At 40.4% G+C, this 72,089-nt stretch overlaps 1 protein-coding gene across 1 annotated transcript; it reads right to left on the bottom strand.

The window, feature by feature from the left end:
• Positions 1-38,579: 38,579 nt before the first annotated feature.
• Positions 38,580-54,126, bottom strand: LSM4 (LSM4 homolog, U6 small nuclear RNA and mRNA degradation associated). Its single transcript, XM_075204681.1, has 5 exons — positions 54,024-54,126; positions 52,408-52,449; positions 49,956-50,054; positions 41,988-42,171; positions 38,580-40,020 (listed from the first exon to the last, which is right to left on the bottom strand). The coding sequence occupies exons 1-5, from the start codon at positions 54,024-54,026 to the stop codon at positions 39,929-39,931; spliced, it is 420 nt and encodes a 139-aa protein (XP_075060782.1). The 5' UTR covers positions 54,027-54,126; the 3' UTR covers positions 38,580-39,928.
• Positions 54,127-72,089: the final 17,963 nt, after the last annotated feature.

The raw sequence follows: 72,089 nt of genomic DNA, 5'->3' as shown, positions 1-72,089 counted from the left end.
TACCCACGGCAGCCAGGGCATGTTGGCACTTGGAGAACCACAAGTGCCAACATGCCCTGACATCCCTGGCTTGCTGGGCCCTGTAGTTCCACAAAGAAAAAAGTTTACAAAGCCACAACACCCTCTTATAAACCACATACATTTAATAAAAATAATAAAACCCACAATAAAGACACTAACCACCCTCTTTTAAACCACAAGTATTTATTAAAATAATAAAACCCAAATACTTACCGATGATGCCTTCTTTCTTGCTCCAATGTCACTTATTATTTGTAAATCCATCTTGCCGGCTTGCCCCAGTCCCAGCCATTGATAACTCCATAAGGGAATCTGTGCCATCAGGAACTCTTCGCCCAGAAGGGGCACATATTTGTACATCCCGAATCTTGAGTCTTGATTGAAGATAAAAATAAAAAAAAGCCAGGAGCCGCCGCAAACACCTCCTACCTAGTAGGAGGTCCGTTCCCCAATGCTCTTACGCTGTTTGCGTAAGAGCTAACTACTGTATTATGGTATTTTCCCACGCTAGTGGGGAAATCACATAATACTGTATCTAGCGCTTACGCAATTAACGTAGCGCATTGCACATGCGCTACGCTACTTGCGTAACCTGTAATACAGTAAATTTTGCCGCGATTTCAACACGCTGGCAAACTCGCACTTTGATACATTTACCCCCCACTGTTTGATGGTGGCATGATTCGGACATGTTTGCCATCAATAGCACCACCGCAATTTGGGAAATTCCATAGTCTCTTAAAGTCTTCCGCTATCACTTTCCAGTCTGCTTCGCTCGATGGTAACTGAAACATAAAGATGTGTACATAGTTTACATTTGAACATGCATGCAATTGCATCCCCTCATTCGTTTGCTCTTTTTCAGCCTGCACTACTGTCTGATGGTGCTGGAAGTTGAAGACCAGGATGCTACAACAATTATTTCCACTTCATGTGAAAGCCAGCTAACTGCAGACAGGCAAGATGCGACCCAAGGTGATACACCAGCAAAAATAAATCAGAAGCGAAAGAGACGCAGAATACATGAAATACCAGAAAGTGATGCATTAGCAGAAAGGATGCTTGATTGCGCTAACAGTCTGCTAACACCAAGAAAAGAACAGGACACATTTGAGTTACTCGCATCAACATTAGCTAGCAAAATGAGAAGTAGTAGCAAGCGCATACAGACTGAAATGGAGCGGCTGCTGTGCGACGTCATGTGTAGGGCTTCCACTGAAGATCTGTGGCCGGACACATGTCTTTCCTCAACTAACCACAGACACAAACAAGCATACACATTTCAGACCATGGGTGGACAAAGCGGCATGTCTCAACCTTGTATGACATCCACGCCATTACCATCAGTAAGGATGCCACATTACGTTGGGGACACACCTCGTATGGACACAAGCGAAATTTTGTACTACCAACATTTATAAACTGTTGCGCTGGTCCTAACAATTTATGATTTGCACATTCCAAGTTAAATGTATTTTTACAACGTTAAATATGTTAATATGTAAAACGCTATTTTTACAATAAGTACTGTTGCTTTTCACAAACCTTCATATACTGGTCACTGAGAACTTCAATGATAGCATCACAGGTGTCAGGTATTATCATGCCAAGAGCTTGAGGTGAAATAGCCGTGCTGTATTTCAGATCTGCCAGTGTTCTCCCTGTTGCCAAAAAACGTAGGGTTGCCACCAGTCTTTGCTCTGGCGGTATGGGTCACCTTAAATGGGTGTTCTCCCTCTGGATGAGAGGGGTTACAAGTTGGAGCAGTTCCTGAAAAGTTGAATCATTTATACGAAGAAAATTCTTGAAATCATCGGGGTTGTTGTCCCGTATCTCCTGTAGTAGGGGCATATGGCAGAACGTGTCTCTCCTCTTGAACCACTCTTTGCTCCAACAAGATTTATTCTTTCTTCTTCTTTCTCTTCGGTTCCGTACTAGCAGTTTTCTTGCCACAGTAAGCATTAGAAGTGCAGCTGCTTGTTATTGTTTTGTGGCCATTGTACGTTTACAAATGGGAATGAATGAAGGGACAGTGTAGCCTTTTATTTTTAAGCTGTTTTGGGAGTTAACTATAGTGCAGGGTCCGCCCCTTTATGCTAATGTCTTCGGTATCTTGTACATTTCCCCGCAAATGTCGCTGCAGTGTGTACGAAATTAAAATCATTGCTCACGACAACATGGCTGAAAAAAAGTCGCTAAAGGGACGTCCGCTCTTCCCTTTAACGTTCTAAACAAGGCTAGTGTGTATGCAGTCCATGGACCGAGTGATTGGACCATCGATCGCAAGTAAAATCGCTCGGCATAAAAAGTTGGTCGAAATTTCTGTAGTGTGTACCCAGCTTTACAGTTTCACATTCTACCCATTTTGTAAACCATAGACAAACAATACAAACTCTAAATATTCCATTCAAACACCATAATCCTATTTCACACTGTCCCATAAATCAAATGTATAATACCACAGTACCACATTTACCATATCATCATCATCATCATCACCATTTATTTATATAGCGCCACTAATTCCGCAGCGCTGTACAGAAAACTCATTCACATGAGTCCCTGCCCCATTGGAGCTTACAGTCTAAATTCCCTAACACACACACACACACACACACACACTAGGGTCAATTTTGTCAACAGCCAATTAATCTACTAGTATGTTTTTCTGGAGTGTGGGAGGAAACCGAAGCACCCGGAGGAAACCCACGCAAACACATGTATGACAATTTATACTGTATGTAACCTTGTAATGTAATCTCAATGTGTGCTTTGCTAGATGACATGAGTTTGAATTTATGCAAGTGTCATTAGTCTGTTGAAAATAGCCAGACCAGGGAGAGATAGAATCTTGGAGGAGTTTGAAACCCCAAAGTTGTAAACCATCTAGCCACTCAAGCAGAGCAGAGGTGAGAATTCAAGGTCCTGTGAACCTTCCCGATCTCAGGACATCAGTAGCTCCCTTCGAAAGCCCTGTGTCATTTGGGAGATCAATCTGTCCTTATTGACAGCTAAACTCCAAAGGTGGGGGTGAGAGTTATGTGGCAAAAAGGTTTAAAATCTTCTGACTTAGACAATAATATGTGCATTTTCATGAGGGGGTTTATCAAGACTGAAATGTCCCATTTTCCTCAATTGTGTTTAGTCACAAACCAGGTCTTAACTAGTAAGTGGTTCCTATTTTATTTTCTGAAACTTATTTGTGCAAATATATTGTATGTCTTGTTATTAATTTTTGTAACTAAGCCTTGGAACCATTTTTCAGATTAAATAAATTTAATCTAGTGTGTTCTCCGTGATTCTTTGTGAACTTATGAAGCCCAGGGAGGCTCATGCAACATGTGTATATGATTTATGTGTGAAACATTAATAAGTGGTTCTGGTGAACAAGTAAGGACACCATAATAAATCCTCCATGGTGGCGGAAAAGATGTATTCATTGCTAAGTGACTAAGGTGAGGCCAGTCACGGCCAGCTGTTCAGATTGTTGTATCTGGGAGAGGCTGGGCGTTCGTGACACTGTTCAATAATAATGCTATCTCAAATGTATGCAGTTCCTATTTATGCAACACAATCTTACCTATCAGAAACTACAATTATAATTCGGGAAATCACATTGTCTAACATAACCTAACTCAATTCACAACATTGCAATTCTATTACAAGACATGCAGTTACAGATCCCATTCAGTCCATTTAAACACACTATAATCCCTCTTCATGTACTAACCATCTGCAAACCAAAGAAATATGATTCTAGCTATTCTCTAATATAATTGACCTTCCAGGCCGCCTCTCACATACACAAGATACCATTCCATTCAACTTAGTTTCCATCAGCTGAGAGCCGTGTCCTCTTAGGTTGGGAGAAAATGGAATTTCTTTATCAGGTAGGCTCTGGCATTTGAGTCCTTCCTAGAAACTGGCCCCTGCAGCTACTAGGAGGGACTGAAATGCCAGAGCCTGTCATATAGGCTAGGGCTGAGTTCAATAAGCTTGGGCCAGCCAGACCAGTACTCCGGTTCAGTTCTCCCCAAAACAAAAAAACTTGCAAGTGTCCGTAACAGATGTAAATAGGTAAAATAGACAACTGCAAAAATATAAGAGTCAGCTCTTTTGCAGTGCCTTCACATTATTTTGCATTTGTAAATGATCCTTCAATGCCCTTTATAAAGAGCAGGAAACCAATTTCTGGATTCCAACGGGTAAAGAACATAGGGGGGAATTCAATTCCCTCCGAAATACCTCCGCGTTAAAGCTATTACCGTTATTACGATAAGTTTAACCCAGCGTAATAATGGTATTTACGCGCACTATTACCGTAATATCGGTGATAGTGCGCAGGTTGCGTTACTTTTTCAAATGGCCAATTGAATTCCCCCCATAGATTGTAACATATGCTTAAGTCATTGTGAACTAGGCATTAACAGCAAAAAGTACAAAACATAAATCAGTGGATAGAATATAAAGCAATTTAAATATAGGTGAAAAGAAACCACTTATCGGTCTTAACTGCAAAAGCATAAAAACAATGAAAAGAAAACATATGCAAAATAGTTATATTTAAAAATGGAATAGTTAATACCCCATTGATATCAAATTTGAGTTGGTGTGTGGTTTTGAATCTTTGCTGAGAGATTAACATTTTCTAGTGTATAAACTAAATAAAAAATATTCTGAAATAATTTAAAAATGATGGCTGATGAAACAAAAATAAAGTTAGTTAAATACAGCATAACCTGTATCACTGCAGTTTACTAAGGATGTTGAAACCAGAAAAGACAATTAAGGTCTGTTAGTGAACATTGTGTTCTGAAGGAGGCTATTTGCCATTTCATTGTTTGATCTGTGGGGGAAGGGTGAGATTCCATATTTCAAGTTGTTTGTGCAAGGAACACTACTACAGAGAGCTGAGGCATCCATTTTTCATAAAGGTCTTCTAAGGGGAAGGTTGCACAACCATTTGCAGAGCTCTCTCAGTTCACTTTGCAAACAGGAACTGAAATATTTACATTCAAGAGGAAAGAGAATACCACTCTGCTTTTCTCAACCTTAGAAAAGATCCTTACAGAAAGCACGCTGTAACACAAAACCAGATGTATGTAGAAGGCTACACAAAAGGGAATATACTGTATATACATTTTTGTAAATGGGAATACATTATTCTGTAACAAAAACTGATTTTATTGATTGTGAATATATGGGTACTTTGATATCACGACTGACACCAGGATAATGGAAAAATACGATTTTATTATGCGGTCAACAGATCAGAACTATACAGCATGAGACCCCAGATCTAACTAACTGAAATAACTCCTGAAAGGATTTGGTGTTGGATCTGGATTTAATTAAAAATTGTGAAACATAGGTACAGTTATGTGATTTTGAGCTGTTTTTGCTCTTATATTGCTATTTATAGCATTGACAATTATTTACAGTCATTTATAGTTTACTTTCTAATGATCTCTTCACAACTGTCCAAATTTTCACTCATTTTGGCCAAAGGCAGCAGCAAGCTGGCTGGCTAGAATTAGTGACAGACACAAAAATACATGGCAGTTTATTAAAAGATGCAATCACCATTTCTGCTTTCAATTTTCTTTATTTCAATTCCATATCTCACATTATAAGTCAACGTTTCGTTCCTATATTTGGACCTTTGTCAAGACAACCACATAGAACAACAGAAAAGACAGATATTAAAAAAAACATGTAGTTACCTGACTTCTTATGCAATGCCAGATTGTCTTCAACTGCAGCTCATGATTTATCAAAAGGTGATAATCTGCATATCATTGCAAAATATATGAGGTAATAGCTCCTTTGTATTTTCTACGAGGCACTCCAAACATTATGCATTCCACCCTGGAATGCATAACTGGCGATGCCAAAGCCGGAAGTACACAAACAGGTTTACACTAGAGACGCTCGGGCTCAGTTTTCGAAAAACCGAGCCTATCCGAGTACCGAGCCTAACCGGCTCGGTACTTTCGCACATCCTCGGAACTGAAAACGAGGCAAAACGTCATTGTTGCATCATCGGATCTTGCGAGTTTTGGATTCTATAAGTACTGCTGTCCACAGAGATCCTGCGCCATTTCACAGACCGACACAGAAGGGGTAGGCTCGTTATTGGCAGTCTCCAGTGCAGTTGGCCAGCAACATTGCTCAAACAGAAACAGGAGGGGTGGCAATGTACTTGGCAGTCTACAGTGTCAGTGCCAATGCTCAGCATCATTGATCAAACAGAAAGAATAGAGGTGCCAGTGTTTTTATCAATTTACAGTCTCCTCAGTGCCATTGCTCACACAGAAACAAACAATAGGGGTGGCAGTGTTCTTGGCAGTCTCAGTGACATTGCTCTGTGCCATAGCTCACACAGAAACAGGAGGGTTGGCAGTGTTCTTGGCAGTCTACAGTCTCCAGTGCCATTGCTAACACAGAAACAGAGAAAGCAGACAGTGTTCTTGTCACTCTCCAGTCACATTGCTCTATGCCATCGATATGGATTCAGATCAATGGATTCAGATCAGGAGAACCAAGCAGCTGCTGGCACCAGTCGTGATGATACTAATCCCTCTATGTTATCTACTAATGCCTATGTTCACGTGCATAGTGTATTTTTAAGTCAGGGAATCAGAAATCCAGAAAAAAAAAAGGTTTTACTTGGTAAAGAAAAAAACATCTCTAATCAAGGGAAAGTGCAGAAAAACATACAATTGCCAACATGCCATGCTACACACGCAGTGGCAAGGAAAGAATCAGGCCTTCACCTTTCTGTATGAGTTCCAGTTCTGCAACTGTCAGTGAGGCATCTTCTTTAAGGTCATTCATGACAATGCAATACCTTGTCATCCTGAGTCAAAAAGAGGTGCTCAAATACTTTTAAGTGTAAAAGCCGAGCTGGAAAAAAAACAGTAAGGCAGTAGAAGATCCTGAATGTTCAGATTCAGAAATGACACAAATCCCTGTGGAGAGTCTATCCACAAGTGCTATGTCTAAGCCTGACCTTTCTGATACTGTACTCATAAAGAAGACTCCTTCCAGCATTTCTGCAGATGTGTGGATGAGCAGCCCAAGTGTAGCTGGTAATACACAAATTGAGGATGCCACTTTGAATTTGCAACAAGATGAGGGGGATATTTGTGTAGCTGACGACAGTGCTAATGTGGATGTTGATGACGATGATGTTGTTTGTGTAAGTCCTGCACCAGTGGAAGCAGTCCTTGCCAGTGATAAGTAGAAGGGCATTGTCATGACTCTGCATAAGACCAAAAAATCCAGTTCTTATGTGTGGAATTATTTTTAGCCAAATCCTGACAACAGTTGTTTAGCCATTTGTAGCATTTGAAAGGGACCTTAACCATCTAGGAACGTCATCCATGTTATGAAATTTCAAGAAAGTTTATGGGAAGCTTTTGGGAAAATTGGAAACTTAGGCTAAAAGTTAAAAAAAATAACAACAAGCAGTCCAGTATAAGCTAGCTCCCTTCTCTCAGTTAGATCCTGGCACCTGCAATCTTCACCCACATCACCTTCCTCACCAATCTCCTCACTAATGATCGGAGTTAGTCTTGCATCCAAGTTGCTAAGGCTAGATGATTCCTCCACTATCCAAGATTCCTATGAAGAATTCTTAAGCGTTAGTCCCGCTGCTGCTAGGGGTGGATCTTAATCCCAGAAATAGACCAAGAAGAACACTACTAGTAGTTTACAACAATTGACTGTTAATCCTTTACAAGAGGAAGCAAGTATGAAAGTTGTCACCCAGTCGCATAGCAAATCACAGACGCCATGGCTACTATGCTAATATTAGATCTGCGTCCAATATCCACTATTGATGCAACTGGTTTTAGTCAGTTAGTTAAGGTCTTGTGTTCCTTTTACCAAATTCCATCACAACACCATTTTACTAAAAAAGCAATTCCTCACCTCTACCAGAAGGTTCGTAAAAATGTAGTTATTGGGCTACAAAATGCCATTCTAGCCACTGTACCACAGATATGTGGACAAGCGGAATTGGGCAAACTAAAGATTATATGAATGTAACAGCCCATTGGGTTGGTGAATTCCCTTCACCAGCAGGACCAGCAGCTGCATGTACCCAACTACGTCACATTTTTCAGAGGCAGGCTACTCTGTGTATCACTGGCTTCACTAAGAGGCATACCGCTGACAATCTGTTAGAAAAACTAAGAGATGTAATTGGAACATGGCTTATCCCACTTGGACTCTCCTCAGGATATGTCATTTCTAATAACACCACCAATATTGTGAGAGCATTACAGCTGGAAGAATTCCATCACTGTTATGCCTTCAGCAGTTATGTATTTATATATGTATGTATGTATTCTGTGTAAACTTCATCTAGTGGTCAACCTGGTATTAACTTAAATTGTACTCTCAGAGCCTCTGTAGTTTAGTTACCAATGCACTATGGGTAGCTACAGGTCTCCATTTTAGATATTACATGCTAGAAGCAAGAGGTGCAGTATATTTCTCCCCTTAGCACAGCATCAATGGTAAGATTGCTCCCTAGTTATGCACTTTTGCCATGTGTTTTCATGTTTGCATTACAATACATTTGTTTATGTTGTGAATGTTTTTCCTTATTTCTGTATTACAGTTTTACCACTTGAATTATAACTTTCTTAACTACTTGAATAAACAACATTGAAGTAGGAGTGGTTATGCTGTCTGTCTGATTATATTCAGGCTAAAGAAAAGATTATAGTGAAGACAGAACAATCACATTCCCTGTTTTGCTCACACAATCAACTTGGTGGTGCAGAGCTGTTTGAAAAATGACAGGAACGTGCAGATGTTGTCTGTGGCCTGAAAAATTTTGGGACACTCCTGGCACTCTGCAACAATATGTAGGAGATTGCAGCTGCTACAAGAACAATGTAATTTGCCCTGCCACCATCTGAAGCAAGAGGTGGTAACAAGGTGGAATTCCACCCTTTATAAGCTTGTGAGGATTGAGGAACAGCAAAAAGCCATCCACACTTACTCCACAAGCCATGACATTGGGAAAGGAGGGGGAATGTAATTTAGTACAGCACAGTGGAGAATACTTTCCGTGTTGTGCAAGGTACTGAAACCATTCGATGTAGTCACCTGTGGAGTGAGTTCAGACAATGCTTGCTTGAGTCAAGTGATTCCCTTAATTAGACTTTTGGAAAAGCAGCATGAGAAACTGAGGGAGGAGATGAAACAAAGCAATTACGCTAAGTATGTCAGACTTCAAGTACTTTATTCGCTTCAACAGGGTCCAAGAGTTATCAAAATCTTGAAATCGGATCACTACATTTTAGCGACTGTGCTTGAGTCTAGGTTAAGAGCCATGTCTTCTCTTTGTTTCCAACTGATCCGGATCTCAAGAGATTCAAGGAGCTCCTGGTAAGCAAGTTGACAGCTCAAGTGATACGTGACACAACGGTGTCTCCCCCTTCAGGTTCTCAGGCAACTGCTGCTAGGAAAAACTTAGCTTTCCCAAGAGACCCAGGGATGATGCAGATGACTCAGCACAACAGTTTGACATCTGGTCTGGTCTAAAAGAATTGAACAAAAACCATGACACCTCTGCCGTAAATCCATCTGAACCTACTATAAACATCCAACGGATGGTGGAGGATTATTTTAACAACAAATAGTCACGTCAGACAGTCCCTTTACATACTGGGAGGAAAAAATGGCTGTTTGGAGACCCATGTACAAACTTGCTTTGCAATACATAAGCTGCCCACCTTCCAGTGTATACTCAGAAAGAGTTTCCAGCACAGCAGGAAACATTGTCAGCGATCGGCGTAGGAGGCTACTTCCTAAAAATGTGGAAAAGATGATGTTCATCAAATGAACTACAAATACAACAAGGAAGGCCTTTACCGCCAATTACATCAAAGTACAGAGACTTCTGTAATGGTGTATTCCAGTGGGGATGAATAAATATTGTGTGAGGATGATGTACACACTGATGAGGGTGAGAATGATAACAACAACATCTTGCCACTGTAGAGTTCATTGACAGCACTGTTGAGCTTAAGGCAGCTAAGCTATTAGTTACTTGTTTTGTGGGGGCCTAAACAAACAAAGCACTTCAGCCACAAAAGTGGTACTCCTTGTCGCTGGAGTGCTTGGTTTGTGAAACTGTACATGTCATTTTTAATATCTTACATAAGGGTGGGTGGGAGGCCCAAGGACAATTCCATCTTGCACCACTTTTCTTTTCTACCACTGCTTTCTGACAATGTTTCCTACATGTGCTATGAACTGCCATGTGATTGTGCCGTTGCTCTGACGATTAGTAACCAGCCAGCTCATTGCAGTCTTACAGTTCATTGACAGCACTGTTAGCTTAGCTGCCTTAAGCCCATTGGTAGATTGTTTTGCGGGGGTTTAAACAAACCAAGCACTTTAGCCACAAAGGTGGCATTCCTTGTCGCTGAAGTGCTTGGTTTGTTAAACTGTACCTGCTACCCCTCCTGTTTCTGTGTGAATTTGTTAAACCTTTTTAACATATGGGTGGGCGGTAGGGCCCAAGGACATTTCCATCTTTCCACTTTTCTTTTCTGCCACTGCTGTGTGGCAATGTTGTCTTGATGTGCTGTGAACTGCCATGTGTTTGTGCCATTGCTCTGTCACTTAGTATCCAGCAAGCTCGCTGCACTCTTTGGCCGAAAGTGGATGAAAATAATATTGAGACCTGTGAGGTGTTCAAAATTGACTGGAAATGACTGGAAATTAGTGTTATTGAGGTTAATAATAATGTAGGACCAAAAAAGAGATAAATTGTGTGATTTTAGCATATTTTAGTAATTTTCCCAAAAAATTAGAGATCCAAAGCCAAAACACATGAGGGTGGTTTTGCCAAAACCAAAACACGAAGTTAATACAGATACAAAACCAAAACACGTGGGTCAGTGAACATCTCTAGCTTTCCCTATAAGAGCCAAACACAGCAATTCCTAGGTAAGTCACTGGGACACCTGCCTAGCAGGTGTGTATTCCCCCATGAGTACCTAAGACATGTACTAAGGAGGACTATCAAATGCACACTTTGGTGGTATGTGTTCTAGCTTGGAACACATTAACCAGAAGTGCAATGACACACTTCCTGTATATCATGAATTCTGGTTCCATATTTTCCTGGAAATTACTTTTTGCCTCGTTTTGAATCCGATTTGGGCATGAAGAATCGAGTCGTGTTTTGCATCTACTCAGATCCTCATCTCTCGGATCTGTCGGATTTCTCAGAATCCGAACCACTCATCTACAATTTTTTATTAACAAATGTTTTTATTGTGATTTTAGAACAATATGAAAACTAGGTGGTAACTTTACTAAAGTGTGGTTTTGCAAAACTGTGTGATTTTGGCTATTTTATTTGTGATTTGGAAACCATCAAATTTACTAAAGACCAAAACGCACATAAAATAACATGTTTTTTGCCATTTATGAAGGTATGGTTTGCCAAAGCACATGGAAAACCTCCATGAAAAATGCAGGTTTTTTTTAGACAAGTTTCAAATAGGAAAGAGAGTTCAAACCGCTGTCTTCTCATACCTCCCAACTCCCCCCAACCCTTCTCACCACCTTTCCCCCTCTTTCCCTCACTCCCCTCCTGTTCATCCCTAACTCTCCTGCACTCTTTCTCATTTGTCTCTCTCTCACACACTGGGGAAATAAATAAGTAATGACATCAGTGATCTGGAGAGTAGTGGCCATTTTCTTGTAGCACACCTCCTGGTAGATACAGTTGTGGACAAAAATATTGGCATCCTTGCACTTTTTCAAGTAACTCTCAATTTCCTCTAAACATAAGATATAATTGCATATAACTCTTTTCATTGAGTTGGCATCAGATGATGCGGGTTGAAAATACCTTGTGTCTGAAGGTCAGCATGAACCTGTTTGGCAGTTGGTCGAGGTGCTTTCTCCACCATTCGAATAATCCTGAACTGCAATCTTCGATCAAGTTTTCTCTCGCTCCAGTGCCATGGGATTGAAACTTCCTAAGAGTATTACATATGTTGGAAATAGGAACATAAACATCTCTGGAGATTGATTTGTTGCCTTGAGATTGCCCATGCTTGGCTACAATCTTCTGCCCGACATCTTCACAAAATTCTCAGGTCTTTCCTTCTTATATCCATGTCCATTGCAGTATACATAGAGGCACAAAACAGGAGAATACTTTTTTGTATTCAAGCTTGTTTAATGAGTGAATTTTATATTGCAGGTACTTGCTGCTCACCATAGGTGAGTTCACTTCCAAAGTGAAGTAGAATCATCTGCTTGAAATCAAATTATTTCTAACTACTTTCAAAAGGTGCCAATAACATTGTCTGGCTCATTTAAGGATTTATGTGTGGAATAAGCTAAAACTTAGTAAATTGTTCTGATTATTGAGTTTTATTCCAGGGCGAACCAATAAAAAACATATGTGGATACCAAAATATTTTTTAATTTCAACAATTTTCTGGAAGAGTTTGTGTATTATTAGTAAAAACTGCATAAAAACTGCAAGGGTACCAATATTTTGAGCCATAATTGTAAACTTTATCTACCAAAAGGAAGTGTGCTACAAGGAAAAGATTGCCACTTTTCTTCACACTAATGTAGTCATTACTAATTATTCTTCCCAGTGTTTCCTCCATGGTGTGCCTGCACACCTCTTCCACTGGCCCAGTTTTTGGGAGATTTCTAGACTCAAGAATCAAGGAAGTCACCCATTATTTCGGGAGTCTCTCTGACGTTCCAGGAGACTAAGTAAGCATGCCTATGGCTTGCGAGGGGCAAGTCACAGGCTAAAGAATAAAATATAATACATTGACAGTTAAAACAACTAAAGTAAAATAAATAAAACAGTTAGTAGTCTTTTTTTAGCATTAAACTTTGGTGGCCAGTAGGGTACTTACATGTCCAACTCAAGTTTTAGTTAGAAGTTAAAGGACTAGAGGATACATATTAAATCTACCCAGCAAATGTGGTAGTGCATAACATTTCTAAAAAGTTTTTTAATGGAAAATTACACTTTTTATTTTTAAAGGTCTAACTTTAGTAAAGCTTCCAAAGCAAAAAAAAATAATCTATAAATTAAATGTGTAAACTTCTAAATAGTGTGTGTCCTAAGAAGAAAGAATTAGGTGATATAACACCTAAAGACGAAAAGGGGGGACATTGGTAATGCAGAAAGGGAATAAGACAAATCAATCCTTTTCTCTATTCAAGCTATATCCTGTGACCAACAGATAAGAGCTTACACTCTAATCCGTTCCCCGGCTGTCCTGTGTTGAATCCAGTGTATCTGTGTCAACACTCTGTCCGCTACCCAGCAGTCCTAATCCATAGTAATCGGTCAGGAGGTACCAGCCAACCCAGAGCAAAGAGGTACTGTACCAGCTATACCAGCCACCCCAGAAGTAAGCAATTCTAAGAGCCATGAATGAGCCTAGTGGTGTCAGCGAGAGTCCTAACTATTGCGAAATTGTCATTCGCAGTCGTCGAGTGTCTGGTGGCAAGGTGACACAAGTAAGAGTGATCAGTAACAGTCGGTTACTGATGGTAAGATAGAAACACATATAATCTGTTGAGGAAGGTCATCCTGTCATTCTTCTTCCACCAACAGACTGGGTGGCGAAGTAAGTCCATCCGGTCAAAACAACCTTCCTAATGTTCGTCACATACTTCAAAAACTGTAGACAGGGTGTCCCAACTAAAAGTCTGTTTGAGTTGCTCACACTGTTTCGTTGTTTGACCAAACCAACACCTCCCTGACAAATACAGTCATGGCCAAAAGTTTTGAGAATGACACAGATATTTTTTGATTATGAAGATAACTTTGAGATTATATAAAAAGTCCATAAAAAATCCTCACATAATGTAATTATAAAATAGTACAGTTCAACATGCAAGATAATATATTTCCATTATTCAACGTCCATTTGCCTTACAATTATGAAAATAAAAATTCAGAAGTAGGTTTGCTGTGATTAATTGTGGCTTGTTTGGGTGCCAATGTTGAAAGACATTCTAATAGCACTGAGGGGCTAATAGCAAGGCAAATACGCTAAGCACATTAAATAATTAATCTAAAAAAACACTAACAAAAGTAGTTTCTAGCTCATCCAAGAAACAAAATTAATTATCTGCTCTAAAATAACTATTCAGGCTTACAATAACATACATGAAATGTATTAAGTTCCTTCCAGTCACTTGCACACAAATTCTGCTATGCATCTATACAGTAACAATAGACAACCATTTACGCTTAACTATGACAACACATAATAGGGACATTGAGAATTCACGCAAGATTATACGCTAATATATCTTCATTTGAGATGTTATATATATTCTTGCTAATATAATTTTCAATAACAATCTTACACATAATATAAAAATAGCATAGCATAAATGGTATGATACATCATCAAGTTTCCTTTACTCAGAATACATCATCAAGTTTCCTTTACTCTGAATTGTTTACCTATTTAATATATGTGTATGAATACTTAATCAGGGTGCCCACCATTACCTGAGAACTGATGGGAGGCCAGATGACTGTCCCTCAGATAAGCAGACACCAATCAAGGTAGAAAAGTTATCTAGGACTGACTCTGCTGAAGCCACAGCACTGTGAAAACTAAGCGGGGCATAAAAGCAACTAACAGTGTCTATTGCTTGGACAGTTTTGAGTAGGGGTAACAGCTCTTGTTGGACTGGTTGATGAATTATGCCAGTTACTGGAACTTGGAATCCTCTGTTGATCCTATATCCTTGTGGGCCTCCAAAAAGTGGGGTGATATTGAATTCGGTTCCTACCAAGCTGGTAGAGGAACTCAGCAGCTGGAACAGCTCCATCGGTAAGCGGTGACTGCAGCTCATGCTAGTAGGTTTGTGTGTTAGAATTGGTGCTGTAACTCACTGGTATTATTCTTGTAAATTGCTATAATCCTCTGTGTTGTGTTTGACAATAAAAGGTCTGTGCTTTACCCATTATGCCTAGGTAATTTCATACCCACTTTTGATGTACAGGGGTAGTCAAGCTGCTTTTGGGCAAATCAGGCAGCTGGAAAGCAAAATAGCAAACTTTTTCCCCTGTATGTGGATCTTTGGAATGACCTCAATTATGTGTGATCAGCAAGTAGTATATCATATAAATTAAACTATTGGAGGTTAAGCTATGAAGGCATAGCACCTCTAGCAGGGACAATTGTGGTGGATATCATGGGTGTAAACAGAAAAAGTATAAATGTCTAATTTGAATTTGGGAAGTTCAAACAAAGAATAAATGTTATTATCCAAAATAGTTTAGTAGAATGTTCCCTTAATCAAATACTACCTCCAGCTGCTCTATCCCACACGGAAACAAGGATCATTGCCACACTTTGAATATTTTGTAGTATCAAACTGAAGGATTATACTCCTGGCGCTAGGAGAAAACATAAAAAAAGCCATAATAGAGCAAATGCAATAAGGTTTTACATCTATAAAATCATAAAATATATGCACTTACATTTGTGCTCAATCAAGCAGACTTTGCACACTTTGGCAGTTCCTTTGCCTCTTTAGGTAACATGTTTCCTGTCCTGCATGCAGGTAACAGATGTGAAAAATCAAGCAGAATCTGGGCACTTTGCCTGTCCCTTCGCCTTATGCTAGCCCTGAGCCATGTATAAAACAGGTAACCTGTATACAAGGATGCGGCCTACGACTAGTTTTTGAATAATTCTTCCTCAAGCATAAGATGCACGTATATTAATGTAGGGAAGTAATGTAGAGAGGCCATCTCATACAGGAACTTAGTGTGTTGGGTTCAGCTAGCAAAATCTTTTAACTTCAGGTCAGGGGCAAATAATGGTTCATTACATGAGAGAGTTATATGTGGGTGGTTCGCAACCAAATTATAATTGCGAGCACAGTGATCCCAGATCAACTGTAAAAACTAACTGTAGTCAACAGGGAAGTCTACTTTAGAGTTTAAGCCAGAGCAGTGTGTTGGTAGTGTGCATATCGAAGAGACTTCTATGAACAAATTCTAATTGTGAGAGTGCCAATACACACACTGCTAGTTAAGTGCTAACAAAATATCTCCCTTATATCTTCCATGTTACCCTTTACCTTTCACTTATATCCATTATCTTTTTCTGTTCCTATGTGCCCCTTTCTTTATTGCAGCTATCTACCTCTCTCTCTCCCAACCTGCTCTCCCATGTCTCACATTCTGCTTCTCTTGCTCCTCCCTTACTACTTGATCCTTTTTATCTACCCCTGTTCCTAATATTCCCTCTCACTCGTGAATTCACACTTTTGACCCTCCATCATCACAATGCACCCTCTTTCATCACACTGTGCCCTCATTCATCACACTATGCCCTCCATATCACACTGTGCCCTCATTCTTCACACTGTGCCTCCTTCATCACCCTGTGCCCCCTCCATATCATACTATGCCCTTCATATCACAATGTGTCCCCTCCATCACAGTGCCCTCTATATCACACTGTAAGCCACTTCATCAACCTGTGCCCTTCTTCATCACCCTATGCCCCTTCCATCATTACACTATGCCCTCATTCATCACTCTGTTTCCCCTTTATCACACTGTCCCCCTCCATTCTCTACTTACCTTTCTATGAGCTTCTTACTTCTGTCTTCTTCTTTTCTGTGTCCTGGCTCCTTTCCTCTAACTGGCATTGTCGGGACGTGATGGAGTCACACCTGACTGTCAGTGAGAATGGAGCAGGGAGGAAGAGGAGAGAGCCACCACTGGCCACCAATGCAACACCGGTGTATAAGTGGGGAAAACAGGTGGAGTGGAGCAAAGTGGAGTAGTAAAGTGAACTTTTAGAATTATTTTTTTGCATGATTATTCAGACACTTAATGGCTTTAGGTTTAGATCTATTATTGGGTTGTTATTTTCATTATTAATCAATAATTGTCCCTTCAATGTTATTTATTAAATCACACAGTTAACATTTTCGGCATTTCATTGAATATTGGTTATCTATTCACAATTAAAATGCTACAGATTTGACTTCTTCACTTTTAAATTATGATTCTAAGGCTCAATCCCACGAAGATCCCTAATTTTATAAATTCACTGTATTCACCTATTCCTTATTTTGTTCCCCTTTCCCACATCACACTAGCAGTAAACGTTTATTGTGTGTACCAATTCACCATAAGAATCTATTTAACATAGCAAAGTATGGCAGCAAGAACTGCCATTTGTAATCACTTATTCTGCCCCTTGTTACACTGACACTTGATTTTAAATATCTTGCTACTGGTGGCACACAGGCCATATTGGGAACATTCTTTTACACTTATCTAATAAAGTATTACTGTTTCAACAATTATTTATTCAATCATAGAGTGCCCCTAGTTTCCATGTTTCTCTTTTTTTCTCCTTAGTCAAATTCTTAGTTTAGGGCTGTTCTCAGCCTGGTAAAGAACAAAGAGTAGATGGAAGGGGGTTCTAGTTTGCATGCTACTCCATTATCATGGAGTTATGTGGCAGGTGCCCATCTGCCATACAATTTGGAAATGAGGTCTGTCATAAAACTACGATGTTGTACCACACTGCTGTAGCCAGTTAGTGCAAGTTTATGAAGACAGGGGAACTGTGAGGGGCTCAGATCTTATGTCTGCACCTGGGTATACCACTAAATGCAAGTGGCTCTTGCTGTTACAGGCCAGATTTGTTAGTCAAATTTTTCGATCTGCTGGGTATGTTGTATGCCAGCTAAGCGTTTCTGGCTATAGCTGGTTGATTTTAGTGTGGTAATCCAAAGATTTTGTATATTTCGGCATGCATGTGTGTGCTCTGTATCAATGTAAATTACACCGAATATAGTATGTCTGCTTGATTTTTACAAGAAATAGCATTCGAACATAACAACGGGATGTTTGTGGAAACTGGTTCATCTGAAAAAGCTTGTTTTCTCCATAGCAATCAAATTCTATTATATTTCTAATATATGTCATAAATTGAAAGCTATCCGATTATTTTTATGGGTAGTGCTCCCTTTTTTTCTGTGCACCAGTTGCAATATTCATAAATCTGTTAATGTTCATATACATAAATATCTCCTCCCGCACAACAGATTGTTGTGTGGTTCATTTATCTTGGCTATGTGAGATAGCCAGAAGTAAAGTCTGGTTATGTGGGATATATCAAAAGACCATATTTAATTTAACGGCAATATTTATTGAACAATGTATCTGTAAGCTGCAAGGAGACGGGGATGGTGTTTAGAGCTTCATAGAACTTGAAAGGCTAACCAATATTGCAAGAACATAAATTCAAAAAAGAAAGGGCACCACTCCTGTACCTCCGTGCATATCATGCACTCTGCTTTCTGAATTTGAAACTTTTAAGTCCATTTGTGTAGATTTTAAACTCATCCATACTTACCTACTTTTAACACCAGCTGTCCGGGAGGAAGTCCGTTGAGGGGGGGTGGCCACGTGTGGTGCTCCGTTAGGCCCCACCCCTGTCAATCTTAGGATATTATGGCCAATCATAGCAGGGGGCAGGGCCACGATGTTGCGGTTAGCCCCGCCTGCACCATTTACAACAACGGGGAGATGCTGGTTCCAGGATTTTTGCCTACTCTCTCGGGAGTCTGGGAGAACTCCCAAAAATTCGGGAGTCTCCTGGACATTCTGGGAGAGTAGGCAACTATGGTAACATCAGGTGTCTCAAAACACACATGTGTCAGGGAGGTCCTGGCACGATTGACTACAGGCAAAAGTAGATTCTCCTAGAAATGGACTAATAAATAGAGACAATCAAAGGTTGTCCAAGTGCAAAAATACAAAAGGCTCACAGGAGTACTCCCATAGAGTAGAATGACAGGCAGAATGATCGGATGTAACTCTTAATTCCCTCCTCCCCCTGAAAAAGGCCAACTCACGCACAGCCACGAGCGAGAGGCCTCAGAAATACAGCAAGCTGACCTTAAAGCACCACAAACTTAAGTTATTACTATTCTATTGCACATTGCTTGTTATGGCCAACAGTGTGGCATAAACTCATAGAACAGGTAGAAGAGGTCTTCACCGTTAGCAGCCACCTTTCCCGTAGAGACTGGTTGTGCTCACAGGTACTCAGATGCCCCCAGGTCTTATGCTCAGAGTAGTATGAGTTTATGCTTACACGGTAGCGCACATGTATAGGAGGTTGCAAACGGAGTAGCGACAGGCCAGATGTCAGCGGACTGGGCAGGGCACCAGAGGATATGTCAGGTATAGGCAGAAAGTTCAAGGTCACAGGCACAGGTTCAGGACCCAGGGACAGGCGTAAGTTCAGGGTCACTAGCAGAGGTTCAGAATCCGGGTTCAGGCAATAGATCAGGGTCAGAAGCACAGGTTCAGAGTCCAGAAACAGGCAAGGGTCATACACGGGTAATCGATCTCAGGTTAAACACCAAATACAGGAACAAAGCAGCAGTACTGGAACAGGACGCTATAACCGGCAGTGAGGCTCAGATCTCACTGCCTTAAATAGTGCTAACAGCCAATCAGTGCAAAGCCCTGATAGTATTCCCAGGACCTAACTAATTAATAATAACAGTGGGGCCAATAGGATCTAGTGCACCAAGCTGCACTAATGAATAAGCTGCAGCATAATTAATCAGCCAAGGATGGCTGGGTTAATACAGCCCTGCGCGCGCGCCCGGCTGTTAGACAGTTGGCCGGGAGTGGCGGCAGGGACCCTGAAGCGTCCTGGTTGTTGCCCAGGCAACGTCCCGGTCGTCATGGAGACGGCCGGGACGTCACGAGCAGGACAGGAAGGGTCGCGGCGAACGCGGGCACCGCCGCGACTACTGACATTGCTTTAATTTAATATTCTATACCAAATCCTCTACTTTATTTCCATATGGAACTGATTCTACACCTACTACATGTTACCTTGGATTAGAATGACTTCCTGATATACAAAGAAACTTTGTGAAGAAACATGCCCTAATGCACTGCACTGAGTGCCAAATTCTAAGTAACACAATTCTAACGCAACTTGGGTGTAATTTATGGGCCAAAAATGTGCAAATGTCACTCCATATGCTTAGTAGGTTTCATCTCAAGATGTGTCCAGCTCTGTATCTGAGCATAAGGGCCAGGTTTACAGCAGGCGTACTTACACTCACATATACACATACAAAGAACCACCTAGTAAGCGCAATATAACTTTGTAAACATTTATTTTCATAGGGATAATGCATTTGCTATTAGGCATCATATAGTACAGCAGATTTAACTTTCCTTCTCACATACGGATGAAAGTATCAATATGATTTTTTGTAAATACACAAAAACTTATAATACATGCACAAATGATGAAATAATAACTCGGCAGCTTCAGATGTGAAATCACTATCAGCCATTCATAAGCAGTTAGCTAGTGCTGGCGATCGTCAGTGTTCATTTGCACAATCTCCTAGGCTGGTGCAAATTATATGAATGTAAAAGGCGTGTTTGCGTCTGCATTCAGGTCTGCTTCAGCTTGCAAATCTGACAACATATCCTTACTGTACTCGGCCTACCTTAGAACGTTCTTTCCCTAACCGGTTACGTCAAGCTGGCGCAAGTGTGTACTCAATTACTTGCGGCTACATTATAGGATTTAGTGGGCATATGTGTGAGTCTCCTGCTATTTGTGGCGAGACCAATACAACACTGGCATTTTATAGAGGTATGTACAATATATATATTATATATATATATATACACATATACACACACACTATATGGACAAAAGTATTCAGATGCTTGACCATTATACCAACAGGGACTGTAATGACATTGTATTCAAATATATATACTTTAATATGAGTTGGTCCCCCTTCTGCAGCGATAACAGCTTACACTCTTCTTGGAAGACATTCACAATATGTTGGAGTGTCTCAGTGGGAATTTGTTCCCATTCATTCTGTAAAACATTTATGAGGTCAGGCACTGATGTTGGACAAGAAGGCCTGGCTTGCTATCTCCTTCCAGTTCATCCCAAAGGTGTTTGTTGGGGTTGAGGTCAGGGCTCTGTGCAGGCCAGTCAAGTTTTTCCACACCAAACTCATCAACCATGTCTTTGTAGTGCTTGCTTTGTGCACTGGGACACAGTCATGTTGGAATAGAAAAGGGCCTCTCCCTGTGAGACAAATTTGGAAGCATAGCATTGTCCAAAATGACTTGGTATACTGAAGCATTGCTTGCCCTCCACTGAATATAAGGGTCCTAGCCAAAACCCTGAAAAACAGCCCCATACCATCATCCCTCCTCCATCAAACTTCACAGTTGGCATAATGCAGTCAGGCAGATAATGTTCTCCCAGCATCTGCCAAACACAGACTCGCTCATCTGACTACCAAACAGAGAAGCGTGATTTGTCACTTCACAGAACACGTTTCCACTGCTCCACAGTCCAGTGTCAGTGTGCTTTACACCACTCCATCCGAAGCTTGGCATTGTTCTTGGTGATGTAAGGCTTGCATGCAGCTGCTCGGCCATGGAAACCAATTCCATTAAGCTCCTGCTGCAGTTTTTCTGCTTACATTAATGCCAGTGGAAGTTAGTCTATGGAATCAGCAGAGCGTTGGCGACTTTTATGCACCATGCGCCTTAGCAGTCGATGACCCCTCTCGGTGATTTTATGTGGTCTTCTGCTTCGTGGCCGAGTTGCTGCTGTTCCTAAACGCTTCCACTTTCTAGTAATATCACTTACAGTTGAAAATGGAATATCCAGCAGGGATGAAATTTCACAAAAAGTCTTATTGCAAAGGTGGCATCCTATCACAGTACCACGCTTGAAGCAGGGGCAGGCTGGGTTGGGTGGCAAATGCCCCTGGAGCCGGTCTCATAGTGAACTACTTTGGGCTGGGTCACTGGGCCACCTGCAATTTTTTTCCATTAAAATAGGCTGCTGAGTTGAGTCTTGCCCCCTGGGCTAAAATCTGCCAGCCCTCCCCTGGCTTGAAGTCACTGAGCTCTTCAGAATGACCCAACATTTGTGATTTGTGTCACAAATGTTTGCAAAAGAAGACTGCATAGCTAGGTGCTTGATTTTATACACCACTGACAATGGGTCTGATTGAAATACCTCAATTCTATAATCAACAGGTGTGGCCAAATACTTTTGACCAAATATTATATATTAAACCAAATAAATAAGTAAATGTGTCACTCTAGTAAAATGAATGTCAGCAAATGTTTCTTCATAGGACACTTACATTTAAATTATGTTTGGCTGGACTTATGCAATTATGTATGTTAAGCATACTAATTGACTATTGACACTTTTAAAATTGGTGAGCACATTATTCTGTCTTGAAATAACATACATTTTTTCCCTTCAATCCTTTGTGCTTTGGAAATCAAACATGCTTGGATTCCTATCAATAATATTTTCTTTACTCCAATTATAATCGCCGTGTAATATCTCTTTTGTAAACCTATCATACAGTCGTGGCCAAGAATGCTGGCACCCTTGCAGTTTTTCTGATGGTACCCCATTTCTTCCAGAAAATATGGTAGCTGAAAATCTAACAAAATCCACATATGTATTTCTTTGGTTTGCAGTGGACTAAAACACAAAAACCCCCAGAAAGTAGTAGTGTATTCCACACAGAAATCCTTAAATGGGCTGGGCAAAAGAATTGGCACTTTTTTGAAGTAGTTAGAAATAATAAGATGTCAAATAGTGATTCTTCTTCACTTTTGAAATGAGCTCACCTGTTGTAAACAGCAAGATCCTTCAATATAAAAATCAATAAATGAGTTTTAATAGAGAAAATGACTAATCTTAGTGTTTTGTGTCACTGTGTGTATTGTAATGAGCATGGAGAAAGAAAGAAATCCAGAGAATTGTCTGCGGAGGTCTGACAGAAGATTTTAGCCAGGCATGGATAATCTCTAGGCTACACATCAATCTCCAGGGACCTCAGTATTCCTGATTCCACAGGACAAAATGTTATTAGGAAGTGTTATGTGCGTGTTGTCGCTAACCAATAACAATTGTCGAACCTCAATCTGTGTTTCCAACGCACAAAGATTTATTCGCAAATAGTAGAATATGCTCAAGCGAAGTGATAATAAATACAGCCGTTACTTATCGCAGGCGCTCTGGGTCCAGTGTGCAGTCATTCAATCCTGAAGTCTGGGGACAAGATGTCTGAACACTAGATGTGAAGCTGCTGCTTATATACACACAAAAATACAGTAACACAATGAAGATGGTATAGCTTGCATCTATTGGTCCAGGTCTCAGGAAGTTCCAAGGGGTTGTCAATCATTGGCTAGTTCATCCTAAGGAATCCAAAGGAGGGGGTCACCTCTCCAGGGGGTATGCTCGGCTCTTCCCGCCAAGATTCCTTAGTCTTAAGTAGTTCATAACTTGTGTATGCACCCTGCGATTCCCTCGCAGGGTGAACCAAACAGTAGGATATGTAAAAAGGTTTATTATGATACCACTCATGATATGATTCCTTCAACCTGTTCCGTATATTTCACTAATATGCATTTAACTCTAATATAACATATAAATACTACTATATTTCGACATAACTGACTATGTGTTGCAACTACCATTAAGGTGTACTATTTTATTAGTATGCGTGTTAGTGCGAATGTTTGGTAAAAGACCAATTACTGTTGCTGCCACTCCGTAGCATGCCCTTGTACGTCGTAGCGTACCGTACGCATCTTTTTAGACAAAGACAACCAAGTTTGCTCGACTTTAATTGAAATGACTTTATCCAATTTGCTGACTTCGACAGAAGTTTAATGGCCATTTCACTGTAACCCTGGATGTGGCTGCAAGAGAAAACTTGATCAAAAATTGCAGCGCAGGAGAAGGAGGCCCCCACTGCTGAGCGACATAAGAAAGCCCGACTTGAGTTTGCCAAAACACACCTCAACAAGCCAAATTTCTTCTGGGAGAATGTCATAAGGATAGATGAAACCAAATTAGAGTTTTTTGGTAAAGCACAACTGTTTACAGAAAGCAAAATAATGCTTTCAAAGAAAAGAATATCTTTTTAAGTCAAACAGGTACTGGGTGTCTTGAATATGTGCATGGCATCTAGAAATCTGGTGATTACCAGGCCATTTTGGAGCACAATGTTGAACCCAGTGTCAGAAACCTGGGTCTCAGTCGAAGGTCATGGATCTTCCAACAATGACAATGACCCCAAATACGCTTCAAAAAGCACTTAGGAATGGTTAAATACAAGGCGATGGACTGTTCTGAAGTGTTCAGCAATGAATCCAGATCTAAATCTAGAACACCTGTAGAGAGATCTGAAATCAGGAGTTAGGATTAGGCATCCTTCGAATCAAGAAGAACTGCAGTAATTTACACAAGAATAGACCAATCTGCTTGTAGAGAGGTGCAGGAAGCTCATCCATTGCTACAAGAAGCAGTGGATTGCAGTTATTTTGAACAAAGTCTGAGCTACCAAATATTAAGTTTAAAGTGTCAATAATTTTGTCAGTCATTTCTTTTCATTTTTGTGATTTAAAACGATACAATATTAAATTCAGAATAAAAAAAAACAAAGGTTCTGTAAATAATTTGAACTCATGCTTAGAGGAAACAGTGAGTTGCCATCATCATTATTTATTTATATAGCACTAAAAAATTCTATAGGATTTTCCAAATTGGGGACAAACATAGTAATATAAAATTCTGGGTAATACAGACAAAAAGGTAAGAAGGCCATGCTCCAAATCTATGGGTTATGTGAGAAAAAGTACAAGGGAGCCAATATTTTTGGCCATTACAGTATGTTTTTGTGGTGACATACCTATTTTTTTGTTTTAGCTAACTTCAAGCAATTTAAAAAAAAATAAAAATAAAAAAATTCTGCCTTACTAGTATTTTCATTCATTTTTGGTTATTTTCCTGACATATAGCACATTTCTTGTTACTTGGCATACCATCATGAAAACTGCAGATTGTGCGCACTTACCTAGAGCATATGATTTGCATCCACACTACAATACAGCTGCTGACTAATTTGTTGGCTATTACATTTTTGCGCTTTTGGCTTATTCCATACCACAGTAGCTGTGGCTGCAGGAATGTCCTGGACTGCTTATACTCGGCTACTACGAACATTCCTATAATGCATCAAGCAGTTCATTAATTTGCCATTGGATGATGAATCCCTTTCTCAGACAAAGCAGCAATTTTGCAACATTGCTAAATCTTCATATGTCTTGAATGGCACTCATGTAGCTCTGGTAAGAAATCAAGCAATTATTTGGTATAGGAAATATTTAATTTTTTTTTAGAAATGAGAGAACATAACTGTTAGGTCTCACGACCACCAAGATGAGCTTTTGGAACCGTTAGAGTAGAGGTCTTTACCTTAAGCAGCCGCCTTTCCTGTAGAGCTTTATATGCTCTCAGGTATTCAGATGCCCCCAGGTCTTAAGCTCAGAGTAGTAAAAGCTCATCAATGAAGGCCATAGCGCAGATGGAACCGGAGGTGCCAGCCAAGACTGGAGCGGATGCTCAGTGGCAGGACGAGGTCAGAGGTCCGTAGGGAAACAGCAAAGTCCAGAATACAAGCCAAAAGGTCAGAGTCACAGGCAAACAGGCAAGGTCCAAGGTAGAGGCAAAAGTCACAACGGAAGATCAGGTAGACAGGAATCCAGCAGCAGGTCAGCAACAGTACAGGACTGGGAACGCTATAACCGACAGGAAGGCTAAGCCCTCCCTGCCTTAAATACTGAAAAGGATCAATCACAAGGGAGAGGGGAAGTGTAAATGAGCCCCAGGAGTGGATTAAAAAATTGCCTAATTAGCCCCACAGGTACTTGGGCAAGAGCGCACACGCCCGGCTGTCAGAGACGCGGCGCTGACTAGAAAGTCCTGGCCGTTTACCCGACAACGGCCGGGACACAGGAACCTGAAATGACGTCCTGGCTGTTGACAGGACAACAGCCGGGGCGCAGGTAGGAATGAGCGGCGGCTCCGTGCTGCACGTAAGAATGACTTTGGTAATGTATTAATGGACATACAGCATTTTGGTTGCTACAGTACACCAAGTATTTTAAGTTTTCACAATGCAGCTAACTTTTTTTTTTTGAATCAAGTAATTTTTTTATTGAATTTTAGTACATGTACAAGAACAAAAACAAAATTAGTTAAATGAAAAGACAAAACATAACATTATGTAACATGTCAGCCGATTATCAAAGCACTGAAAGGAGAGATCAATGCAGTAGCAGATATTCTTGTAAAGTTTTTAGATCTAACAAGTTAAGACGAGAATGGAGCAGGTCCAGTTTTGACAGAGTTAATACATATAAGCCTCATTAAATGCATGAATATTTTACAGATATCAGTGTCCAAAATATCGCCTAGTTTTGCAATATTTATCAGAGCAGAACCAATGTAGTTAGTTTAGTTAAGCCCAGACCATAAGACTCTTTCATTACATTAGCTGGCATCCTGGACCACCCTTTTTCGTCTATATTTGGATCCATACCAAGAGGACCAGACTTCATGATACTTGTGTTCAGCCCTTCGCAGGGTATAAGTATATCTCTCACGGTCCATGGTCTCATTTACCAAGGCCTTCCAGTTATGAAAATCTGGATGTACATTTGTGAGCCAATTGCACGCTATAATAACTATTGCCAAAGTAATTGCTATGAAAACAAACTTGTAAAGAGGTACACTCAGTTTTTCCTCTAATGATATCCCGAATAGGCATAACTTAGGTTCCAGAGGAGGGACTCCAGGAACTATCCCAACAATACATTTCAATACAGCTAACTTTTTCTAATCATGTTGCTTCCAAAACAATGTAAATAATTTGTCCCCCTCTAAAGCTACACATCTCTGAGATTTAAAAGTGTCCATACTAATATAGCACATGGAATATGTTGACACTATATAAATAAATGATGATGGTGATATACCATAGAAAGTTTTTATTTATTCTTTTGGCTAAAATGTATTTGTTTAACTTTCGTAAGACAGCATCTATCCTTTCTATTCCTCTGGGGAGTCATGGTCAAAGCCTGTTTTATTTGCATTCACCAGTGTGGAGAAGCACTCATGCATGTGCCAGATGTTGTTTGCAATATCATTGGTCTGTGTGCCATTTTTCATATTATCTATAAGAATGGGGTACCTTTTGAGGCGAAGGTGGAGATTGATGTGGAGAAACCAGGTCATGATTTGAAACCTTCCCAAATGCAAGGAAACCAGGAGGTTTCAATATTATGTTATTCAACAATAATGTTGTGGGGCAGTGGTAAGTGCAAACGAAAAATGCATATTGTGATACACAAATACAAATAGAAGTAACTAAATAAACATACTTGTGACAGGGTGGACCTCTTGTAACTACCCTGTTGTGTTACTGGGCACCCCTCTAAATGCAGGAGGGTCTTTGCTGTTACAACTAGGCTCCTTCACCGGCACCTAGAACCACTTCCTTCTGCATAACTGTCGCTGCCAGTGTACCCCCTTGCTGGGCACCTGGGCTGGTACTCCTGACCTCTTTCTTTATATCACGATTGCTGTCAATGGATCCCCCTGGCCTGTCACACTGGCCAGAGCTGCAGTGTAGCGGGCAGAGCATTAGTACTAGATGCTGGGTCCTAACCTCAGAACAGCCGGATAATGGATTAGATTGGTCAAATTTGTAGGTCACAAGAATTACAGCAGGTAAATAGGCGTCAAAGCAGGATCCTTAATCAGTGCTGTTTATAAGCTCAAGCAGTCATATAAAAATAGTTATACACTAGTTTGAGGTACTAGTGATCATCCAGAATTTACAGAAGGAATAATACAAAACATGCTCAAATACGACTCTTTCTATACAGCTTTATACACTTAACCTGGCCAGAGGTAATCAAGCCTCCTAACCAATCCAGGCTGATTCAAATAGCCTGCACATGAATCAGTCTGGAGGGGTTAACACCTTTTTACATTACTGGTAGTGGCAGGAGGGAGTGTACTTCGCCCCTGTACATGAGCTGCCAGGGAAAGGGGGGCTCAGACTTCCAAAAAGTCTACGGCGGGAAATTTATCTTTTAAATCATCCACCTAAAACCACTTCCAAGAACCCTGTATAGGGGTCTGGCTCTCCCCCATGGCCAAAAAAAACACCAGAGGGAGAGGGAACAGAACCCGGGACAGCAGCCCCTGGCCTGAGGCTCCTGGAGTTCTGAGCCTGCTGGGTAAGAATTCACAGCTATCGATTCTATCTACAGGAGCAGGAAAGCTTGTGGTGCGGAACTAATGTTTATAGAGCTCCCCTACCTCAGCTTGGATTTTTGGACTCTCCCAGATGCACAGCAAAAGATTGCCCAGGAAGATAGCAGACACTCCACAGCCTGTTATTGGAAACACTGCTAACTGACTCTTTTCCGGCATACCTATCTTAGCTGGAAGGTTAAGTACTAAAATATTACTATACTTCTATAGTCCTTGCTAGCAAAATAGGCATATATTAGTAGCTGGGATGCAAGTAGTATAATTATAGTATTCTACTTAAAAATATATTTTTTTCACATAGGCTTGTTACAAGATACTACTTTTGCCTGTTATAGATTAGTTAGTATACTTGTGTTTATATGAAACCTGTATTTTGTGTGACTGTTTATACTGCTACTTATTGTGACACTTTCCCCATTCTACATATGTCTGATAAGAGAAAGCGACCACGTGCAAAAAGCTATCAATTGAACAACAGAACACAAGGGCTCTTTGTATTGACTGTGAGGGTGGGGCGCAGACCACGCAGGCCCAGATTAATGTTCTAGCACTACCAGAGCAACCGGAATAAGCATCTTTTCTGGTACAATCGGTTGCCACACTGGTACAGCTACTTACTAAGCCTGCAGAGTTACCAGTGACTACCGCGATTTTCCCCTCCACTTCAGTAGAAATTGCCGCCCCCCATGTCAGTCAGAATACCAGTGACCACCGAGACAGCAGAACTGGCTCTGGCTGGTCCATTATCCTCTCTCCCTAACCCAGGCCCTCCTTCGGGAGAACCAGCTTGGTCCTCATCTCTGGTCACAGGCCTAGAACGGTTAAATCCTTTCTTGGACTCACCAAGACCTATACTGTCTAGAAATAAACGTCTCTGGCCCGCTAATCCTCTCCTGTCCCTCTTCGAGAGATCATCAGAAGAGGAGTGGGAGCCCTTTCCTGACTCTGATTCGGCACAGGTCACTGACCTGGAAGAATCCCCTAGATATCAGGGTATTGACGACCTGGTATTGGCAGTGTGTCAAGCCCTGGACCTCATGGATTTGAATGAACCAAAATCTTCAGATTAGGGTCTTTTAAAAAATAAATAAATGAGAAGATGCGCTACTCAGTTTTCCACCATCTGTGGAGCGAACGGAAATCGCAGAAGTGGCTTAGAAACAGCTGGATCAGAAGTTTTCTATTCCACGGAGATTCCTGGCTCTCTACCCATTACAGGAAGAGGATATGACCCATTGGGAACTGATCCCAAAAGGTTGATACTCTGGTTACACGCTTAGCGCGTCACACTACACTTCTGGTGCCAGGAACAGCTGCCCTGCAGGACGTGACAGACCGTAGAGGGATTTTTAAAATCCAACTATGTAGAGGCAGGTACCCTTCTTCAGACCCATGTTTTCATCTGCATGGGTTGCTATAACTATGGAAGCATGGGCTAAACAGTTGGCGGAGGGATTGCAAGACTCGGACTTACTTCCCCTTGCCCTGCCCCTAAAAGAAGGCATCAGGATACCTATACAAAGCTGCCCAGAATGTAGCCTCCATTTCTTCCTTTATATCTGCATCGCCTGTGGCAGCCAGAAGGACCCTATGGATGAGGTAATGGGACGTAGATACAGAATCTAAGAAATCACTAGAAACATTGCATTATTCAGACGCAGTGTTGTTTGGTCCTGAATTAGACAATATTATTTCTTCCAGTAAATGTACCAAAACGACCTAGATTTGGTTAATTTAGGCAGCCCTTTCGAGTTGGATTCCCCGCCAGAGGCCAAGTGAATAGAAGCAGACCAACAGGGAACACTCTCACAGAGATAGGTCCTCCTACTCAACAGGGCACCCTTCACCCAAGCTTGCGGGAAAATCAGCGGCTCGACTGTTATCCACCCCTCCTCGCGTCAGCAGGAATGGGAAGACAATTTTGACTGTTCAAGGAAAAGTGGACAGCATCCTCCGAAGACCACTGGATTTGCAAGATCATGACGAGGGGATAAGATAGACCCAAAAAGAAAACAGGCGATGCAGCTCTGTGTCACCTCTCTTTCTGCCAAAGTCATCTGCCTGGTACCAGCCAACCAGAAAGGACAGGGCTTCTACTCAAACCTCTTTCTGGTCCCAAAGCCGGATGGCTCATTCCAACCCATTCTAAAATTTAAAAATGTTAAACCTACACCTGTGGGTGGACAGCTTTTGCATGGAATCCCTCAGGTCAGTAATAAATGGATTGGAAGCAGACACATTTTTGGCATCAATAGGTATCAAAGACGCCTACATTCACATCTCCATTTGGAAGGGTCATCAGTCCCTTCTCAGATTTGTGGTGGGATTGGCTTACTACCAATTCCTACCCTTCGGCCTCAAAACAGCGCCAAGGGTGTTCGTAAATAATCATGTCAGTAATTATTATTATTATCATTTATTTGTTAGGCGCCACAAGATTTCCGCAGCGCCGTACACAGTACAAACAGTAGACTATACAGGGTGAAACAGTACAGAACAATAAACAAAAATACCAATACTTCAGAAACTCCAGGCAGGCTGCTGCAATAAGCACGGAGCAGAAGAACAGGTGAGGAGACAGGAGGGAAGAATGTCTTTATTGTAGAGGGATAAGAATAACACCAGATCTGGACAACCTCCTAATCAAGGCCACATCAGCTCATCTGTTACAACAGCACCTGATCCTTACCTGGAACACCATGGTTGGTTAATAAACCTATAAATATCAGTTGATTCCCTGCCGCCAGCGGATGACCTTTCTGGGGCTCATCATGGACACCAGCAAACTAAAAGTATTCCTCCTTGAGAAGAACACACGGTCATTACAGGACTTACGCGGTCTAGCTGGTCGCAGACCATCCATCCACCTATGCATGCGACTCCTAGGAAAAATGGTGTCGACCTTTGAAACAATTCCTTACGATCGATTCCATTCCCACTGCTTCCAGTGGAACCTCTTAACAAAGTGGTCAGGATCCCATCTGCATTTGGAACACCAGCTGATTCATTTGTCATCCAAAGCAAGGGTGTTCCTTCGGTGGTGGTTGGTCCGGGAACACAGGTCCTTTGCCCCGTGGTCCTGGATCATAAGTCACTAGAGATGCCAGTCTGCAAGGGTGGAGGGGGCTGTAGCCCTTCACTTACAACTTCGGGGTCTTTAGTTGATTCAAGAGTCCGCACTATGAATCAATATTCTGTAATTGAAGGCCATGCTAATGGCCCTTCAGGGCACCCAGACAGTCCTTCAGGGATCCCCGATCCATTTACAGTTCGACAATACCACGACAGTAGCATATGTGAACAGACAAGAAAGAACCAGAAGTGCAGGAGCAATGGCAATGCCGATCTTAGCCTGGGCGGAACTCCACGTTCCCTCAATCTCTGCAGTGCTAATCTCAGGCATCCAGAACTGAGAGGCAGACTCTCTTAGGACCAGCAACTGAAAGACCTCATGTCTGATAAGATGGGGTCTCCCAAACTTGGACCTCATGGCGACGAGGCACAACCGGAGGGTGCCTGGATTCTGCGCAAGGGCCTCCCTGGCGGCGGCTGTCGACGTCATGACAATGCCCTGGGACTTCCAGTTGGGGTATCTGTTCCCCGCAATTTCCATGATTTACCGCGTTCTCAGACGAGTCAGGTAAAGAGTAGTGATGGGTAGTTCACGAATGATTAGTTCAAATGAGCTAATCTTCAAAGTGAACTAAATCATTTAGTTCACAGCTCTGGCAAAGATTAGTTCACCAGGAACTAAAACAAGTGGGAGGAGTTAGAGATAAAGCCGAGCAGCTCCAGCAGCCTCACTCACTGTCTCATTCACACTGGCTCTTTTGTTTCTATTCAGCTCTCTCATTTAATACTCATGAGTCAGTACCTCTAAACTACCAAAGGTGGCACTGCTGTGCTCAGACACTGTGTGAGCCTGTGGAGCTGATCACTGACTATGAGTCATGAGTCATTCTCCTGGCTGGAGTTCATTAGTTCATTTCACTCTTCGAATCTTTCCACTCTTTCGAATCTTTTCAATCATTTAGATCATTTAGCTCAGGAGTCACAGGATACATTCCCTTCCCCGTTAGCTCAAGACACACTGCACTGCTGAGTGCTGCATGTTATATACTGTAGTTCTGTTTACTCCACCATATATACAGGGGAGATGTATTAAACCTTCAAGAGAGATAAAGTGGAAGCATTGCCCATAGCAACTAATCAGTTTCTGTCATTTTATAGACTCTGCTAGATAAATGACAGAAGCTGATTAGTCATAATTGCCAACATTATGTTGGTTACGTCTGGGAGTTCCTGGAGCGGGGTATTGGCGTAGGGGGCAGGGCTTTGTGAATTGCGCCATTTTGGCCCCGCCCCCAGTGACATGATGCCTATTTGGGGTCTTTTTACAGCTGTAAAAATTCCCCCCTAAGGTTTGATACATCTCCCCTATATCCCGATTGCACTGATCTCAATTTTAAAAGCAAAAAAGTGACACTTTATAATACTCTGAATTTGGGTCTTTTTCATTTGCATATTATGGAAATAAAAAATAATAATGAAAATGTAATTAACTTTGCAGAGCTCAACATGTCACTACTAGTTTTTGTATAAGTGATTGCCCTTTTTAAAATATTAAAAATGATCTGACATATTAACCTTAATTGATCATTTTAACAGGACTATAACTCATCTAATGAGATGTAGTATATATGCCTACAGTATGTGTAATAGACTAGATCTATGTCTCCAATCACTTCTCTAAGCAGTGTTCCAGAGCCACTGATCTAACTGAGTGAAATGAATTAATCTTTTGAACTAATCTTTTGTGTGAATTAGATCTGAATGAACTAATCTTCAAAACGAACTAGATTTCCCATCACTAGTAAAGGGGACTCTCAGTGATTCTGGTGGCCCCCGCCTGGCCGTATTGACTTTGGTATGCAGACATTCTCTTGATGGCGGTGGGTCAAGGGTTTCGTCTACAACTCCGAGATGACCTCCTTCTCCAAGAAACATTCCAGCATCAGGACCTGCCTCGGCTGACTTTAACTGCATGGCTGTTGAAGCAAGCCTTTGGCGGTCAAGAGGGTTCTCTCCCAGAGTCGTGAACACACTCTTGCAAGCTCGTAAAAGTTTTGACTCGTATCTACCACCGCATCTGGCGACCTTACATTAGACGGTGTGAAAATAGATCATGCCATATAGCTTATTTTTGTCTTCCACTTTTCCTGGCATTCCTCCAGGATGGCTGAGATGCAGGTCTTCGACTGGGCTTGTTGAAAGTTCAAGTCTCGGCCCTTTCTCAGCCATTGCATTCTGCAGAATTCAGATTCTTAATGTGGAAATTAGTGTTTCTGCTGGCAATTTCATTGGCTCGCAGAGTTTCCGAGTTAAGAGCCCATCATCCGGACTGAATTCTATGAAAAACCTCAATGTGGTCAGGGCTCTACTGATTAATGTACGGAGGACCTTCAACATTCGGCAAACAGGTTATTTATGTGGTTCAATTCCCATAAACGAGAATGGTCAGCCTCAAAGCAGTCCATTGCCAGATGGATTAAATCAACCACTGAACAGGTGATCAGTGCAAATCGACCTGTGCCAGACCAAATAGCTATCTATTCCACCTGCTCGGTGTGGGCATCTTGGGAGGCACAAAATGGGGCCTCAGCGGACCAGCTTTTCAGAGCAGCCACCTAGTCCTCCGTCCATACTTTCACCAAACTTTATCAATTTCGTGTCTTTACGTCCACAGACACCAGTTTTGGCTGTAGTGCTCTATGTGCCGGGCTGTCAGAGCAGTCCCTCCCTTAGGGGGGGCTGCTTTAGAACATCCCAAAGGTAGCAGTGTCCCCCAGATAGGATGAAAGAGAAAAGAAGATTTTTATACTTACGATAAATCCGTTTCTCTGATTCCATCTGGTGGACAGTTCATCCCCCCCCCCCTTCTGCTGTATGGTCTTTGGTTGTTTGAGCTATCTTGCTTGGGTCTTTATAATTAAAAACTGAGGAGCTACAGGGGGTTGTAGAGGGGTGCGGTCTGTCAGCAGTGATACATTAACAAGTTAACTGTACCTTTATTACAAAAGATGAACATCTAATGCAAATAATAGCCACAAAACATATATTTTAGATCTGGGTTTCCCAAGCCCAGTCCTCATGAACCCTTAACAGTGCTGGTTTTCCCTATCTCCTGGCTGGAGCACAGGTGTATTCATTATTGAGTGACACATTGTAACAGATCTACACAGATGGTACTAATTATTTCACTTGTGACCAGGAAAACCTGCACTGTTGGGAGGCCATGAGGACTGGGTTTGGGAAACCCTGCTTTAAAATGTACTCACCACACTCCAAAATCACACCCAAAAATCTCCGGATGTTATTAAACAGAACAACAGTTATAAAGGATTCAGAAACCCAGCAGCATGGTAAATATCATATTGTAGTTTCAAAACATCAAACACGCTGCAAGTGAAATATCTCCACGGTACTTCTCGATCTCACGGTGTCCCGACCACTCCTCTACTAGCGTGATAGGGAACTGAACCGCAGTGGACTTAAGTGTTACAGCTGTGTAGTTATTGGGGAAAAAACAAAACAATTCTGACTCTCACAGAGCAGAAGCACAGACACCAATTCTCAAGCACAGCCCAGGCGCTAGCCATACCAGGAGTATGGGGCAATGTCCTTGTTATTGTTGGCATAATACTGTAAGCCTCAAATGAGGCAATGTTAGCCAAGCCAAGATTGTGTCGGTGTAACTTTAGGAGTTTTATTCTGTATGTGTGAACCTTATTATCTTACATTTCACCTTTTGTTTCTGTAAGCGAATACATTGTTATTTTTTGACTAAGACTACAAAAATATAAGTAATTGCAGAGTGCAGTTCAATGGCATTATGGAAGACATATAGAACAAATGTGTCCTGTAATGTAATTCAGAGGTTTACACACACTTTATGTTCTGCTATATAAAGCTATGTATGCATAATTGTTGCTTTCCTGCATGAGCCTATAATTGTTGATTACATAATCCAGATGGATATAGGAAATGACAAAAAACAAACCAATTTCACAAAAACATATCCTCCCTCTCCCCCCCTCCTCCCCCAGCACTATGTATTTAGGGAATTTTTAACTAGTGAAAATAAAAAGATAATTTTGATACCAATATGTACTCTCTCATCTACATATGCTGAGGATAAAGAAATCTCTCCTACAAACCAAAGGAACATAGCCCAACAGGCTGAACCCATCTGGCGTCAGGGTCCGTCCACACACCTGGTACCAACCATTTTTAAACTCTCATTACCCAGCATGCTCAATTATGTTCCTATTCATTTTGATGCGATTATCACTAGGCACCACACAGCGATATTGGGCAAACTATCCAGTATTGCCTGTTATATTGCAGTGTGCATCCAGTCAAACAAACAGGTAAATGCAGTGGATCACGCTAGGTATGCAACCCAAAAAACGGTAACACATGGCATTAAGGGTGATTCCGCAATCTTTTTACAAAACTATTCTATATTACTCTGTCAACTAAATATTTTAATCAAAATAACACTTTACATGTCACCAACAGTAAGGTGCTGTAGATATAAAATATTAAAGACCAAAAAATTGTAGTTCCACAAGAAGCTGACTTTAATTTACTTTTATTGCCCAAGTTAAAAACATCCAATCTAATGCAATAATATTTTACTTTATGTTGCTAGCTGAATAGGTGTATAATAAAGTATATAGTTCATAAAAGCAAGTTCAACCTATAAGATTAAATTCCTAATGTTTATTCCATAAATGTGCTTGTTCCATCAACCTCTAGTGCAGGGTTGTCCAACCCGCGGCCCAGCACGCCTGTAAATGTGGCCCAGAAGGCGTTTTGGTTGTGGCAAGGGGGCAGCGCTCTTAATGGGAAAAAAAAAAAAAAAAATCTTGCAAAAAAAGAAAAGAAAATACTTACCTTGCGGTCACGTCAGCTGGTACTCCAGCTCCCTCCCTTGTCTCCTCCTCCGTGCGGTGCTCGCAGTGAATATCGGGCATGATGTCATCACGCCCAACATCCATTGCGGAGCGCAGCAAAGAGGAGACACCCACGCGAGAAGAACAATCAGCAGCACAGAATTGGAGAAGAGGACAGGAGAACAAGCCGATTAAAAGGTAAGTTAAGGGGGATTTTTTTTTATTATTTCAAGGAACGCTGACAAGTGAATAAAAGTCACCTGGTCCTGGAGCATCATGGACCTTATCTCCCTGCTACTTACTTCTACTTGTATTACTAATGGGGCATTATATATTATTCTCTTTTGGCCCATTATAAGTTGTTATCCCTTAACTAACATAGTGGTGTAATTATCAAAACAGATCACAATTTGGGGTCACAGTGGTGTATATGTCAGGTAGCGCAGGCCTGGTCAGGGCACCCTGATATACAATGCCTGGCTTAAATGATATTGCATCGAAACAATACAAAAAGTGATTATAGTATAATAACTAGAGAGGATTTTTTTGAACAGGGCGATGGAAAGGTAAGTATAGGGAGATTTGAAAAAAAAAAAAAAAAAAAGTGATTGAGAGATATATATATATATATATATATATATATATATATATATAATCACTTTTTTTTCCATATATATGTTAACTATGTTTTTTTGGATGATCAGCTATCGTTAGTGTATCTTATGTGCAGCCCAAACCAACTCGTCGTCTGCCAATATGGCCCAGGGAAGCTAAAAAGGTTGGACACCCCTGCTCTAGTGGATTAAGTGGATGCAAACACTCTCCAACTTCAAGAACTTTAGTACTCAACCATGTAACTGTGGCTGCTTCAACGCTCAACAAGTCCAAGGCCCAGTATAGTCAAAATATAAAAATATCTATATATCTATCTATCTATATCTATCTCAAGACATGAAATGCCTCCATGTCTTCTTTCTGCATAGAAAAGCAGAGTTCACGAGGTAAAACAGAAAATCACAAGACTTATATAATAATATTGATTTTCACTGTTTATTGCAGCACTGTAGTAATTTTGCATTTATATTTGAAGAACGCAAAGACATGGACAAGAAAATAACCAGCCCAGCCATCTGCCGCCTTCCACGGTAATGAAATGGCTATTCTATTTGGAAATATTGAAGTTTTGCAAACAGATTTAGTAGAGTTGTATGGTTTACAAAGTTTCTGCTCCTCAAGTTGTAGATAGGATAGGTACTGCAGCTGGCACCACCGTCTGGATAACTATACAGGCGTTGGGGCCAGCCATTGCCGCTTTAAAAGCGCTGTTTACTGTGTCCATTCCAAGTGACGTAATTTTTCACTGTACATATTTATTTCAGTCACATTTTACATTTGAAGGCAATTGAAGCTGTTGGATCCAGTGCATGTCTGTTATATGGCAAGTACATATTTTCAGCTAGTCAATGAAATGGTAATTGGTATTGTTTTGCAGTTTTAAAGTGTGTCAGCATTTAAAGTGCTGTTTCAATGACTACCACTGAACTACTCAACTAGTACCAAGTCAAACAAAAATATTAGATTGTAACATGAAATTGATGCTACTGTTGCAACAATACCAAATACTGGTATATTGGTTATCAGAAGTTGACTTGAAGTTTTCTATAACTTGGTGTACTAAGCCTTTAAAGGAACTGTAACCTCAAAAATATATGTTAATTTTGCTCAGCACAGTGTAGAATATGAGGGACATAGGTTTATGCTCTCTGTGTGTAAAGACTATCCACACATTTAGGAAGCTTTGCTTGCCTCCCCTGCTGTATTTTATTGAACTGGTCATAACGCCAATGATGCTACATTTATCCCTAGTTTCTAGCTCATGCCCAGGTATTATGGGAAAGCATATACAAATAATTACAACCTTACTGAATGGTGAGCTCTGCTACTGACTTATTAGAACCATAAAATCAACCAAGTCACGTTTTTACACATTGATGTCTTAATACTTACATTAGACAAATGCAAAGAGTTAATCAATTTAAAGAGGCTTTTTATTCATGACCACATTCAAAAGCATGACCCTCTAGTCACATTGCCCTTATTATCCCCTAACTCACTGCCTTATATAGCAATGCACTTCAGAGGGATTTGAGAGAAAGCATTCTGATCATCTAGATAGAAATATCATGTTACTTAGATCAATGCTCAAAATAAAGTATGAAGAGACTGGTCATGTTTTGTAACATTAAAGCAAAACAGTAATATACATTACTAATTTTCTTCATCTTCCATGAAATTAGTTTATTTTTGCATTTCAATCATCTCAACAAACTTAACACTGCCCAAAAGTGATAAATATATTTAATGTTTTTTATTTTTTTAGATTATCAGCTTTAAAGTATCAACACCAAAATATGATTCAACTGCCAAACACAATCCTAAATGCTTCAAGAAACAAAAACTACACACAAACAGCTGTAGCTGCATGAAATTTCTTTATGCATATTTAATTATAGATTGTATATAAAAAACAACAAAACAACTGGGTGTGATTTGGGCTTTTAATACTTTTAAAGCTCTTCCAAAATAAAATGAACTGAAAATACCAAAGTTGTATTTGGCAACCAGGGACATCCAAAAGCTTAACACATGCTCCTTTAGAGGATAAAAGTTAAGTTTTCTTTAAAACAAAAAAAAATAAAAAATGATTAGTTCCAACAGCTGCTATGACTACTCCAAAATATTTGAGCACAGATCCAATGTAATTGAGGAACTATAACCTCTATTTGTTTAGAACATTCCATAACCAGACACAAGTGGAGAAAAGTGCTTTGCACGTTCTTGGTGGGGGCATCTAGTCCGTGAACTTAAACTATCTAGGGAGATGGATTTATGAAGTTAGAGAAGAAACAGAAAGCCAAATGCTTTATTTTTGGTACAAATCTCTGGTGCCAATCAGTGAAATAAGAGCAATTTTTTTGTACAGGGTATTATATTACATTGAGGTAACCTGGAAAAGTAATTTAACCACTTCAGATATGGTGAAATTTGAAATGGTGGGTTAATTTATGCTTAGGTTGATCTATAGTCTGCTATGCTTAGACTGTTACTGTGTATCTCAATCTACCAAATAAAAAAACACAGCAATTCTGCCCACTCTGGCAGTAACAAGTCAGTTTCCAGACATGTTTAAGCCTTCAGTTAGGACAATACACAGGTTTTGTTGCTTTTTGTGAGTACAGGTAATGGGTTAAAAACAAACAAAATGCAGGCTGCACAGTTGTTACTAGTGAGGTGTACCACGTTATTCAACCTTCCCTATTTGATACTTACAGTCTGCTATACTGTTACAGAGCACCAACAGTTTGCAATGAGAAAAGACGACCTTCCAGAGGCAAAACTGTTATATTGTAAAAGAAATGCATCAATCAAGTGTTTTGACATTTTGCTTTTAACTGTCTATGCTTAAAAGAGAAATGTTTCCTTTTTAAAGCCATATTAAAATTGTCAAAATTGAGGCAGAATGCAGAGATGGAATGAAGATAATCCCAGGCCCTATTTTGAACATTGCTAGATACTTTGAGACTTAAGACACTTGGCAGACTTGAGGTTTTACCAAACAAAGTTTGAGAGTTAATGTCTCTGCGGGAAGAAAACAAAAATAAAAAAAAAAAAATAAAAAAAAAAATAGCACCATTAAAATGTTCATTGTTTCCCAGCCTGTCGCCCAGGCTTTTTATCTTGTTGTCCTCCTCTGCCAGCACCAGACATTCCTCTGCCCCGTCCTCCAAAAACACCTATGGTAGAGAGATTAAATACATTAACATTCTGGAACTCTAGAGTAATTTAATAACACAGCACGAGATATCATCAGATTAGGACAAGCTAACATAGTAGGTGCAATCAAGGGATATATAAAGTTTACATGAGGTGCATCTACCACTAGTAACTAATTTACATATCGTCATAACACAAGAGAAAGAAAAATCTTATACACATTGTCACACAAGTAAAACGTGTTCATTTGTATGCCTGACAATATTGCCATCTAGTGCCTTTTTAATGCAAAAACAGTGACTAGAAAGGAAAAATACACAGTATTGATATAAAATTTGTTTGTATGCTTAGCAAGATCTAATATATATACACAACTGAGCATTAATATTCTCTTCAATGCACGAAATAAAAGTTATATGTAGTACATATTTTAGTCACCCGAAAATCTGTTCAACGCTGCTTACTTAGTTCAAGAAACAATAGACCATTTCAAAATTTAGAGATGCTAAAATGTGTTTTGTAAGCATATGGTTTGGTTCCTCAATTTACAGCTCAGCAAATATGCTCAAATTATTAGAAATTACTATGAAAAAGTTTAAGACTATGGTGCACAACTGGCAGTCCCCATCCCCTGTAATTCCCCTGCAGCTTAGGACTGAACTTGTATTAACGGCTTCATGACCAGTAGGTTTACCCCATTGCAGGACATTTTTTAAGCATCTGGTTAGTCTACACCTGTTTTATGTACTCATGGATAAATGTACGTTTCTCCAACCCTCAAGCCGTTCCGCATGAATCCAAGCATATAAACGTCCATTTTATTCTTATATTTTAAAGCCAGTAGTTCTTGGCTGTGAAGACAGATGCCCTGGGAAGCATTTTGACCCCAATGTTCCACAGGCCACGGTATTCTTTCAAGTAATGTTTAAACCTCAGTGGAAACCAGACCTTTCCCCTCAAAAACAAAAACGAACACGTGTAGCTGGTCTCACGTAAACTTCTACAGGTTTATACCATATCTGGCATGCTTTGTATAGAGAATTTGAGTCTGCCCGTGAAATAATCAAGGGGGTAATTAAGATTTCTTCAAACTGGGCAGATAAGTGGTCTAAATTGTAAAAAGGGACCTATTGGTGGGAACAGGGTATTATTGAAATGCAAAAACACAAAACCCAAACACATGAAACACTGCATATTATCACTTGTCCATTACTACAAGAATATACGAGCATATTATGAATTAAGTGTGCAGAACATCAAGACCACAATTCTGATTTTTGTTTTCTAATGCCCATTTTAATAGAAAAACCCACAAACCTTCTGACCTCCACCAAAGTAATGGATAAATATTTGTTTTCTCTACAATTAAACAGAAAAACTCATCCAAGAAAATTAGCAGAATTAAAGTGACGTCACAGATTCTGCACATTATGGCCTGGTTGCAATGTATATCTTTGCATGGGGGGCTTGTATATTAGAGGTTGACCATAAAGGGCTAAGTATTTCCTCTGGTACACTCCTGTGGAATCTCTGCAGTTGTACTTGCACTATGTGCTCTACTCCAAGCTCCCTGCAGCTAGTTAGTCGCCTTTGCACCAGTGTCAGAAGCACTATATGTTCCTCACCAATAGGTGTCCTTCTTTGCTAGGGGACACTACTTGTCAGAGCCTAAAGCAGTCTGAGAACCAAATAGCTACTGATTGAACATGTCAACACAAAACTAATCTAACCTTGCACAATGTATAAAACTACCTAGCATCATATTCCGAACACAACTATCCTTTGCGAATAAGCATTGGGGGGGGGGGGGGGGGGGGGGGGCGGGGGTTTGTGGACAGTAACCAGCAACTACCTCTCTCAAGGACAGAATGTCTCCAAGAGGAAAGTGAGGGGGCTGGCCACATTTATAATTAACATTTTACTGTGATCAGATGGCCAGGAACCACTCTATACTATATATTATAAACTATACAACTACCAGACTTACCTCGCCCAGCTCCTCCAGCTCCTCTACCTTTCATCTGCTTCTGTTGCTGCATTCCACCGCGACCTCTGCCTTTTGACATCACTTCCTCTTTCACCATATCAATAATTTCATCAGGAATGCGCAAGTATTTAATAGTGCTACCACGTATGTAGCACTCAGGCATTCTCCAGAATTTGTCACCATCCTGTTAAAAAGAAAATAATAATTTCATTCTAATGCCATAGACCTGGTTGAATAGTGTCAATCTGTTTAGAAGAATAACTTGTTCAACATAACATATTCAAATTACTGGAGAGTCCACTGCCAGTAACTGGAAATCTAGTGCCAGATTGGTCGATTCAATCACGGGGAATGACAGTGATGCTTTTCATAGGATAAAACTGTCCTAACAGATCCATGCCAAAAGGGACCTAGTAACTGCTATTTTAGTTGCCATTTCCCTTTTGTATCCATTAGTAATAAATAAAGGGATACATTTTGAGTCTCTGGTTGATCCTTAAATATCTATAGTTGAAGAGAAAAATTAAAAGCATGGCCATTACTACAAACAGCCCAAGACAAAGCAATACCTGAAAATTACCCTTATATTTGTCTACTTCTCCAGATTATATGAATACCAAATATATACACTTTGCTCAAAATTCACCAAATTAAAGTAAAAATACAAAGAATTGTCCGTTTCCCGACGTTATATCCGAAAAATAAAGCGCTATTTTAATATGTAAATTAAATGTTGTGTTCATCAGTTATTAATATGTTCCTCTTAAAAAAACAAACTAACAGACATTATATAGCTTCCTCAAATGCATATTTCATATGCCTGTGTGCAAACTCATTCTGTATGAAATTATTATTAATACTTTGCTATGAGATATACTAGTCATATAATTAATCAAAAATGGTTTTGAACAAAAAAAAAACAAACCATACAGGCAGTCACAATACAGTCGCATACTCAAGATTTTTAGTGATCTAACAATTTTAAATATTCATGAAATGAACATTGAAGATAGTTAATTCTTGGACAATCTACTGATGAATTCCCCTTTTCTTTTAAAGAAAAACGGTTATTTTTTTAGACAATAAGTATTGTGACAGTCATAAATTGGGGTTGTTCATAATTGATTCAAATGTCAGCTAGGCTTGGTTGTTAGGACTCTACATTTAAGGCAGACAATTGCAGGGTTTACAGTAACTGATTAAATAAGGTTAAGGTTATATTTTAACATAAGTCAGGGAGTAACTGAAGAATTCCTTGGGTTAAAAGCTTTGGAACTAAATCTTGGTGGTAACAGAATTGAGTGGCTAATCTGTCTGACACCACCTAGCTATTAATTGGGACTACCTTTTCTGTGTTTAGACACGGTCTCAATTTGTTTGGAATCACAGTATATTCGGAATGGCGGGCTGTTTTCATAACATTTAAAGTATTAAACCTTCACGTACAGCTTTCACCTCGTATAATATATCTGTGGTGTCCCTTGATAAGCCTTTACAATCAGTTATATGCCCCCTTTTCAGTTATTTACTTATGTCAAACGTTAAGATTGACTCTTAGAACATGTGTGGGTTGAAATCCTGCATACACAAAAAAAACTGAATCTCTAAATTTACAGACATGAATCTTGGAAAACAAAATACATAGTGGAAGTTGCACTATACAGCTTCCCAGATATTTAAGTACTTATGGGATCTCATACATGTCAGAAAGCTGTTAATGTGAAATCAGTGGCCCAGTCCTCATATGAGCACCAGAGTGTATTTCAGCACAGTAAATATATTAAGCGGTCATGCAAACTTCTTGCTTAGTCAGAGAAGCTCCTCTCTTGCAACATGGTAGCCAGCTGCAGAGAAGTGTCAGTGGGCAGATGAGCATATTTACTCAAATATAGACACTCCAGATATTTCATGTATATTATTCAGCTCCAAACATACCTAAGGGCACATTCTTGACAAAACGTTGACTAATGTGATATCTGCACTTCTAAATAAAGTCAGGAAAATATTTTTCTATAAAGGAGGTCTACTTCGAAGTAGAAATTGTTTTATTCATGCTGCCTATTCTTATGCTTTGATTGTTACTTTATTAAGACCCACTTAATAGCTTTTGCCCTTAAAAACATTGGACCCCAATTTACCTCCTTTTTAAGAAGTGGACACCTGATCTAGTTCTTTCACAGTAAACTCAAAGCAGGGCAGGAAACCAGTCTATTGAGGGGGGCATGGTTGACTGCCAAGATGGCTGGGTGCTTTTAGATTTAACTCAGGCCAAAACTACATTAAATCTGCCTAGCCCTTCTCAACACCCCAAAGTGCCACAATATCCCTTTATGATGACAAAAAACCCAGACTGCAGGAAATGCAACCGCTGTGCACTACAACAGATGGCCTGTCACAGCCATATTTGCCCAAACACCCGCTACACACAGCAGCCTCTGAAGAACCCCAGCAGTCGCACCAACACAGACCCGGTGCAGGTGGGAGCCTTGTCGCTAGAACAGTATCAGCTAAACACTCTGCTTGTCACACACCTGCAGCCTCCTGTACAATCAGTGACTCGGACCATGACCCCTTCAATATCCTGCGTGTCAAAATCTAATCCATTTACACCATGTAATGAAAAGTGCTGATCTGTTATATAATCATACAATATTGTGCGAGTAGGTACAAGAATTATACTTTTAATTGAATAAAGAACAATCTCTCACAGGATCAGCAATTACTGGGACTGAGAGTTGAAGCTAGCACTCTCTCCTACAGCCACAATTTGCTGAACACTTACACAGATCCTTATTATCTGCTTCCAGGACATTTGTATGTGAACAATTTCTGCTGTCCAAAAGTTTCATCTTTGGCCTCCATAACTGTAATTTTAACTACTTGTACAATACCACCACCCTCTGGTGAAAACACTAAACTTCACAGCTGAATGAGTAGCATAAATTTTTTTATTATTGCAGTACCGTCTTAGCCAGAAAAATCTATGTGATGTTAAATACTTTTGTGTCAAAAAAGACAAAAAGTATTATCGGAGTGATACCTTTATTGGCGAACTAAAAAAATGATTATATTTGCTAGCTTTTAGAGCACAGAGGCCCCTTCATCAGGTAAGTTTACAAATGAATGACTGAGGAAAATGCACAACATTTAAGAGCCGTTACATCAAGAAATTTGTACAGGGGGAGGGGGTAACACATCATCAAGATAAGCTAAAGTAATAAAAAGGAGCTTTTCATTAAGGATGAAAGAGTAAAAGTCCTTCGAGTTCAGAGGTCTGCACTCTGCTGTGGGGTGTGAAGTGTGTCAATGTAGTGGGTCACAAATCCAGGTGTTCGAGTCCTTTAGTCAATGAATGGAATGTTCTTATCGGCTTGAATTTCCATATTTTTCTCTCCCTGTCATTTTTAAAGAGACCTTTCAGTATTAGGACTTTTAAATCTGTCATACTATGTCTTGGTCCAGAGAAGTGTTTACCCACAGGGGTGTCCATAGTCTTCTTTATTGTGTATCTGCGTAAATTCATCCTGGATTGCAGTTTCTGCTTGGTCTCTCCAGTGTAAATTCCCTCATTGCATCTTGTACACTGTATCATGTACACGAGAATGTGTCAGTGATTTTATATTCCCGTTGTGTGTTGGGTATGTGGACTGTTCATTGGTAGGACATGGGTGCAGGTTTTGCCTTTTTTGTTTTTGCAAGAGAAGGTGCCAGTCTCTGATGACAATGGGAGGGCACTTCTAACAAGGAGATTTCTTAGGAGGCTGTTTATATGAAAGGAGAGGCAAATCTGGGAATATTTCCTTCAGTCTATTGTCTTTCTGAAATATGGGTTGAAGGTCAGCAGCAATTTTCCCCAAGATGTTCATATGGGAATTGTAAGTTACCACTAGGGGCACCCTGCTGTTAACCTCCTTTTGTTTGTAATCTAGGAGGCTACTTCTTGGGATCCTTGTAGCTCTGTTCATCTAGAACTATTGGATTGTATCCTTGTTGTAGGAATGTATTTGTCAGCGATACCAGGTGTTTTCTGTCTTCACTGTCTGAACAAATCCAAATGTATCTCAGAGCTTGGCTGTAAATGATGGACTTCTTTATGTGTCCTGGGTGACAGCTGTCCCATCTCAGATATGCTGGGCAGCCTGTAGGTTTATGATAGACTGATGTTTTTATAGTATTGTTTTTATTGTATAGGGTCATGTCTAGGAAATGTATCCAAGATCGTGAGTAGTTGAGAGCGAGTCTAATGGTTGGGTGAAATTTGTTGAAGTTTTTATGGAAAGTCAGCAGTTCATCTTCAGAGCCAGTCCAGATTAGTAGCAAATCGTAAATATAATGGAAGTATGCTAGAGATTTCATTGTGCAAGTTGATAACAATTTCTCTAGTTTAGCCATGAAAAGATTAGCATACTGAGGTGACATCTTACTACCCATGGCACTTCCCATACACTGCACGTATAGGTCTTTCCCAAAAGAAAAGTAATTGTGATTGAGTACAAACCTGATCAGCTGCAGGGTTGGCTCTGTGGCTAGACTATTTCTTTGAAGATAGTGTTGGCATGCGGCTATGCCATCCTTGTGGGGTATGTTATCGTCCATAGTTGCCAGTATTGAGCCTTCTGGTAGTGAACCCAGGGCTGAAAGTTTGCAGAGAATGGCCGTGGTATCCTGGATATAGCTGGCTGATCGTCTCACCAAGGGTTTTAGATCATTCTCTATCCAGCCAGAAATATTTTCCGTTAAGGTCCCAATACCAGAAATTATTGGTCTCCTTGGCATGGCCTTAAGAAACAAGATAGATAAGCTATACAAACAAGCCACTCTTTCCATGCAGGTATAGGATTTAGAACTAAAACAGAATTTAGATTCAATAATTATTGGTAGGGTACAGACAGAACTTAACCTCCTGCTCTACGAACAAACAGCCAAACAAGTGAACAACTGAAATAGTTAAACCAAACCTTCTATGAAAAGCAGATAATGCTGACAGAATTATGGCCACCAGACTAAGGGCAAAAATATCCTAAAAAAATATCCTGGCAATCAGAAACTCTACAGGTGATCTCTCATAATGACCCAACCCAAAAACAGGCAATAAATTCCAGTCCAATTATTTCAAATGAATAAATCTACTCCCAAATCAGCACTGCACTCAAAAGATATTACTACCAATTTGCGTCATAAACCAGACATTTTCGAATCATGGGCTAATTCTTCACAGGTATTACAGCTCTATTCTTCTCCTTCAGTTAGGGTGATAGTCAATTTCTCCCCATCTGATAATATCCTGATTTCTAATTGGACTAGGCAAGGTTACCCCCTTAGTCTTGGCAATAAAGCTTTTTACAACATTGATCAAAAGTTCAGACTCTATATATGGAGTGGAGGTGGGTGATCAACAATATCAAATTTCACCAAGTGCGGATGACATCCTTTTGTCCCTCTCAAACGTCTAACCCCACCTTCTATAAATTAATAGATTTATATGGTGGCTTCTGCCTTTACCAAAAGAACTTTCCCCAACTAATTGCTAAACTAAAAAAGGTGACTTTACTACATAGAGAAAATATATATCATTTCATGCCTGATGAGAATAATTTGTATATGAATTAACCTGGTCCAAAAATTGCTATACTTTTTTCAGACCCTACCAGTTAAAGCTCCTAGAGCAATCTTCAAGAAAATTTTATTTAAAATGTATTTGAAATGATAAAACCCCTAGAATCTGTATGTCCATACTAAAGATACCCAGAAACAGGGGTGTGGAAAAGGCTTCTCATGTTAGCAGATATCACTAAGCCTCCCAAATAGCAACAACATTTGCCCCACTCAACACTATTGCACTGGTGGAAACCAAAACAGAATTCATTAAACTAAATTATCTCACCCCCGTTTGGGGACTATCTTAAATACATAGACCACCCCAAAAAAGTCTGTCCCATTACGCCAAATTGGCAAAACCCAGCAATTTATATTTCTCATTCTAAACACTGCATATAGGTCAGACTAAAGGTAGTATATGACCACAACATACAATATAACTGGGGTTCTCTAGATGACATTCACCAGAAATTCCATTCTCAGACCTCTATTGAGTTTTCTTTTCAAGCAAGACATTTCCTTCCCTCCATGAATTCCTTAAGGGACCTAACCACTTTTGGAACAAATTTGCTTAAATTCCCCAATAGGTAAGGGTTTTACCTCTATGATATATAAACTACGCCTAGAGTTTTTTTTTTTAGACACTCAGGTTGACAGGAGAGAGAATGAAACACAGATCTTGATCCATTCTTTGACAAGTCTTGATGGGAAGAATTTAGAAAGGTCATAGCCATCAGTTCAATGTCAACCCTTTAGAATGTAGGCTTTCGTGGGCAGGTCCTCTCAACCTATTATCACATGTCTGTCTACTGTCTGACTCCCTCGTAGGCCCCGTCACATCTTTTGCTGCACTCTGTGCGAGTCTCCATCGCCTTACTCACACTCATCTGAATGAATTATGTGTATTACCTCAGCTATTTCTTACTTGCTTCTATATCTGATGCTACAGAATCTGTGGTGCCTTATAAATAATAATAATTCCGATTAAAAAAAAAAACAAAAAAAAAAAAAACGACAGCATATAAGCGCCATCACAGAAGGTATTATACATCAGCACATCAACAATAATAGCATATTCCTGAAGCTGTCTCCAGCTTTTCTGATATGTAAGCTACCTCCTTTTTACTAGCTGTCTTAGTCCTTGCAACCATTTAAAATAATAAACCCCCTGGTTTGATAAAAAGACAATGCAAACTAAGAGGAAACAATAGTTTACTGTTAAATAGGTTTATTGTTATATTGTATACAATAATGCGCGTGGATGTGTATATTGCGCCTCATATTTCAATATATGCTGCATATTATATATGTCAAAGAGGTTAATTAATCACGTTTGATCAGTCTCCAGCAAGACTATTCTTTTTTGCTATTAGAAAAAGTTTAAAAAATAAAAAAAGCAAACCTGGCAAAAGCATGGTGGATCTTTCCATACCAGTCAAACTATCTCAGAAAGCTTTTAAATCTACATATATTTTTGATATTGATGGGTCCCTGGGCGCATGGACAATGTAGTTATGTATAAAACAATTTTAATGCATCATATGTTGTAATATTTATACAATGCTGTACATGAACATATACACAAAAATAGCGATGAATTGCTTCATCGAATACCCTTGCTGGCTACTTGGCTTGGTCTGGAGGTTGTTTGCGCCCCTCCAAGTGCATTTTTACAGTGCCCCCATATGGGCGATAGCTTGGACTTGTCAAGCTTTGAACACTACATTTTGAACAGTCACTTGGTATATGCCAACTAGTGGCTTTGCCATCAACTGGATACTTCTGCCAAGACTACCGAGGTGGCAGTGACGGTCTCTTACTTAGGCGCCCTTTGTCAATTTATTTTTTTTTAAAAAAAAAAGGCAACTATGGGAGACTTCACTAGGTCAATGAACCATGTTTGTGGAAAAAGGGCTCATGGGCTCACTACCACACCTCTCACAATTGGTACAAAACACCATCACTGCGAGTCAAATGTGAAATTAAGTCAGCTAAATAATGCTCTTTGCCCTAATGTGAAGGAAGGCACATTCATTCTTATGTATGTATTATAGTGAAGCTCTTAATTTTAAGAGGTGGACTACTGGGCACCCTTGTAGCTCCTCTTCTATGCCTTTTGGGTTTGTAAGATCATTTTTCTTTATGCAAAAGTTATTACATTCTTATTGCTCCAACTGCTTTCTATACGAAGAAAGTGTCCTGCAATTCTGACATTATATAATAAGGTGAAAAATGTGTCGCTTCGTTCATGATGTGAAGCTTCTAGTAAGACCGTTGCAGGTTTTATGTGTTTTAATAAATGTAATATAATTTTAAAAAACAAAAAACTTCAAATAAAACAGATTTGAGGTTGTTAATAAGGAAACATACCCTTGAAGTACAAATGACTTCACGTAGATTGATGTTCATCCAGTTGTCACAGCTCACCAAGTGTCCGTTGTATGTTTCGCCATTCTTTAATTCCACCAACTATTTCAGAGAAAAGAAGTTGTTTGGTAGACCGTCCTTTACAAATAATATTTGTTTTTAAAAGATTTTTTTTTTTTTTTTTTTTTTTTTTTACACACACTATAGGATAGCACAAATTAATAAAAACTCAACGTGCAAGTAAAAAAAAGTTGGCATTACGTGATTTTTATTACATGGACAGCAAGTTTTCTGAAACCCTGATTGAGGCACAGCAAGAACATTTGTACCTACAGATCATGATTATTTGAAGACGACTCTGAAGAGTGGGATTATCCCTAAACTTTACTATTATAGTATTTTAATACACATATACTATATAAGCCTTATGTAATTAGTAAGTTATACTGCCACATTTTGGGGAGCTTACAAGAGGATATGCATGTCCTAATTTGAATAAGTTTTGGTTTTGAATGTAAAACGTATATCTACTATACTAGAGATCAGTAAAAAGTTTCACAAAATATTCCTCATTGTTCCACATCAGTTGTCATTCCAACTGGATTCAAAGTACAAATTACATGAAATGAGAAGTTACAAATGAATTGTGCAATGGCAAAGCAAAACCAGAACACAAAAATTGTATCTCTGGAACTTTACATCTAAGTAAGATGACATCTGCAAAACATGATTAGCACAAATATTAACTGCAATTGTGATAGTAGAAAATATGTACTGTGCCGGTTCTGGTCCTGGATTCACTTGAAGCTTGTCTGCTACAGCAGTGGATTATCACTGTCAAAACCTGATCAGAGAAAGGTCTCTTTTGGAAACACCAGGGGTAAATAAGGAATACCAATCAAATTGAAAAACAATCCACACATGTGAGACTCCTATTAATTAAGCAAATAAAACCCCAGCAGGTAAAAAATGCTGTACTGCTCCGATTGCCTATAATTATGCCTAACATGACTGCAAGAGGAGACCTCATTGACTTTCTTAGAGGAGTAATTGTTGGGGTAAACACCTTCAGTGACCAAAACAGTTCTGCTTGTTAAGGTTTTTTAAATGTCTAAAGCAGTGATAGGCAATGTTCAATAGCTGTGCAGCCCTCCATCATTCAAAGGGTTTGCAAACAGGCATGGCAAGACAGGTAAGCAACTGTAGATGAACTAACTGGCTACTCACGCTACAGGTTGAAGTTTCACCAAAAACAGTCTGACAAATATGCCACGAAAAAAAAAACTACAGCCATGAGTAACCTACTTGTTTCCGACAGTAAAGGGTTGATGACTCCATAATGTTGTAAAGCATTTTTGGATGCAGTCATTTTCTTTGAAAGCAGGGTCAATGCTAATAATTGTTTAATGATTCCAAGTGATTATCTTCACCCCATGTTGCAACATTTCTTTCCAGACAGGAGAAGTGTCTTCCAGGAGGAAGACAATGCTCCCTTCCACAGAATATGTGTGCTCAGCCAATGGTCACAAAAGCACGACACAGATGACCTGAACCTAACAGAACATTAAGGGGATATTTTGGAACAATACGAGAGAGTGTTGTTTTTGCACCACCATCCACCAGTGACTTTCTTGTGGAAGAATTATGATGTATGCCTCCTGCTCAAATCCAGGCATTGGTAGACTCAATGCCACATGTATACAGACCATGCTAGCATGGCCCAAAGTCCTATTAAGTTAGTGGACAAAAAAAAGTAAACTATCTGTATGTTGCCATTTATATGCCCACTAAATATTCCCATTTCAAACTGCTTTTCATCACAGGTCCTCACAGCCAGGGTAAGGTAGTTATAGGGTAGGAACTCCCACAAAATATGTAAAGAGCAAAGACACGTCACTTTTATAAGAAAAGAGGAAAAACAGAGAGATAGCTTTTCAAGTGAAATATGTATTTTAGGTTTAGAAAAATAAAAAGAGACTAATTTACATTTTCTAACATCCATTATGATCCCTCATATCAGGCAACAAGCAGCTACAAATACAGTGTCCTCTGCTAATGATAATCAAATGCTGCCTGAGTTTTACAACAGCTTCAAGAGCTTACATGTTTTGGTTTTTTTTTAGTCGGAATTATTATTTATAAGGTTGCCGAATCAGAATTACCCCATCAGCGTATAAACTGAACCAACTCTCAGACACTTTCCCTCCGAACCAAGGTAAGCCACTTTAAGAGCCAAGCATTAACTGAAGGTACTGTGCATCATTTGGCATGGGGCAACAGAAATAAATGAGTTTTCCCAAAAAAAAACAGCTCTTTTACTGTGAAGCTAAAAAAAATGAGTAAACTGGAAGTCACAGTATACTTCAATTGCCGATTGGATGTTTACTTAAGCCAACTGCAGATATCAAGTACTTACATGAAATAAAAAGTATTTCTTTTAAATGAGTTAACTTACCATAGGGTGGTTCTGAGCAGTTTTCAACAAAGATAAAGGAAGCTGCATGACAACAGAAAAGAGCATTATACACAAGACATCAGAATATATGTCAGCTTACTCACAAAAGATTGTACATTCCAGAATGTGAACCCAGCAAAGAACAGTCATTCATTGCGCACTATCTATAATAACTGAACTTCCAAAAGGCTAGAGGGTCCATAAATAAAGCCAGCTGCACTCAGGATCCAATGCATTTGGAGACAGTGCACATACACACCACAAGTCTATTTTCCTAACCGTACAAGTTGCATTCATATCTTGAACACAGCACATGGTAAAAAGCTATAGGGATCTATAGAAGACACCAAAGTACAGTATACTCTAAGGTACCACATAGCATACTCAAAAGCATATGCATACCTCAAAGACCAATTTGGAGGGGAGGAGAGGCTTGGCTTTTAGAAAAGATCCAGAGGCATCAATTTGGTTACGTTTTCCCATTTATGACATTAAGTACATCATTGTCACTATGGCAACACAACAACATTCCCTGGCTACCAAATAATGCTCTTTGATTAGTGCTCTCTTTTCCTTCAATAGTTAAGGATTCTGAATAACCATTACATTTGGTCTCAGCAGTAAGCTCCTACACCCCCTGCATTCAGTGTTGCTGAACTTTATTGCTATAACCGTGGTCATAGCTTTTCTCGTGGCAAACGCCATTGACGAAATAATGCAGCAGCTTTAGCCACAGTAATACTAGTAGACCTTAGCAAGGCTAATAATTGTGCATGAGAGCTAAATGATGGGCCCAAATCTAATGGTTCCTGGACCATAACGAGAGTAGAGGAAGAATGGTCCTTACTAAAATTCCCCAAAGTCAGTGTATAGTAATTTCCTCAGGTCCAGTCCGTGCTGTACAACAACTTTCCTGGGGCTACAGACTGTACTGGATAATGTGTTGGGCAGAGGCAGGATATAAAATGCAGGTCATTTGGGCTATTTAATATACTATACAATAATTCTAATATATATATATATATATATATATATATATATATATATATATATATATATATATATATATATATTGTTGCCTAGCTTTTGAATACACTTGTCCAGTCCTGATTAACATATTATTAACCATAATCTTGAAGTCAAGCATGTAGAATCATGGTCAATAAACACAAAGTATTGTAGTCAATTTACTATAAGTGATAAATTACCTCAAACATTTAACCCTTAGCTTAGACTGAAATGTTTCTGTGCATTTGTTATACAGATAGGTGTGACGGATTGCTAATGCTTCAAGAGGAGGAGGAGGATTAGGTGGCACACAAACATCGACTTCACTTACAGATGGACACGTGTGTGTTCTAGTGATTGTATACGTCATTACATGCTAAACTTTGATACTATAATCTGATTAGCACATTAAAATACCATAACCAGACGAAATATCTAGGAAATAGTGGTGCTGATAAGCCCGGACACACTTACAAAATAAACCACCACGTTAAAAGAAACACATATATTGTTTCCGATTATTTACTTGAAATTAAAAATCTTACATTTTAACACGCAACCACACACATAAGCCTATTAAGAAGGCAACACAAAACCCATGCACTTACCATTTCTATTTTGTCCCGAGTTCCCTTGCGGCTACTTCCGTTCCCTGGACATGAAGTAAGCTGCACATATACCGCCACAACCTGGTACGTGACTGACAGATTTCAGCTCCAATAGAGACGTACGTCTTACGCTACAACCTTTTTAATCCTGGAAAGTAAACGCTAGAGTATAACCCTGGAAACATAAACTGGTGCAGTAGCCATTATTATAGAGACACAATCTGTTCGAGGATGTAAGGATATCACCAAAATGGCTTCCTCACTGAGGTTAGACAGAAGAGCTATAATAATGCTTATATTTAGAACTCTAAGGCATACTGATGATATTCAAAACTAGTTTTGGCACGAAGATATTTTTAAGTGATACTTGTTACAGGCGTTTGTCAAATGTTCGGCCCCATATATTAACTCAAAAAGTGAAATTAATAAAAGAAAAAAAAAACTATATGTAATGGTAATCTGGCTGCTGTTATTGGGGGGTTTAACGCTTTCCCTGCCAGGGGTTTGCAACTCGTGTACCCTATGAGGCCAGGATTTTTTCAGATTTTGATATACTTCATTTTATTGCTAATACTTGTGAACAATAAATATATATTTTGTTCAGGAAAAGTTTAGCTTTCTATTCATACATTGCATGCCCACTGGCTTGATTGTTGGAGATTGCATACCTTCCAACTGTCCTGATTTAAGCAGGAAAGTCCCGATTTCAGGGCAATGTCCTGCCAAGGGACATGTTTGTTCTACAGATAAAAGTGTTTGAGGAAGGGAGATATCTAGTAGGCAATCTACCGCGCAGCACTTTGGAGGTACCCCTGTTCTGCTCCCGACAACTGACATGTTGGGAGGTATGATATTTCCCTGACTTGAAGGATTGTTACATACATCTCATCTTTTGAATTTGGGGAAGTCGGACAACGTACGCAAGCCCGAGAAGAGGAATAGAAGTGCATCATGGTGCGTGGCTACAATAAGGCAGCTGCTTAGGGCACCAGGTACCCAGTCTAACCACTTTTTGGGCCGATGTTGGGACCAAAAAGTGATGTCCAGTCCAAACTTTGATGGTGGGACTGGAGAGAGGCCTAATTATTAAATGTGGGTGCTATTGATTTAATGCCGGGGATGGTTGGAGTTTTCGAAATTTCATGAACCCATTTTTCCAGATATACCCTCCAACATTCCAGGATCTAGACAAGCAGCAATTGATTTAAAGAAACCTGCAGCCACATGTGGTGAAAGTCACAAGAACAGGTAGGAAAGAGCAGGACAGTCTGCCAATTGTCCTGAATCTGGTGGGGCAGTCCCGAATTTGGGTGATTGTCTCACTTAGTCAGGATTTAATCCGACTGCAAGGACAGTTGGGAGGTTTGTCCCGCTTCACACTGTACTGTTCTTGAAGGCAGAGCTGCATATAATTAACAGTAGTGCACACAGTTTTGCCTTTATATTGTCTAAAATGATAACACCTGTTTAAAGTGCCCCAGGCACCCCAGAGCCTTATTTCACCTCTGGTGATATTTTAGTGGTTCTTGCATTAATTCCATTGCCTGCCTTCTACCTTGCACTGGTTCCATTCTCAGATCACTTTTTTGAACATATGGGCAGCCCCCATTGCACTGACAATATCATTAATTCTTCCTCTTTTACACTTAGTATATCACTAGCAAACCCTTGTAATAGCTCTCCCCTTCACTTATGCCATTGTTCCTAACCCTCCCTGCACTGTTATTAATTCAAACCACCACCAATCACTGGGCACATTTACGGCTCATACACAATTGTTCAAAAGAACTGTTTTCTTGCAGATGCTTGCAGCATGTGTTGATCGAACTGGATAGCCATTTATTATAAGCATTATTTTTAATGCATTTTTTGAAACACACACAGTACACATATTTATATATTAAAAGAGAGAGATTTGACTGGTAGTTTGCATCTCATGACATCACGGGAAGATGCAGCAGTGCGGTGAGTTTCCTAAATGCTGCTCTGGCAGACTGCTCAAATACGATTGTGCCAACATGTTTTGTAATAGTCTAACTTAATAAAAAAAGGTCAGATATGAATATTAGCGGGGGGGGGGGGGGGGGGGGTCTGGGGTGTTAGGTGGGTGGGTATAACTTTCTGGTATCAGTATCTCGAATCCCTTATTACTCCCTCCAAAGCCGCTTCTCAGATAAGATGGGAATCAGACCTCAACCTCACCCTCTCCCCCCAACAGTGGGAAACAATATATACTACATCACACCGTATTTCAAAGTGCGTTAGTCACACTGAGATGTATGTTTAGCTAGTAAACAGGCTCTATCTTACTCCTGCCAGGCTCCATGTCATTTAGCCTTCCCAGACGAAATCTAGCTGGAGTCAATGCGCCCAATCAGCCGATATATTTCATGTCTTTTGGACATGTCCAGTAATATAACCACTGTGTATTAAGTCATCATGTCTAGGCTTTCCTAAGTGTTTCTACAACCAAATTCCAGTAGTCCTAAACCCTGCCTACCTTTGTGTTGGTCCCACCTACAGTTGATTTGGTCCCGCCCACATGAGGCCACTTGAAGAATTTTTTCCAGGGCCACTTTAAGTTCCCAATCCTCCTCTGGATAATGAAGTGTCTACAAGTGAAAGCTGAGAATCCTGCCACAAGTAATAGCTATCAAGCATCTGTCAAATAAGCTTTATTTTTATTTGATAAATGTGCTGCGTTCATTCAATAGCTCTATTGATTTTACAATAATTACTACACTATGAGCACCCTTTATTCCTATGTCTTTTGATAAAAAGAAACATACAGTTATACATCATTTTCTTGCAGTATCACAATAACATTATGCATCTGGTAACCTAGTACAAACCAAGCCTGATTCATGTCCGGACACAACTTGCACTTTTTAAGTACACGTAACTTGTGTGTACGTAAGCCCGTATTCAAATCCAATTGTATCTGAAGAATACGTTCTGATGTAAATACAGTAGCAAAAGCAAATTGCGCATAAGCATTTTTTTACTCTTCTAAGTGAACTTGCTGAGGAATGGCAGCAGACAGATGTGAGTGCATCTGCACACACAGTGTGGCGAAGATGGCCTGGTGTCAAGAAGGCCAGCAAGGAAGCCACTTCTCTCCAGGAAAAACATCAGGGACAGACTGATATTCTCCAAAAGTTACAGGGATTGGACTGCTGAGTCATTTTCTCTTATGAATCCCCTTTCAGTATTGGCAGTCTGCGATGGATGATACCATAGGTGTGCAGCAGGAGGTCTCATAGATAAAGAATCACCTCAGGAGTTACCTTATATTCAGACAGAACGAGTCTTGAGATGTATATCTTCTTTATATAGTACTAAGTACCAGGATCAGTATAACAACAGCTTTTAGTAATAGCTTCTTAACATAACATATCAGTAACATGAGCTGCTCAGCTCACCTCCTTTCCCAGAGAGTGTTGAGACAGGAAATATACAAACAAATACAGCGTCATCTGCTGACCCTCCATGGTAACTACATGCATATAAACAAACCCATAATCTGTTGTACATATTTCAACACCCCTTCTCAACAGACTGGGTTTCTTCAGTTAGACCCATCTTTGACGTAAGTTTCCAATGTCTCTCTCTGACAAGAGGCTTAGTCAGGGTATCAGCTGTCATATCTTCTGTTGGGCAATAGTTCAACTCTATAAGACCTTGTTCCTGTAGATCCCTCAGGAAGTGATGCTTGACATCGTTGTGCTTGGTTCTTGGGTTCACTCTTTCTGTTTGCGCTAATGCAAGGCATCCTTGATTATCTTGATAGGTTCTTCTTGAGGCATTCCTAGGTCTGATAGTAGTTGCATTAACCATACCACTTCTTGACTGGCGTGAGCTGCCGCGATATATTCAGCCTCTGTAGAAGATAGTGCCACGGAAGACTGCTTCTTGCTTGTCCAGCTGATTAATCCTTCTCCGATAGAGAATAGATATCCACTTGTGCATTTTCTGTCACTTGTGTCTCCAGCCCAATCTGCGTCAACATATCCTGTTAACTTGTGACTTGTGCTTGCTGACAGCTTAAGCTTCTTGTTAATCGTTCCCTTTAAGTAACGAATTACCCTCTTAACTGCATTCCAATCCATCTTGTTTGGTTTAGAAACTTTTCTGCTTAAAATCCCGACTGCTGTGGAGATATCTGGTCTAGTGACGGTTGCAATATATAGCAATTTTCCTATGGCCTTTCTGTATAGATGGTTATCCTGTAACAGGTTGCTCTGATCATTTGGTTCCTTTACATAACTTGTCTCCATAGGAATGCTTGCTGTCTTTGCTTCGTGTATACAAAATTCCTCAATGGTTTCCTGAATCTTGCATTTCTGACTTAGTGTGAATGTTCCATCATCTTCTCTTGAGATTTGCATTCCCAAGTAATGTGTTATGTGGCCGAGGTCTTTTGTTTCAAACTGACGGTTTAGTTCTTGTAGCAATTCAATTTCGCCCCCTTCTTGTTCTTGTTCGAAACAAACTAGATCAATACATAGAACCATCTTTCCTCTGCCAACTTTGTATAGAGACATGGGTCTGCTTTACTTCTGACGAATCCCTTCTCTGTCAGAACTCCATTTATCTTTGTATTCCATGCTCTTGCTGCTTGTTTAAGACCATATATACTCTTGTTAAGCTTACATACGTGATCTGGGTTTTGAGAATTCACAAAGCCTGGTGGTTGTTCCATGTATATATCTTCCTTTAGTTCACCATGTAGGAAAGCTGTCTTTACATCGAAATGTTTCACTTGCATACCTTTTATGGCTGCTGTTAGGAGTAAGGTTCTAATGGTAGTGTGCTTCACAACTGGAGCAAACGTTTCATCATAATCTTCTCCAAATTTCTGTGAATATCCTTTAGCGACCAGTCTTGCCTTGTATCTTTCTATTTTTCCTTCAGAATCATACTTGACCTTAAAAGTCCATTTACATCCTATGGCCTTTTTGTCTACTGGTAGTCTGGTCAATGTCCATGTCTGGTTGTCTTCCATTGATTCCATTTCTTCCTTTGCGGCTCTTAACCATTTCTGTGCTTCTCTTTCTGAAAAATTGGCAATTTCTTCCCATGATGTAGGTTCTTGTATGCTAATAGCTTTTGCTTTGTAAGATAAACGTGCAGGTGGTTTTCCCTTATTTTCTCTTGAAGAGCGTCTCACCCCCTCGGATGTATTCTCCCGAGTGTCGCTGGTATCTGTCTTGTGTTGTACTTCAACTTCTTGAGTGATCTCTACTTCATCTGTTTCTTTGGATTCTGTACTTTCTTCTTCAGTAGAGTCTACTGGAATTATGACATCATTTCGTGTTTCTTCTATGAATGTCACACTGTTGCTTATAATTACTTTTCCAGTTTTTTGGATTTAAGATTCTGTAGCCTTTTGAATGTTCACTGTAGCCAACTAGAACGCCCTCTACTGCTCGGTTCTGCAACTTGCTTCGTTTTTCAGCGGGAATGTAGGCAAAGGCTCTGCATCCAAAAACTCTAATGTCCTTTAAGCTGGGTTTCTTACCACGCCACAGCTCGTATGGTGTCTTCCTTACTGCCTTGGAAAGTAGTCTATTTTGAAGATAGGTGGCTGTGGCTGCTGCTTCACCCCAATATTTGTCAGGTAGTCCTGAATCTGTAAGGAGGCATCTTATCATTTCTGTTAGTGATCTGTTTTTCCTCTCAGATACACCATTTTGCTCTGGTGTATATGGTACTGCCTTCTGATGCTCAATACCGAGTCCTCTTAAGTACTGTTCTATTTTCTGGCCTGTGAACTCGCCTCCATTGTCACTGCGAAGAGTTAGCATATTCCTCTTGAACCTGTTTCCGGTCATGGTCACATAGTCTTGCAGCTTTTCTAAGACTTCATCTTTACTTTGTATTAGATAAGTGACTGTGAACCTGGAATAGTCGTCAATGAATGTCAGCATATACCTTTTGCCTCCTACGGTTCGCGTTTTCATAGGTCCACATACATCACTATGTACCAGGTCTAGTGGTCTGGAAGCTCTGTTTTCACTTTTCTTAGGAATTGTCATCCTTGTTGCTTTTGCTTTTATGCAGCATTGGCATTTCATCATTTCCGAACAGTGACACTGTGAGATCCCTGGCTAGGTCTCTCCTCTGCATTTCCTTTATGCAATCTGGGTGTCTATGTCCTAATCTTCTATGCCACTTGTGAATACAGTCAGCGTGTTTCTGTGCGCTCAGCTTTGCCTGCTGTTCTGCGATATCCAGACAGTATAAATGTTCTCTTATTCTGGCTGTAGCTAGCGTTTCTCTTCCATTTTGGATAAAACACTTATTATTCTGAAACTTTACAGTAAGTCCTTTTTCTACTAGATTCTTTACTGACAGCAGTGCTCCTTCAAGCTTGGGAACATATAGCACATCTGTTACGGGTATCTCTGCATAGCTGCCATTACCCTTGGAGCATAGGAATTGACCATTCCCTTTCCCTTCTGCAATGATATTTATTCCATCTGCCAGGTAGATTGTTTCTTTATGGCTCAAATCAAGTTCAGTAAAGAAGTCCTTGTTGTTTGTCATATGACTAGTCGCTCCTGAGTCTACATACCACTTTTCCGACAATTGGGTTACTGTCGCTTTAAATGTTCCATTCCAATTGTGTGCTCCTGTATCTGTAAGTGTGGCTTTGGCTCTTTGTTTGTGTAATCTTTCTGGTGGTTTGTGCTGCTCTGTCTTCCATATGGTGCAATCTTTTTTCAGGTGACCCACTTTCTTGCATCTGAAACATGCTCTTGTTTCCCTGGTGTGTGGCTTAGTGTCCACCATTTTAAGTGCTTTCTCTATGTCACTCTCAGTATTGCACTCTGCAAGCTCCTTTCTGCGTTGATACTCCTCTATAAGCCTGTTCTTCACAAAGTCTAGTGTGATTTCTGCTTCAGGTCTCATTTCTAGTGCATTTATTAGTGCACTGTATGTATCTGGTAAGCTGCACAGGAGGATAGCTACTATGTGGTTGCTTTTGATTTCTTCTCCCATTGACCTGAGCTGTATGGTTATCTCTAGTAGTGCACTGATGTGTTCTTGCCTTTGTTAAATCTCATTTGGTATAGTTTTCTTAATAGGAATAGTTTGCTGTTCAAACTTGATCCTTCATGCACCCTCTGTAATGCAATCCACATGTCTTTAGCTGTACTCTCTTGTCTTATGTGTATAAGCTGATCATCTTCCACCAGTAAACTTATGGTGGCTCTTGCCTGTTTGTCCTTCTTAATCCACTGCTGATCCTCTCCTTCAGGTCTGTCTGCACTTATGACTTCCCATAAATCATCTCTGGTTAATAGCATTTCTACTTTAAACTTCCATGTCTGATAGTTCTCATTAGAAAGCTTGCTAGCAGCTAGTCTGAGATCTGTGTAATTGGCCATAACCCTTCCTTGTATGAATCTCTCTATTCTTCTGTGGTATTAAACTTGTTTTATTCACAGTTTTCTCTCCAAGGTTCTCCTGGGTGTTTCTTGTATACGTTACACAGTCTGCTGTCTGTGCCTTCTGGGACTTGCAGTGCAGCTCGTGATCTGGATGCTGCTTAGGATGCACTCCTGATAACTTTATCTTGTATAGAATCCAGTCTGGGCCCATAACCTATTGGAAGTCTGCGATGGATGATACCATAGGTGTGCAGCAGGAGGTCTCATAGATAAAGAATCACCTCAGGAGTTACCTTATATTCAGACAGAACGAGTCTTGAGATGTATATTTTCTTTATATAGTACTAAGTACCAGGATCAGTATAACAACAGCTTTCAGTAATAGCTTCTTAACATAACATATCAGTAACATGAGCTGCTCAGCTCACCTCCTTTCCCAGAGAGTTTCTTCTAGAACACAGAGAGTTGAGACAGGAAATATACAAACAAGTACATGCATATACAGCAGACAAACAATACACCTCTGTATGAATATAGCGCCATCTGCTGACCCTCCATGGTAACTACATGCATATAAACAAACCCATAATCTGTTGTACATATTTCAACATTCAGATTGTTTGGGGCATCTGGAAAAATGCTTGTCCGAAGAAAGAAAAGGTGAACGCTACCATCAGTCCTGTGTTGTGCCAACAGTAAAGCATCCTGAGACCATTCATGTGTGGGGTTGCTTCTCATCCAAGGGAGTGGTCTCACTCACAATTTTGCCTAAGAACACAGCCATGAATAAAGAATGGTACCAAAACATCCTCCAACAGCAACGTCTCCCAACCATCCAATAACAGTTTGGTGACGAACAATGCCTTTTCCAGCATGGCGGAGCACCTTGCCATAAGGCAAAAGTGATAACTAAGTGGCTCAGGGATCAATACATTGAAATTTTGGGTCCATGGCTGGGAAACTTCCCATTCCTTAATACCATTGAGAACTTGTGGACAATCCTCAGGAGGCGGGTGAATAAACAAAACCCATCAGTCAGTATGTGGCCCAGAAGTTGATTGACAGCATGCCAGGGCGAATTGCAGAGGTCTTCAATAAGAAAGGTCAACACTGCAAATATTAACTCTTTGCATAAACTTAATATTATTATCAATAAAAGCCTTTGACACTTATGAAATTATTTTACTTCAGTATACCATAAGAACATCTGACAAAAAGGTCTAAAAACACTGAAGCAGCAAACTTTGTTAAAACCAATACAATATGTCATTCTCAAAACTTTGGGCTATGACTGTATATGATGAGATTTACTGCATATGCACCAGCAAGTGATGAACACAGCTGCAGGTTGATGCATAGGACAGAACGGGAACCTTAGTGAAATTTCTTTACACACCATAAACTGCATAATGGCACTTTTTAAAGCATTAAAATACATGCAGTTATTTAATGTGTTTACAATGTATTTTGAACAGGTAGGTCTCAAGATTGTCTTGTGTAGCGGTCTCAGGAATCATCATCAACATCAACATTTATTTATATAGCGCCAGCAAATTTCGTAGCGCTTTACAATTGGGAACAAATATTAATAAGACAATACTGGGTAATACATACAGACAGAGAGGTAAGAGAACCCTGCTCGAAAGCTTACAATCTATAGGACAATGGGAGTTAGAAACACAAGGGCATGTGCTACATCATATTGCACAATGGACCAGCCAGACTGCAAAGGTAAAAGTACTGAGTGGGCTATGTGTGTTGCAATGTTGGTCAGAAGGTTGTTGTCTTGCGTTAGCAGTGTAGAGGATGGTAATAGGGTAATCTAGGGAAATTAAGATGATGGTTGAGGAATATCATAACCTTGTCTGAAGAGGTGGGTTTTCAGTGAACGCTTGAAGGTTTGAAGACTAGAGGAAAGTCTTACTGTGCGTGGGAGGGAATTCCACAAAGTGGGTGCAGCCCGGAAAAAATCCTGTAACCGAGAATGGGAGTATGTGATGAGAGTGGAGGAGAGACGTAGATCTTGTGCAGAACGGAGGTGTCGAGTAGGGAGATATTTTGAGACAAGTGAGGAAATGTATGTCGGTGCAATTTTGTTGATGGCCTTGTATGTTAGTAGAAGAATTTTATATTGGATTCGTTGATATACAGGCAGCCAATGTAGAGACTGAAAGAGAGGCTCAGCAGAGGAATAACGGTTTGTAAGGAAAATCAATCTAGCCGCTGCATGCAAAATAGATTGTAGGGGTTCAAGTCTGACTTTGGGAAGACCAGTAAGGAGGGAATTGCAATAGTCGATGCGGGAGATGATGAGTGCATGAATTAATGTTTTTGTGGTGTCTTGTGTCAGATATGTGCGTATTCTGGAAATGTTCTTTAGGTGTATATAACATGATTTAGATATAGAGTTGATGTGGGGAATAAACGACAGTTGTGCATCAAGGATTACACCTAGGCAACGAGCTTGCAGGGTGGGATTTATGGTCATGTTATCAACAGAAATAGAAATGTCAGGCAGGAAGCTTCTGTTTTTGGGTGGGAATATTATTAATTCAGTTTTTGAAAGATTGAGTTTGAGTTGGCGAGAAGACATCCAAGATGAAATGGCAGAAAGACAGTCAGTAACGCGAGACAACACAGATGGTGAAAGATCAGGAGAGGATAGATAAATTTGTGTATCATCCGCATAGAGATGATGCTGAAATCCAAAGGAGCTTATTAGTTTTCCAAGAGAAGTGGTGTAGATAGAGAGTAGCAGAGGACCTAGGACTGAGCCTTGTGGAACTCCAACTGACAAAGGAAGCGGAGCAGAGGTGGATCCAGAGAAATTAACACTGAAAGAGCGATTAGATAGGTATGATGAGAACCAGGATAGGACAGTGCCTTCAAGACCTAGGGATTGTAGCGTTTGTATGAGGAGAGAGTGGTCAACAGTGTCAAATGCAGCAGAGATCCAGGAGAATTAGAAGAGAGTATTGGTTATTATTGTTTGCTGTGATCAAATCATTGACAACTTTGGTCAGCGCAGTCTCTGTGGAGTGTTGAGAGCGAAAGCCTGACTGAAGAGGATCCAATAGGTTGTTTGCTGTAAGAAAGTGTCTGAGGCGGGTGTAGGCAATTCTCTCGAGAAGCTTGGAGGGGCATGGGAGCTGGGAGATGGGGCGGTAATTTATGAGAGAGTTAGGGTCAGAATTCTGTTTTTTTAAAATGGGTGTAACCACTGCATGCTTGAATAGTGATGGAAAAATACCAGTAGAAAGAGATAGATTACAGATTTTAGTTAGAGGGGGAATGAGCACAGGAGACAGGGACATACCAATTTGTGAGGGAATGGGATCAAGAGGACAGGAAGGTAGAGTAGGAAGATGAGAAGAGAGTAGAAACTTCCTCTTCATTTGTGGCATCAAATGAAGAGAGAGTGTCAGAGGGTGCTACAAAGCAATTGAGCCGATTGCTTGTCAAGGGAGATACCATTTCAAGCCTGATCTTATCAATTTTGTCCTTGAAATAGGAAGCAAGATCCTGTGCACTGATGTTAGTTGGAGGATTTGGGGCAGGAGGATACAGAAGAGAGTTAAATGTGTTAAAGAGGTGTTTGGGGTTAGAAGCCTGAGCATAGATGAGAGATTGGTAGTATGCTTGTTTAGCAGTGTCCAGAGCATTTCTGTAGGAGTGGTAGATATCAGTATATGTGATGAAATAATAAGAGGCACAAGATTTACGCCAGTGACGTTCTGCTTTACGAGAAAGTTTTTGTAGAGTTCGTGTTACTGTAGTGTGCCACGGTTGGCAACAAATTCTAGGCGAAGTATGTAGTGTCGCTGGAGCCACTTGATCCAGGGCAGTTGCTAGGGTTTGATGAAAATGGGGTACTGCCCGATCAGGGGAGGAGAATGTAGAAATTGAGGAGAGAAGGTGTTGGAGAGAGGTGGAAAACTGTTGAAAATCAATAACGTTGATATTCCTGCGGGTACGAGGAGGCTTGGAAGAATTTGACACTAGGGAGGGTAAAGAACTGGGGATGAGCGAGTATCTAATAAGGTTATGATCCGAGAGGGGGAAAGGAGTGTTAAGAAAATCAGAAACTGAGCATAGTCTAGAGAAAACAAGATCAAGACAGTGGCCATCCTGATGAGTAGCGGATTCAATCCACTGGGAGAGGTCAAGTGTGGAGGTTAGAGAGAGTAGTTTGGAAGCAGCATTGGAACGTGTATTAGAAATAGGGATGTTGAAATCACCCATGATGATGGTGGGGATATCAGTAGATAAGAAGTGAGGGAGCCATGCAGAGAAGTGTTCAAGAAATTGTTGGTGTCAGGGGCGCACGGAAGATTGTCGGGGGGGGGGGGTTTCTCCCCGCCGACCCAAAAAAAAAAAAACAGAGAGAGAGCATGCGCAGCAGCTCCGTTTCGCCAGCGCTGTCCAATACAGCAGCCGCGGAGCTGTCTAAGAAGCGTCTGAGGCGGTGCTGTATACAGCACCGCCGCGGACGCTTCTTTGACAGCGCCGCTGCTGCTGTATAGGACAGTTGCCACTTAGTTAGCGCAGGGGGAGGTTGCTAGAGACTCAGAAACCCCCCCTGCGTGCGCCACTGGGTGTGGACCAGGGGGGCGATAGATGACACCAACACGCATAGAGAATGGGTTAAAAATCCTAACAGCATGTACTTCAAAAGATGTGAATGTGAGTGATGGGACACTTGGTAGAACTGTGAATGTGCACTGTGGGGAGAGAAGTAGTCCAACTCCCCCTCCTTGTCTGCCTCCTGGTCTGGGGGTGTGAGTGAAATGGAGAACACCATGTGAAAGGGCTGCAGGTGAGGCAGTGTCTGAATGCGTGAGCCATGTTTCTGTTATTGCTAGAAGGTTGAGATTGTTTGAGAGGAAGAGATCATGTACGGATGTAAGTTTGTTACAAACAGAGCGTGCATTCCAAAGGGCACATTTAAAGGACTTTGGAAGAGAGGGGAGACAGGTTATGTATTTGAGGTTTGCCAGATTTCTGTAGTGATCAGATATATGTGTGGGAGAAGTGAGGGGGACCTGGATTAGGTGATATATCACCAGCTAATAGAAGCAGGGAGGAAGAAAGGTAGGAAAGATGATTGTAAGATGTGTGTCCTTTTAGTTTCTGACGGCAGGGTGAGGCTGTTAAAGTTATTACATTTAAATAGCAAAAGAGTTCATGAGTGTTCACTAGAGGTGAGTGGAGTAATGAAGGGGCAATGTGGACAGAGGTGTGTGTTGCAGGATGGGTGAGGGATGATATAGTCCTAAAGATAATGCCATGAAAAGAGAGAAAGAAAAATATTTTGGCAAGCATTGGGACTAGTAGTCAAATAGCAAAAAAGAGGAATTAAAGGAATTGCCTAATTGCAATGTCCAGCGTGATAAGATAAGTAGTGCAGAGCTAGGATGCAGCAAATGTAGTGTATTCCTGGATGTCTGGATAGTATAAAGTAATGATGTGGGGAGCCATGTGGTGGAGTGGGAGGAAGTGTTGAATGGAGAGTAATAAAGAGCAGGTAATTGAATAGCTGAGATTTTGCAGAGTCATAAGAGAGGAGAGTGGTTGAAAGACAGTATAATTTCTTCCTACTTGTAATGGGAGACAAAGCTTAAATAGAATTGAAGTACAGTGGTGAGATAGGGGAGTGAAATAACTGTAGCATGGGTAGGGAGTGGTTGAGAAAGTAGTACAGCAGTCTGATTAAACAGAGTGGATTTTGCATTGAAAACTGATAAATAAAACAAACTTTCATTAGATGAGAAGAAAATAAGATCAGAGTCCAAAATAGTCCTCATGTTGCATGTAGCCTGTAGCCAGGGTGAGTTGAAAACATCAGAGGTAGAATATGGAGTTTCAGGTGAATACTGACAGTTGTCCTTGTGAAGCTGTGTTAATAGGCAGAATGTTCTTCTCCTGTTTCCTCCTGTGTAACTCCGGTATAACTCCGAATTATGCTGTTTAAATTTTTTGTTTCACACTTGTATCTATACACACTTAGAGCTATACACACTAACTAAGCAGTCATCACTTGCTTTGCAGTCATTCTACTATGAATATATCTGGTTAACAGACACATGTGATCAGAGTTCTTCAATCAAGCCCTCAATAAACCCCCCCCCCCCATCCCCAACAAACCTTAGCAGTAAAAGGTTTAAACAAACAAACAGTGAAAGGACAACTTGCAATAAGGCTGTAGTAATTACCATTAGAAATAAAATTGCATTTTCTTAATTCAGATCAGACTGTTGCAATATAGGAATGTTGTGGATGCGTACATTGTTGCGCCTCTTGCAGTTTTCCAGGTCTGTGTTTTTATTTCGGAGTTCCTCCAATTCGTTATTGAAATAGTCCATATCCTTCTGTGTATCCAGTTGGAATTTATGAAATTGTTCTTGTCATATTTCAAGTTTGGTAGTACGGAAGGAAAGTGAGGAGATGTCAGTCCTAATAGATGAGACAGTCTTTTCAAGTTGAGATTCCAGTGATTGCTTAAGGTTTGTTTTGAGAATAGTCAGAGCAAGGATGCCCTCCTTAGTAGAAGGGGTAGAGGCGGGAGCATCTTCGCGGTCCATGGGACTGGACCAGGATGAAGGGCCGATTTGTGTGGAAGATTTTTCCTGTCTAGTAAAGTGGTGAGTAATTTCAGAGGGAGCCCACTTTTTTGGTTGTTTAGAAGAGCACTGCATCAGGAAATCTGTGACAAGAGGCAGTGATGAGAAAAAGGAGGGGTAGAGGGCAATCAGTCCGGGGGTAATGCTGCAGAGATCAGCGATTTATCACACCCAGAAACATGGGGGGTTTACTTTCTCAGGCATCTATGACAAGGTTCAGTGCAGGTACTTGTAAGTGACAAATCTGAGTAGCTGGTGAGGGGCTTGTGGGAGGAGCCTGCTGGGATCTTTTATCAGGAAAGCTGAGTTAGAAAAAGTTCTTAGATGGGTATGTAGAATAGGCAACTGCAGGGGCGAGCTGGGCAGGGGGGCACATGCCCCACGGACCGGACAGACAATTACTATTTTGGGCCAGTGCATGAACCGGCCCAAGTCTCTATTATTGGCTGTGGCCCCTCGTCCTCCCCTCCATGTGGCTTGTCACATGGGGTGCGCACCACATGATAGGTGCCGTCCCATGAGTGAACTGCCGCAGATGCGCGGATGGAATAAGGTAAGTGTGTGGGTGTGGGCAGTATATAGTGTGTGTGTGTGTGTGGGCAGTATATAGTGTGTGTTTGGGCAGTATATATTGTGTGTGTGTGTGTATGGGCAGTATATATTGTGTGTGTGTGTGTGTGTGTGGGCAGTATATAAACTATAGTATGTGAGTGTGGGTAGCAGTATGTTAATATATGTGAGGGAAGGGGGTCTTAATATAGTGTGGGAGGTAGGCTATTTAATGGTGGAGTGCAGGTGGGGGCTAATTATTTAATGAGTGCTATTTTATTTGTGGGGTAAAGGTGGGGCAATTTAATTTATTGAGGCTATTTAATTTAATATTGGGTCCTATTATTTTAAGGTGAGGTGGTTTGGGGCTATTAATTGAATATGGGACTGATATTGGGGAGGAGGGCTATTTATTAATTGTAATTGTAAATATGAATTATTTAATGCCTGTGATAGTTGTGGGAAATGGTTATATTAAACGTAAATGCTATTTAATTTATTGCTGGGGCTGTTTGGAGGGAGGGAAAAAGGATTATTTATTAAATGGGAATACTATTAATTTAATGTTGGGGCTGGTTGGAGGGAAATAGATATATTTAGCAAATGTGAATATTAGTATTTTAATGTTGGGTTTGGAGGGAGCCCTAATTCTAAAACTTGTGTGCTACTGATTTAACACTGGGGCTAATTGGAGTTTTCTAAATCTCATGTACCCATTTTTTTTTTCCAAATAGGGCCTCCAGCATTCCAGGATCCAGACAACCAGCAAATGAGCTAAAGTAACCAGCAGTCACATGTGAAAGTGACAAGAACAGGTAGGAGAGAGCAGGACAGTCTGCCAACTGTCCTGAATTTGGAGGAACAGTCCCGAATTTGGGTGACTGTTTCGCTTAGGACAGTTGGGAGGCATGTCCCGCTTCAACGTGTACTGCTCGTGAAGGCAGAACTGTGTGCACCTAACAGTAGTGCACACAGTATTGCCTGTGTATTTGTCTGAAATGATAATCATCCTACATCAAAGGGGGTTACCTTGTCTAAAGTGCCAAGGCCCCCTAGAGCCTTAATCCAGCTCTGGGCCTGGGCATAAAAATATATATATATGGATTAAGCAACACTAAAATATCCTTTTTTTATATAGATAATATATATATTGTACCAAAAACCACCCTTTAAGGATGGGCCACTACTTATGGGCCAGTGCTGTGTGGTTGCTCCCCGGGCTAAAGTCTGCCAGCCCTCCTGTGGGCAACTATATGTTGTTGTTTAGCCACAAGACGGCAGTAGAAGATCCAGCCCCAACAAAGGCAATGGAGAGACAGATAGCAGGACAGAAGCACCAATTTAGCAACTGACAGGCTGTGCACAGGTAATAAAAGTGTGGCTGTGTTTGTAAAGCACGGAGTGCCAAGTGCAGGTTGGTTAGGGTAACAGTTAGGTCTGTGCATCCAGGACAGGCTCGCCGTTCAGCGTGTAGGCGTTGGAAGGGGTAGAGGGAGCTGTCGCCCTGCGGGTTGGCTACAGAAAGCTGTGAATAAAAGAGTCATAAAGGCGCCTTTGAAGCCCAAGATGGCATCCAGTAATAGTGTGTATGGTGCCAAAAGAAGTGTCAGAAGCGCCGTCAGGCTATGCAAGATAGCGTAGAATGCAGCCATCCTGTAATGAGCAGTCTCAGTAGTGAGCATACTTGCCTACTTTCGGCAAGTTCTGTCCACGAGAGATGAATGAATCGCGTCATTTTGGGAAGGCAGTTGCGGGATGCGGGAGACCTGCCTACTCTCCCAGGAGGCCGTGAGACCTACCCACATTTTTGGGAGTCTCCCGGACATTCCAGGAGAGTTGGCAAGTATGGTAGTGAGATATTTGAGGTCCCTGCACACAGGTGTGTTATTGTGTTTGTTCCTGCAGAGAGCAGATAACCAGGTAAGGTATAAGGCTAATGTCCATGGCTGCCTGTCTGCTGAGGTGTTTTGGTATCATGCCTGCAGATATGTGGGTAGCTAACACAGCGGCCACAGAAAACAGATCACTGTATTGTGGTGTGCCTTATGTTATAGTGACACCCACCTCCTGATGAGTGTAGTGGCGATCCAGCAGGGGTAGCATCTCCGTGTGCTGGCACATTTTGTAGCCCACAACTGACCTCCCATAGCATGGTTTTTATTGCTATTTCTGAGTGTTCAGCCATTTTATTTGTGGCTGTTTTCACAAGGTGTAGTAATTGCAAATGGCCATTAGACAGCAGCAAAGCCATAGCTGATAAATGCAATTTACAACCTTTTGCCTGATTCATTAAGGATCTTAATATTCATTAAGGCTCTTCTTATTTCAGTCTCCTGGACAAAACCATGTTACAATGCAAGGTGTGCAAATTAGTATTTTGTTTTGCAAATAAGTTAAATACTGACTGTTTTTTCATGTAGCACACAAATATCAACTTTAAATTTCAGTGTACAAATAAGCTATCAAGTCTTTGTGTGCTACATGAAAAAACAGTCAGTATTTAACTTATGTGCAAAACAAAATACTAATTTTCACCCCTTGCATTGTAACATGGTTTTGTCCAGGAGACTGCAATAAGAAGTTTCTCAAGTTAAGATCCTTAATAAATCAGGCCCCTAGTATAAATGTTATTGTACATACAGAATGAAAGTGCTGTCTGGAGCAGCAGCATTTTGAAGAAGGGGGGGGGGGGATCCCTATCACCTTCCCTGTTCCCAGAGGGGAAGTTGATGTTCAGAATGAGGGACAACAGTTAAGGACCAGTGGTACCTGATTGTCCCGATTCAGGCTGGAGGCACAGCTGATGTTCTGACCGGTGCCTGCTGAAATATCTTGTGCTGGGAGTGGTGTCAGGGATGGGACTCCTGGGGTTCTTCCAGGGGCTCCTCCTCTGCCTCCTCCTTGGCCTCCATAGGACACATTAGTATTGTTAATATATATTATCTCTCCAAGTTGCATAAATAGATATTATATTTAGTTTCAATTCAATTCATTCAATTATAATTATTAAACACCACACATGGGAAAATTACTCCTCCTTTGCCCAAATACAAACACCTCTACCTCACTTGTATATGGACTTGACCTATTAAGTTTATTAAAAATTACATATCCTAAAGTGAATGTAATCACATATGGAACCATTATACTGAAGCATCATTATTAAATAGTAGGCCTTGTACTTTGTACAATGAAGGGTGTTACAAACCACATTACTATCTAGAACACTTCTTCTTTCACACTGGGATACAACTACATGGGCCTGATAAAACTATAATCATATGTATTAATTTGCAATTGTGAACTTATGGCAATCTCCTAATTTCTGCAAGGAGCTGGGGTTGCCTCCTGTGCAGGGCCGTAACTAGGGGTGTGCGACCGCCCAGGGCGCAACACTGAAGGGGGGCGCAATTTAGGAATATTTTAGGTTAATTTGGTTAAAATTGAGGGCTAGGGGGGCGGCATTTGTCTTTCTCGCCCAGGGTGCTAGAATTCTAGGT

The sequence above is a fragment of the Mixophyes fleayi genome, chromosome 1 (genome assembly GCF_038048845.1).
Source record: "Mixophyes fleayi isolate aMixFle1 chromosome 1, aMixFle1.hap1, whole genome shotgun sequence".
Taxonomy (NCBI): Eukaryota; Metazoa; Chordata; class Amphibia; order Anura; family Limnodynastidae; genus Mixophyes; species Mixophyes fleayi.
Note: the sequence above shows the minus strand (reverse complement) of the source record. Positions and strands in the feature narration are given on the sequence as shown.

What these genes read in the sequence shown, in the direction of transcription:
- LSM4 (XM_075204681.1), bottom strand. An exon ending in AAGTCATTTGTACTTCAAGG is followed by an intron (nt 42,172 to 49,955) that starts GTATGTTTCCTT and finishes TCTTTTTAACAG; the next exon opens with GATGGTGACAAATTCTGGAG. An exon ending in AGCTGGAGGAGCTGGGCGAG is followed by an intron (nt 40,021 to 41,987) that starts GTAAGTCTGGTA and finishes TCTCTACCATAG; the next exon opens with GTGTTTTTGGAGGACGGGGC.